General features: G+C 40.6%; 1 protein-coding gene across 7 annotated transcripts; it reads left to right on the forward strand.

Moving 5' to 3' along the window:
- Positions 1-4,187: 4,187 nt before the first annotated feature.
- Positions 4,188-34,927, forward strand: phaf1 (phagosome assembly factor 1). 7 transcript variants are annotated; one of them, XM_061761489.1, is made up of 17 exons: positions 4,189-5,086; positions 5,791-5,873; positions 6,372-6,455; positions 7,632-7,675; positions 11,062-11,141; positions 11,269-11,363; positions 12,528-12,592; positions 12,685-12,797; positions 16,484-16,617; positions 16,746-16,829; positions 17,350-17,432; positions 17,564-17,607; positions 17,685-17,734; positions 19,604-19,662; positions 19,819-19,891; positions 25,205-25,343; positions 29,715-34,927. In XM_061761489.1, the coding sequence occupies exons 1-17, from the start codon at positions 5,023-5,025 to the stop codon at positions 29,726-29,728; spliced, it is 1,308 nt and encodes a 435-aa protein (XP_061617473.1). In that variant the 5' UTR covers positions 4,189-5,022; the 3' UTR covers positions 29,729-34,927. The 7 variants fall into 7 exon arrangements, with proteins under 7 accessions (XP_061617476.1, XP_061617473.1, XP_061617480.1 ...); XM_061761492.1 differs by lacking the exon at positions 6,372-6,455 and having other exon boundaries at positions 4,188-5,086; XM_061761491.1 differs by lacking the exon at positions 25,205-25,343 and having other exon boundaries at positions 4,191-5,086.
- Positions 34,928-72,089: the final 37,162 nt, after the last annotated feature.

The following is a 72,089-nucleotide window of genomic DNA, read 5'->3' on the forward strand; positions in this document are numbered from 1 at the left end:
CGAGCCGAATGAAAACTAACAGTATAGAAAATGGATGGCTGATAATTCAGACACTGCTATTTCTCTGACCTACATAAAAGCTAATGAAAAAGTTCATTATTAAGATAACAATGTAAAACTATAATAATAATTGTAATCCTGCAAAATTTTGAAGTAGAGTTAAAATGTTTAAAAATTCAGTTGCATTGATGAATTCCATATAGGGGAGTTAGTCATGCTTATTAAAGTCAGTTGGCAGACTGTGAACTTGCATTATCATTCTATTTCTTTATGAATCTGATGTAGACTTTTCTTCAAAATTGTATTCAAACAAACTTAACAAAATAAATTCATTGATGAAGCGACCTTAATGTTCTCTGAACAGAATATCTAATTTCCAGGGTCAATGTTGTCTTGTTTTCTATGCAATGAAAATGTAGATGCCTGAAATAGGTAGAAGGGCTAATGGAATGCAGAGAGATGCCTCAGACAGTTTGTTTAATTTACAACTGACACTATTTCTGTTTAATCTTCCCAGTTTACCCCGCCACTCCCAACACACATGCATTGGGCTGACAGTAAATGAGAATCTTTGCAAAAGTCTTTTTTTCAGTTAATGCTGAAAACACTGGCACTTATTCTATAGTTCTGGATTCACAACAACAGCAACAAAAACACCAAAATAGACTAAGTAATAATTTTAGGTTCATTTTCTGATGAAATGTTACATTTTCAGCCAGATTTTGACCCCCAGTGAGGACATGACACAACTAACCAATAGGACAAGATGCCAGAGGACAGAAAAGAGCAGGACAGGATGTGGGAGATGAGCAAGGCAGTGCTACTTATGAGTGGTGTGGTGGAGTGCTTTTATAGTGTTTAAACACCTGTAAGAACCTGTGAGTTGATATCTTAATATAACTTGTGTTATTATTAGTGGATCCAGCACAAGCAATTAAAGCCTATAGCGTGTCTATAGAACTTATTAGTGAATAAACACCCTATCACATGCATGTTAGTCAACTGGTGTATGGAGTTGCTGTGCCGGCACACCGACGAAAGGCGGGCCTGGTCACCTCCACCTGCAAGGGGGTGCCGAGCCAGAGCGCCCATCCCGTGGGGGAATCAGCCAGGTGGACGCCATCAAATCCTGCCCACATTTTGGACACGTGAGCCTATCACAGCCTGACATGTAACGAGCAGGAGGCGATGACATTTTCTTATTAAACTGCTACATATTCTGTAAGGTAATTTTTGCCTATATTGAAAGTCTTGATGTTTTCTTAGACAATAATGAGTGAAAATAGTGATAGTGAAACAAGGTATAGTCTTTTGACAGGCTAATCTTCAGCCCAAATTCTTTGATGAATGACACTACACAGAAGCTTTTTTTAATGCTTTTCCTCTAATAACATTTTTAAATAAAAATCTAGAGTTTAAAGTTGCCCGCAGGGAATTGATTGTATTTATTTGCAATCTGAACAAACTCATGTGAGCAACTAGTGTCATTAAGCTCTATTCAAAATTCTCACTGTCAATCTCATAACTTGTTTCATCTTGTCAGTGTGATGTACATACAGGCTAGAGACATACAGTAGAATGTATCGATAAAATGAATAGCTTTTACTCATGCATATTCTTTCTCATTGTCACAAGGAACTGGGAGTGATTCTAGCATGCATAAGATGAACCATAGACAATATCACCACTAACACATAACAAGCAAAACACAATCTGTATTGAAAAATTAAGGGCAAAAGTGAAGCCATCTTATTTGCAAACTACAGCATGATTTTGACAATTCCAAGCAACAATTTATTTTGAACAACAAATTTTGCCGGTGCTGTGACAGATGTTCGACCATATGCCAGCTGGTGACTATGACAACAACAGTAAAGTCTGGCAGTAATATGATATCACCTGTGAGCTCGGATTTTGAGCTGCATCTCTAGGAGGAAAACGTAATATGAAATTAGAATGCAAATAAGTTTAAAGTGATTTACCAAAACAGACTTTGTTTGATTAGTGCCAGAGTCACATGGGTCACACACACGTACATACGTCTTATTTATGCTCTGTAGACTCCAGCCATCCATTTTCTGAGCTGCTTCTCCTCACTAGGGTCGCGGGCGCGCTGGAGCCTATCCCAGCTACAATCGGGCAGGAGGCGGGGCACAGCCTGAACTGGTTGCCAGCCAATCGCAGAGCACATACAAACAAACAACCATTCGCACACACATTCACACTTACGGGCAATTTAGAGTTGTCGATTAACCTACCATGCATGTTTTGGATGTGGGAGGAAACCGGAGTGCCCGGAGTGCCCGGAGAAAACCCACGCAGGCACGGGGAGAACATGCAAACTCCATACAGGGGGGCCAGGGATTGAACCCTGGTCGTCAGAACTGTGAGGCAGATGCTCTAACCAGTCGTCCACCGTGCCACCTCCCGATATAATGGATATCGGATAAAACAGACTGTCGGGACAGAAGAATGTGTCCAAAAATAATTTCCATTTGTCACTTAAACTGCTGCTGATAAAATATGCTAGTTCCAGAATTGGCCACTGTTGTTTACTGGCGTAGTGGTGCAATGCAGGCAGAGAATGACGTATTTCTGGGTCACAGATACAACTTAACTCCATTCAATCCCAAAAGACCCGTCTCCCGTGCCTATGTGGTGGCCATGTTGAATGTCGGGCATTGACGTGCCGGCCATGTTATGATGGTTATATTTATTGTCTATTGTGCCATAGAGCGCAACGCAGAGAGAAAGAGAGCGGCAAGGCGGCAGTGTTAACTCTGAGGAATACAAAACACAAGTCTCTGGAGTCTGGAACATTATATTTTTGATATGATATGATATAACATAATTTTTTTTGTCATGCCGTCCGCCTTTGGCAATGGATTTGGAACAAGGAAGAATATTAATTCCTCACGGCTCATGAAAGCAACTCACTTATGATGAGTACTGTACGTCACCAATGCTACCATGACCAAGCACACCGGCATGGTAAGTTTGGATAAAATGTGAAACTTTCAAACGTTTTCAAGCTTTTTATTTACAATAACTTTGTACTATACTGGGCGTTTTAGGCCACGAAAAAAAACTACAAAACAATACTTTTGTACTGTACAGTAATATGGGTGCGTATGGCCTCAAAAAGAACACCCTGAACTGGTTGCCAGCCAACCGCAGGGCACATACAAACAAACAACCATTCGCACTCACATTCACACCTACGGGAAATTTAGAGTCTCCAATTCATGCATGTTTTTGGGATGTGGGAGGAAACCAGAGTACCCGGAGAAAACCCACGCAGGCACAGGGAGAACATGCAAACTCCACACAGGTGGGGCCGGGGATTGAACATGGGTCCTCAGAACTGTGAGGCTGACACTCTAACCAGTTGGCCACCGTGCCACCTGTTTGCATTCATGTACAAAGAAACAGTCGTGGGATGAAACGAAACGATATATATATATATATATATATATATATATATATATATATATATATATATAAGATATAAGTGGATTTTTCAGATATTGGTACTTGAGTATTTATTGTTCTGATAATTTTTTAAATTTTACTCAGTGCATTTGAAAACAAATATCTGTACTTTCTACGCCTTACTTTGTCAAAATAGGTTCGTTACTTTTTTCCCAACCTTTACAGATGGTGACGTAAAAAAAAAACATGTTAACAGAGAGGTAAACTGCTGTTTAATATCTTGATTATTTGAGATCTTGGGAACCTACAAGACGGGGGTAAAAAACGGAGAACGGCGACATGGAGGAACGTACACGCTTGAGCATCAATGATGACAGCAACAGATTGAGAGAAGCAAGATATTCCCCATCCATGGCCTTATTTAAGAGAATTGTTTGAAGTGGTCAGCCACAATAATGATTTGTGGCAAATGTGTATTGTCCTCTGCCAGTTATCAAAACGGGGTTTTAGTACTACTACTAATAATAATAATTTTTACTTTTCAGTCTGCTTTTTTTTTAAAACCTTTACTTAGGTACAAGAGTTGAAACATTAGTTCTACTTGGAAGTCTTTTATTTATTATTATTTTTTTTTAAACAAGTTTCTTTACTTAGTTGAGTGTGAGTAGGTACTATAAGGTTCCTTGCTGCTGGGTTTTGTTATGACGTCAATACGTATGTCCCGATCATGCGCCGCCGAGCAACACAGGAAGTTGCACAATCAGCTGATGCTTCCGGAAGTCGCAGCATCTGTTCGGACACCCGCCGACGCCACTTGAAGCCGGAGGAGGGAACAGGGTGGATAAAGGCTGACAAACACTTGAGTAAACGGGGGACGTGAGGAATTTGAATTGGAGTCCACGCGGCAGAAGAGCTAGCTAACTGAACCCTCGGTGGAAGAAAGAAAGACAGAAAGCCAGCCACTACGCGCTTTTGTGTATTCATGCCATGTCCTTGTGACCTGCATTGTTTATCTCCTGTGGACTGAATTCAGGGCATTTCTTGTATATGAGTTAACTATTCCTATTTGTACTTCACTCCCAACGCAATAAGCGCAACAAGCACAGTAGGCTAATGTTAGCAAATAGCGTAGCACAGTGTTGTTGTTGTCCTGGTTGGTGCGTTCGTAACTGGCTGATAGTGACCGATCACCTTAGCTTCTTGTCACAGCAGACTTAGTTGAGCAATAGTTCGACTGACAGCTGACCTTGTTGGTGTTAGGTTGCGTAGTTTGTTTGCAAATGTCGAGAGCAGCTAACTTGGTAGCATGTTAGTAAAATTGTAACTCGTAAGCTTCATTCTGATCTTGTGATACTTATTTTATATATTTGATTTCAACTCCTTTGTACCCTTTTAATGTAAGTTTCACATGTCCTAAATTCAAGGGGTTACTTGACGGTTTCCCGCTGAATTTGGTGGCTTGTGTGCGTTTGGAGTTATGAATTAAAGTAGCCAATTACAGTGGTAGCGTACACAGTGTTCGAGAAGAGTCAAACAAGGAGAGAAGGGTCCCATTGTGTTTTAGAGTGAGCCACCCCCTACTACTTGCCAATGCTGGATCTTGAAGTGGTGCCTGAGCGATCACTTGGAAATGAGCAATGGGAATTTGCCCTAGGTAGGTATTGATGTGATATGCTCTCTTTTTTTATTTTTTTTATTTTAATGCTTTTTGTGGTTGTTTTGTAATTCAATGTACAGTACTTAAAATGTTTCCCATACAATACCACAATGATAATGTCTTCTTGTCAGTAATTCTCTACTGGTGGGTCAGGACCCAAAGGTGGGTCACAGACAGCTTGTAAAAACAATTTGATGTAATCCTATTCTGACTTTTCCAGTACAGTACAGAGGTGTACTAAGTTCCCAAAGAGAACATAATAGGAAAGTGACAAGAAATGTTACTCCCTTGTTATCTAGTCACTACCTGTAGTTTACCCTGTAAACAAATACAATGCAGCTTTGCCTTTGAATGGCGAACATCATGGCAAGCCATATGCCTTTGGCGGTACCCCAAACTGAAACTACATTCAAAATGTAATATACTGTACGTATGTTTTCAGAGGCTATTTTTAAACCAAATCATTGTTTTTATGGTTCTGAACTTTGATAAAAATGTGTGGCAACTTTGCAACAATAGGAAAATGTGGGTGACAACATTTCTGAACCACTGGCCAGTGTTACCATGAAAGGAAATTGCAAATTCCGTTTGTTGCTGTACACTGAATGATGCTTTAAATTAGCTGCACAGGAATTGAGGATCCAACCTGCAACCTTCAAGTTACGAGATGCTTCATCCGATTTTTGTTTTGTTTTGTCTAGGCATGCCTTTGGCCCAGGCCATCTCAATTCTCCAGAAACAATGCCGCATAATCAAAAATGTCCAGGTGCTTTACAGTGAACAGGTGAGATGGCCATAGTGTTTGTGTTTCATTCATTTACAGCAAAAATGTTTGAACAAAGTAATAACAGGGTCCTCTGTTTCCAATGGTACCAAGATATAACATTTTGAAGGTCACTCAGTTACCACGATATTTAGTTTTTTATTTGATTGTTTTATATTTATGGCCCAGATGTGTTGTTTATAGAAATATGTACTGCATTTGCCGTTTTTCCTTGCCGAAATTGAGACAGCGATGATATGTTGACCAGTTGCACGTGTGCATATGCCTCAGCCCGCACTGGCTCAAACAAACACTTTTTCTGTGAAGTACTTACATGAGTTTTTAACTCATCAGCATTTTAGAGTGATTATCTTTTTGTCTGTTGAAAAAGGAATTGTAATTGTAAATGTTCGTGTCTGCCAGGTTCCAGTAGTGGCCTTCTGCATCATGAGCATGAGGACATATCCACGGCCCACCCATCTTAATGTTACTTAATGACCTTGTTTATCTCCATAACAGACACCACTCAGCCATGACCTCATACTGAACTTGACTCAGGATGGTATTAAACTGCTGTTTGATGCCACAAATCAGAGACTCAAGGTGAAATCGTTATGTATTTTTGTACTGCCACCTCCCCAAATAGTTTTTTTCTTAAATAATGCACTCAAATATTTTGGATGGACAAGAGCACTGTGGCAAATTTCTGTGGCTCAGAAAATTGATGGATAATGTATGGAATTATGTGAGGAGATAATTCATTTGCATGGGTTCACGGTCGCAACAGCCCTCTGAAGGAAGTCGTAACTACGTGGCCCGTGACAAAAATAGAATTGACACCCCTGATAAAGCAAGCTAGGGCTGCATAATATTTCGTTTAGAGCCTCACGGTGGCGAAGAACGTGTACGCAATAGTCTCATCGCAGGATCTGCTGTGATGTTGGGGTACTGTAATCTGCTGAGAATCAACTGTAATATTAAAATTGACCAGCTGAGGGACCTGTTTGGACATGCTCAAAAGATTAAAACATGGTACACCTGTTGCATTTCCTATTTTGTGCTTCAGAATGAGACGAAGCAGGTACGCAGCAGCTGTGTCTGTGCGTGAGGTGCGTACAGGGACACTGCGTGAATTGAAGTGAATGTTTTCTTTTGTAACACTATATAATTGTAAAACTGGATGACTAGCAAAATTATTGTTTGTATCAATGCTTTAGTTAAAACACTGTATGAGCACACTGTGATAATATGGAATTTATTTTGTTTTGAAATCTAAGAATAGATAAGATATTTTGTTAGTATAGTCAGCCAGAGCTGCAAGGAATATAAAGTTATCAGTGTCCAGTTTTTGTTTTAATTCCTCATTTTTAGAAAACATCATTCAAGCAACAAGTTTTTCCTCATGTTTTTGATATTGTAGGGTGAAAGTTGCAGCTAGCTACTAGTGTGGACTGAATGGTTGGCAACAATGGGGAAATTAAATGCCAGTTTGAGGGTAATATTAAAAAAAAAAAAAAAAAAGAACTATAAATGAGTTAGGTCTGGTGAACTTCAAAATTTTGAACTATGAGCTGAACTCGTTAATTTTTGGAAGGATGAACTGAACTTGAACTAGTTTGCATAAAGAATTAACTTTCCCAACACCAATCCTGTATTATTTCATATCGCAGGTTTAAAAGAAATTGCAGTGTCATTTTTTTCCTTCAATATCGTGCAGCCCTAAAGCAAGCGTTGTATTCTTGTTACATACCGACTATTGATTTGTCTATTTGTTGACAGGTGATTGAAGTGTATGACCTAAGCAAAGTGAAACTGAAATACTGGTAAGTGGAAATAAAAATGATACCCCATCGATGAAATAAAATTTTACACTCAATTATAGCTTTCTAAATGCTTACACATCCACTAAAATATTCATGTACAATGTGGATCCTATAACTACAAATAATACCTGGGATTTCAGAGGATTGGATGTAAAATAGTGCAATGTGCAGTTTGGATGCTATGCGTTTTTCATGGTAGAATGGAACTTCTGAGGTTGAAAACAATCACTTGCGGGACATCACCCTGGCTGTACTCCAGTTTATATCAAAAGAACCTTTTCCTAAAGATAACAATGGCAATAGAAATAATACGTTCCAGGGTCAAACTGTCGATGTCATAAAACTTTTATTTACTGTGTACTATAATACAAGTATAAAAATAAGCTAACCAGTGGTAATATTAAGGCATTAAACACTACTTAAATGGTGACGACATAATGTGAAGGTGATGCGCCACACACATCACTTTTTAACATTCTGTGTTTGGTAATCAGGTTATTAGCCTATGCTCCTACACCACCTGAGTGGACCTGAAGGTGTTTGTTTAACAGGAAAGGCAGTAAGGACGATGACATGGGTGAGAAGAAAGAAATTGAAGTGAAAGAGAGAGAGAAATTGACACACAGGCAACAGCTGCAGGTCATCTGATAGATAGTTTTTGTTTCCCCGCTTTTTCCATTTTAGGCAGTTGCTGAAAGGTTTTCCCTCAAAAATGTTTATTTTAGTTTGAGTTAATAGTTACCTTTACTGTCACTTGCACATATTAAATATATATACTGTATGTAAAATGTACAGTGGGTACGGAAAGTTTTCAGACCCCCTTAAATTTTTCCCTCTTATATTGCAGCCATTTGTTAAAATTATTTAAGTTCATTTTTTTCCCACAATGTACACACAGCACTCCATATTGACAGGGAAAAAAAAAGGAATTGTTGAAATTTTTGCGGATTTATTAAAAAAGAAAAACTGAGGCGGCACGGTGACGACTGGTTAGAGCGCCAGCCTCACAGTTCTGAGGACCCGGGTTCAATCCCCGGCCCCGCCTGTGTGGAGTTTGCATGTTCTCCCCGTGCCTGCGTGGGTTTTCTCCGGGCACTCCGGTTTCCTCCCACATCCCAAAAACATGCATTAATTGGAGACTCTAAATTACCCGTAGGTGTGACTGTGAGTGCGAATGGTTGTTTGTTTCTATGTGCCCTGCGATTGGCTGGCAACCAATTCAGGGTGTACCCTGCCTCCTGCCCGATGACAGCTGGGATAGGCTCCAGCACGCCCGCGACCCTAGTGAGGAGAAGCGGCTCAGAAAATGGATGGATGGAAGAAAAACTGAAATATCACACAGCCATCAGTATTCAGACCCTTTGCTCAGTATTTAGTAGAAGCACCCTTTTGAGCTAATACAGCTATGAGTCTTTTTTGGGAATGAGGCAACAAGTTTTTCACACCTGGATTTGGGGATCCTCTACCATTCCTCCTTGCAGATCCTCTCACAGAGTTGTTCTGAAGCCACTCCTTTGTTATTTTAGCTGTGTGCTGAGGGTCATTGTCTTGTTGGAAGGTGAACCTTCGGCCCCGTCTGAGGTTCTGAGCACTCTGGAGAAGGTTTTTGTCCAGGATATCCCTGTACCTGGCCGCATTCATCTTTCTTAAAATTGCAACAAGTCGTCCTCTCCCTGCAGCTGAAGAACAACCCCACAGCATGATGCTGCCACCACCATGCTTCACTGTTGGGACTGTATTGGGCAGGTGGTGAGCAGTGTGTGGTTTTCTCCACACATGCCACTTAGAATTAAGGCCAACAATTTCTATCTTGGTCTCATCAGACCAGAGAATCTTATTTCTCACCATCTTGGAGTCCTTCAGGTATTTTTTAGCCAGCTCCATACGGGCTTTCATATGTCTTGCACTGAGGAGAGGCTTCCGTCGAGCTACTCTGCCATAAAGCCCCGACTGGTGGAAGGCTGCAGTGATGGTTGACTTTCTAGAACCTTCTCCCATCTCCCGACTGCATCTCTGGAGCTCAGCCACAGTGATCTTTGGGTTCTTCTTTACCTCTCTCACCAAGCATTTTCTCCCCCAATTGCTCAGTTTGGGCGGACGGCCAGCTCTAGGAAGGGTTGTGGTCGTCCCAAACGTCTTCCATTTAAGGATTATGAAGGCCACTGTGCTCTCCGGAAACCTTAAGTTCAGCAGAAATTTTTTTGTAACCTTGGCCAGATCTGTGCCTTTCCACAATTCTGTCTCTGAGCTCTTCAAGCAGTTCCTTTGACCTCATGATTCTCATTTGCTCTGACATGCACTGTGAGCTTTCAGGTCTTATATAGACAGGTGTGTGGCTTTCCTAATCAAGTCCAATCAATATAATCAAACACAGCTGGACTCCAATGAGGGTGTAGAACCATCTTAAGGATGATCAGAAGAAATGGACAGCACCCGAGTTGAATATATGAGTGTCACAGCAAAGGGTCTGAATACTTATGGCTGTGTGATATTTTGTTTTTTCTTTTTTAATAAATCAGCAAAATTTTCAACAATTCTGTTTTTTTTCTGTCAATATGGGGTGCTGTGTGTACATTCATGGGGGAAAAATGAACTTAAAATGATTTTAACAAATGGCTGCAATATAACAAAATGAAAAATTTAAGGGGGTCTGAAAACTTTCCGTACCCACTGTATACAAGCACATACTGTATACAGTCATGCAGCTCAGGAGCTGTATTTCTTTTGTGTGCCTTAGTATGTTGTATTTTTATTTTACTTAATATGTACAATACTTTTGTCTGGTAGAATGACAGTTTGATTTGATTTTGATTTGAAAATGATCAGTTAGGCAGGTTAGTAGCAGTAGTTAGTTTAAGAAAAAAAAGAAAACTTCAGAAAACTTTTACATTAAAGTAGAAGTAGTAAAGTTTGGGATATTTTTCTTTAACCTGTCTCATAAAAGTCAAAGACCCATTACAAAGGACAGCATGGGCGTTCTTGGGAAGTAAAACTGCATCACACTCATCATCCGACTCATATTGTTGTTTGGCAGTGTTTGTTCCATAGCAGATTTTAAAACAAACACCTTCCAGCCATCACACCAAGTCCTCACAGACTGTAGTCCTACTGTTGTTACTGCCCCAACAACTCTTTTAACATTATTTGTATGGACTATTCATTGTTCATTTTATGTTGCAGTGGAGATGACATTCATTCTTAGCCATAAAACCCAGCAGCTGCAATTGTTCGACCATTAATGGAGTCGGCTCATCTTTAATGTGTTCTTAAAACACTTTGCATATATCCAGTGAAATTAATATGTTGCATTAGCTTCTTAAGTAATATTGTATAGCAGATCGTTGTTAACAAGTCTCACTGTCTCTACACTCTTAATGTCTTTCCAGTGGCGTCCATTTCAATTCTCAAGCCATTGCCCCCACTATAGAACAAATAGACCAGTCGTTTGGAGCGACCCACCCTGGAGGTAGACTTTTATTTAAATCATATGCAAAGGGAAAAAATCAAGGATATAGAAATATAGTAATCCAGTTTTTTGTTTCTGTGTTCTTTTCTGGGATGAATCTGCTTTTCCTTTCCCCATTTGTGTCCAGTTTACAATGCAGCTGAGCAGTTCTTCCATCTCAACTTTCGAGGCCTGTCGTTCTCTTTCCAACTTGACTCTTGGAACGAGGCTCCAAAATATGAGGTTAGAATGCTCAGTCGGTGTGGCAGCCACTTAAAAAGTACCTAATGTCTTTTCAATTTTCAATAAGAAGTGCAACTTTTGAACACTATCATGTGGTGATGATATGCCATATGTCATAATCTCCACAATGGTCAGCAATTGGTATGACAAGTACTTCAAACACACATTGGAACAATAGACTTTGCATGGATTAAGTATAACGCAATTTGAACTAGTAAAAGCAACATTTGCCATAAAATTATACAGTACAATAAAAATGAGACTGTGTAGTAGTATAATTTTAATCCCACATGAAAGGTATTTTTGTGTTCAGCAATTTTGCTAAAGGTTTCTGCGCCAACACATCTGTATGTTAGCAACTGTTTCTAAATCATTTGCGGACATAACATCAGTTTCCAAATAACAATAATACAATAATAATTCCAAGCAGATTTATGAAGAGGGAGTGACATTGTTTAGTTCCTCTCATCTTTGTTCTCCACCCTTTGCCTAAGTTTCTGATTAAACGTGTCCCTCAAAATTTCGAAAGGCATGCCCAGTTTAGCATTTTTTTTTTTTTTTTAATCAGTTTATTTAAAAAGGGACAATGCAATTTCATAAAACACATGAAATACACATGGTTAAAAAAGCCAGAATTAGCCAGAAGGCTAGTTTTCATCTGTAGTCCCCTGGCCATGATGTAAAAAAGCAGTAAAATACATCTACAAGACAATATAATACAGGATACATAATCAAAAACTTACTATACTATTAAGAGAGAATAAAACCACAAATCATTTGATCATAGCAAAAAAAAAAAAAAAAAACATCATAACATACTTGTTAGATCAGCTCTGAGCCTCAGAGGAAGCACTCCGGACTCAGAAAAAAAATGGGCGGATCTTTCTGGATTAAGCATTCCTGCCTGGTAAAGATTCAAGTTGCATTAAAATGCAATGTCGCCAATCACGTCAAACAATGAGGAGTGTCGGTGTTTAGGTCAGTTAAACATCTATCTGGTCATTGTCGCAAACGTATGCGTGATTTTTTTGTAGACATGAATGGGTTGGTACAGTACTATATATTCAAGATAGCTAGCTCTTTATGCATTTCCATACACACTATTTCTGCTAGTTGTTTTTGCCTTGACAGCCTAACTTTGCCATGGTTTTGGCCTCTCTGCAGATTCCGCATGGGGCCATGGTCAAGAGGATGCACATCTATACTGGCAACAACCTGCAAGAAACAAAGTACATCACATACACCCAATTAAGTTATTCAGAAACTTGATTTGAATGTGTTAAAACATTCAAATTGATTACGCACTTTTGCTTGTACTCAGAGCTCCAGCGATGCCATTGGCCTGTTTCTTTGGTAACATCTTTGCAGAGTGCGTGGATGTCCTGAGAGAGGGTACAGGACCAGTGGGGCTTAAGTTCCGCCTACTAACTGCGGGTAACATCTGTCTCTCCCTATTTCAAATTTCTCTGAGAAGTTCATAAAAAGGTCAATAATGGATTCACTGTGTTTAAATTTTTTATTTTTTTCAACCGTTCAGATGTTTAATGTTATGTTAATGTTATTGGTAGCTATTTGGGCAGTACGATATTGGAAAAATATTACATTGCGATTTTATTTATTTATTTTTCTCTCCAACCTGCGATATATATTGTGATGTGAAATTATACAGGATCAATGTTGGGAAAGTTCATTTTCCACTCAAACTAGTTCTTACTTCAGTTCATTACAAAAATGAACTAGTTCAGTTCATAGCTCATAATTCAAATTTTTTAACTAAGTTCACGGGTCCAAAAACAAACTAGTTCATAGTTCTTTTTTTTATTTTATATATATATATATATATATATATATATATATATATATATATATATTGGGAAGGGCTAGTACCCTCAAAATACAGTCATTTACTTCCATTTTTCCATTTTCTGAGCCGCTTATCCCCCCCAAGCGTCGCGGGAGTGCTGGAGCCTATCCCAGCTATCATCGGGCATTTCCTACCAATCTCAAAAACATGAGGAAAAACTTCACTTGAATGGTGTTTTTTTTTTTATTTTTTCTTTAATTTTTTTTTTTTTAAATAAGCAATTTAAACAAAAACAGGGCTTTTGTCCTTAAATGTGCAAATAAAAACGTGCAACACCGTATGTCGGGAAAGATAGTGAAAGGACATTGATAACTTTGCCTTCGTCGCACCTCTGTCTGACTATATTAATAAAATAATTGATCTATTCTTATATTAGGCAACACGGTGGACGACTGGTTAGAGCGTCAGCCTCACAGTTCTGAGGACCTGGGTTCAATCCCCGGCCCCGCCTGTTTTGAGTTTGCATGTTCTCCCCGTGCCTGCGTGGGTTTTCTCCGGGCACTCCGGTTTCCTTCCACATCCCAAAAACATGCATTGATTGGAGACTCTAAATTGCCCATAGGTGTGAATGTGAGTGTGAATGGTTGTTTGCTTGTACGTGCCCTGTGATTGGCTGGCAACCAGTTCAGGGTGTACCCCGCCTCCTGCCTGATGATAGCTGGGATAGGCTCTAGCACACCCGCGACCCTAGTGAGGAGAAGCGGCTCAGAAAATGGATGGATGGATATTCTTATATTACAAAATAAATTCCATATCACAGTGTGATTGTACAGTGTTTTAACTACCATGCTAGTAATCTATTTTAACAATTATGTACTGTATTACAAAAGAACACATTCACTCCCATTTACGCAGTGTCCCTGAATGCACCTCGTGCACTCACGCAGCTGCAGCGTGCCTACCTAGTTTCATTCTGAAGCACGAAATAGGAAAATGCAGCAAGTGTACAATCTTAATCTTTTGAGCAGGTCCAAACAGGTCCCTCTGCTGGTCACTTATAATATTACAGTTGATTCACTGCATATTACAGTACACCAGTGCTTCTCAAATATTGGGGCGTTGCGTTGCGATGCCACGGGAGGCGTGTGAGACCCTGAAGAACATGATTTGCCGTACTAGAAGTGTAAGTGTAATTGCACATTCACTGCAGTAGATGGCAGTCTAAATGGCTTTCTCTTGTACTTTCGTCAATATTTATAAGGATTAGATTAGATTATCCTTTATATACAATTTTATATAGAGGTGTACACACGGGGGCTGCGGGTGGGGACGGGGCGCACATTTTTTTCTTCTTACTAGGGGGGTCGTAACAGAAAACAATTGAGAAGCACTGCAGTATACCAACGTCACAGCACACACTGCGATGAATACTGCGCACCCGTACATTACGATGACTACGCTCAACAAAATATCGTGCAGCTCTAGTAGCTATACAAGAAAGATTATATAGCAAATTATACTATATTTATTTACATTATCTAGCGGTTCCCTTCCATCAATTTTTATTTTTATTTTACTTTTATAATTTTTGATGTCCTTCGCCCTGTGACCCTCGCGGCCAGCGACTGTAGGCTGTGAACGGCCACGGCGACCAGTGGGACGCCCGTCCTCCGTTACTATTATTGTGAAGCACAATTCACCAGATGTTGGATTGTTGGCCCACTAATAGGCAACGTGATCTGAAAGGGGATATGGTTGAAAATGAAAAGAGAGGGGGATGTTTTGAGGATATGCTCGTCATCCGCTCTTATTCGTTTGAAATGAATCCCTTGCGATGACCGTCCCTGGCAACGATGAATGCAATCTTTGCTATTTCATCCACTGTTGCGTCATAAATTATGAATATAGTTAAGTATTGCTGTAAAAGACAACATCTGTATACTTTATAGACTGTATTTGTATGGCTGAGACTAAAAAATGCTGTGTTGCCGTTCAGCTGAGTTGAGTGTGCATGTACCAAACACGAAGTGGGCAGGTACTTGAATATTATTGAGAAAACTACCAAGGGTTTGCGGGGTCGAAACGGTATAATCTGTAGAAGGTATACATTTGGACGAAGGTACAGATTTAGCGGAGCAGCGCGGAAGTAGGGAGGTAAAAAAAAAATAAGTATGTGAGTTTGCACTGGTGTACTCGTTAATCATCGCCTAACAAGCAACACAATATTTATCAAAATATTGTTATTATTAAAGGAGGACAAGAAGTAATTAAAATAAGAAAGACGCACCCTCACCTAGTTTTCGAGCCGACTTATCACAGTATGCAAGTTTGTTGCCAGCTAATGCCAAGCAAAGATAAGCAGCAAAGCTTTTTTGCATACATGTATCCCCCACTCTTGTCCTGCCTGCAGGATCCAGACTGATGTCGTGTAAGGTTTTATTCTAAAATATTTGTACACACATAACAATCAATTCCTCATTAATTAAATCTAAATTCAACTTGGTTTTGTATTATATATAATATGACATAATATATTTACATATGGAGTCTTGTCAAGACTGTTTTTGTCATTGCTATTTGTGCTCAATATGAACAATATTAAAGACTCAGAATTAATTGTTATATACACAGTAAAAACACAATGAAAGTCTTACTTTGCTAGTCTGTCTCCACTTAGACAAATATATTAATATAAAAGAGATAAATAAGAACAATATGATATATAATGTAATGCAAAACAAAATCCGTGATATAGAAAGTGTCGAAAGTAAACACAGTCGTCATCAGTAGGTTCCACTGCGATTCAAAGCTTTTGAAAAACTTCAGGTTTGTTTGGTATGCGGTAAAAGCTCTTCCAATAAATCCTAAAGCTGTTTGAACAGCTACAATTATTAAATTAATGAAAACAACAACCCATTTATAAATGCTTCCATGATAATTTTTACACTGAAGCTTATACTGCGATCTATACCATTACGGTGAAGGGATTCAATTTATACAGTGATATGAATTTTAGGTCATATAGCCCAGCCCTAAGACTACCTCACAATGTCGGTAATTTCAAATCCACCCGTTTTGCAAGCCTTATGCTGTTTATTGCCTTTTACATTAAATCAACAAACTGCATGGATGTCAAACTTAAACCATGTCACAGACTCATTTTGACTGTGTGTTATCCAAAGAACAATTGAAAAAAAATTTATTCTGATGGAAGGAGACCTTTAACACAGACAGATGTGCACACAGCAACTGAAAACTATTCACTTGTACAGTATTTTGTTAGTCACTTGTAATTTTGTTTGAAATGAGTGTGCAGGTTGTGGTCCTGGTGTGATGGGTGATGCGAAAGTGAGGTCCTTAGAAAGATGCATCTACTTTGGTGACTCCTGTCAGGAGGTGCTTGGCGCTCTGGGCTCACCACTTAAAATATTCTACAAGTCTGAGGACAAGGTATCAAAACTCCTCTTCTCTCCTCCTAATTATGTGTTTCTTCAGGTTGAAAGAAAACATTTAATTTCTGGGAGGATGCTCTGCATGTTTGAGTCAAGCTTGTCTACATGTGTTCTGGTTTATTTCAGATGAAGATCCACTCTCCATCACCTCACAAGCAAGTTCCTTCCAAATGTAACGACTACTTCTTCAACTACTTCACCCTTGGAGTGGTACGTAAGGACTTATCTGTGTTTTAAGAAGTATGCACTGCTTTTTTTTTTTTTAATACAGAATTGTATGAATAAGATTGATTGTATATTTTGCTGTTGGCTTTTTTTTTTAAGTTAAGTACAATACACTTGATGTTCTCTTTTTATTGCTCGTTCTGAATTGTTCATTAAGGGATGAGATTGTCTTCCAGCTTATTCATGCTAATCATAACACAAACGCAGAGTAAACCAAGTAAACCTTTTTCTTCTGTTATTGTTACCTCTGTGGACTGATCACCAGTTGATCACAGAACCACAGCACACACCAGCATGAAATTCAGCTATTGTATGTGAAATCTTTTTACTACCAAGACACGCAAAACATTTTGCCATCGTTGTATTTTCAAAACACACAATATAAAGTGAACAAAGTTTTTGTAATGACAGCCTGCATTATGAGTATCTTTGAAAGAGTCATCCGTTGTCTGTCTTCCCACATTTATCCACAATTTGAATTTAGCCGTGTTTCCTTTTTATGCAGGATATCCTTTTTGACTCGACAACTCATCTGGTTAAGAAGTTTGTCCTCCATACCAACTACCCAGGACATTATAACTTCAATATGTAAATATCTTGTCACCTTTTCAAAAATTCTGTTGTGTTTGACCTTTGGAATTTGTTTAGATATGAGGTGCAACAGTATTTTTTTGTGTATAATAATCTCCGTCATTCTGTTCTCTCCTTTTGCGCTGTAGATATCATCGGTGTGACTTTAAGATTTCACTTGTCATAAAAAAAGGTTAGTCACTGGATGCTTCATCATATTTTTTGTTTTACTTACCTTTTTAACAAATATGTATTTCTTTTCTGTCTCAGGAAGAGTTGACTCTCAGACAGATGACTGCATATTGACCACTTACAGCAAGGTCAGTCATTTACTGGACTTGTAAACTATTCTCAGGGATCACTTTAGTTTGACAGGAGGTGCTGTAAATTGTGCTCAACTACAACCCAATTCCAATGAAGTTGGGACGTTGTTTTAAACATAAATAAAAACAGAATACAATGATTTGCAAATCATGTTCAACCTATATTTAATTGAATACACTACAATAACAAGATATTTAATGTTCAAACTGATAAACTTTGTTTTTAGCAAATAATCATTAACTTAGAATTTTATAGCTGCAACATGTTCCAAAAAAGTTGGGACAGGAGCTTCCCTGAATTGCTCAGTCATTCACAAGCAAAGATGGGGCGAGGTTCACCTCTTTGTGTAGAAAATAGTTCAACAGTTTAAGGACAATGTTCCTCAATGTACAATTGCAAGGAATTGAGGGATTTCATCATCTACGGTCCATAATATCATCAAAAGGTTCAGAGAATCTGGAGAAATCAATGCATGTAAGCGGCAAGGCCGAAAACCAACATTGAATGCCCGTCACCTTCGATCCCTCAGGTGGCACTGCATCAAAAACCGACATCAATGTGTAAAACATATCACCACATGGGCTCAGGAACACTTCAGGAAACCAATGCCAGTAAATACAGTTCGGGGCTACATCTGTAAGTGCAACTTGAAACTCTACTATGCAAAGCAAAAGCCATTTACACCCAGAAACGCCGCCGGCTTCTCTGGGCCCGAGCTCATCTAAGATAGACTGATGCAAAGTGGAAAAGTGTTTTGTGGTCTGACGAGTCCACATTTCAAATTGTTTTTGGAAATTGTGGACGTCGTGTCCTCCGGGCCAAAGAGGAAAAGAACCATCCGGACTGTTATGGACGCAAAGTTCAAAAGCCAGCATCTGTGATGGTATGGGGCTGTGTTAGTGCCAATGGCATGGGTAACTTACACATATGTGAAGGCACCATTAATGCTGAAAGGTACATACAGGTTTTGGAGAAACATATGCTGCCATCCAAGCAACGTCTTTTTCATGGACGCCCCTGCTTATTTCAGCAAGACAATGCCAAACCAAATTCTGCACGTGTTACAACAGCGTGGCTTCGTAGTAAAAGAGTGCGGGCACTAGACTGGCCTGCCTGCAGTCCAGACCTGTCTCCCATTGAAAATGTGTGGCACATTATGAAGCGTAAAATACGACGACGGAGACAACGGACTGTCTAACAGATGAAGCTGTACATCAAGCAAGAATGGGAAAGAATTACACCCACAAAGCTTCAACAATTATTGTCCTCAGTTCCCAAACGTTTATTGAATGTTGTTAAACGAAAAGGTGATGTAACACAGTGGTAAACATCACCCTGTCCCAGCTTTTTTGGAATGTGTTGCAGCCATAAAATTCTAAGTTAATGATTATTTGCTAAAAACAATAAAGTTTATCAGTTTGAACATGAAATATCGTGTCTTTGTAGTGTATTAAATTAAATATAGGTTGAAGATGATTTGCAAATCATTGTATTCTGTTTTTATTTATGTTTAACACAACATCCCTACTTCATTGGAATTGGGGTTGTCCCTCAGTTTTATTTGTGGTTTTACTATGTATCCATCCTCTATCAATACAGATTTTTTTTTTTTACTTGTTCTTTGTTCTGTTGATTTCGGATATATAAAATAAGAATTCATTACAAAGGAAGTACGATTATGGTTGAAATTTATATAATATTCCAGACGGTTCCCAAACAGCTATTCAAGATTCTTTCCTGGTTTGATTGATTTAATTTTTTTTTCTCTCTATAACATCATAGCTTTGTTGTTTCCTCTTTCTACTAGTGTTTGGTCTTGTAAATGTAACACTAGGTAATCAGTGTTGTCTGTTTTTCATGGCCAGTGGGATCAGATTCAGGAACTGCTGGGCCACTCAATGGAAAAACCCGTTGTGCTTCATAGGTAATGAAAACCATGCTTTGACTATGTTACTTGACTTTTGTTTGTGCCTCACACACATCTAAAGATGATTTTTCAATACAATAATAAATGCAAATATTTACTTCAGTTGCATCGTTATTGTAGCGTCACCATAACAACCAAAAATATGCTCAACAGGTCCTCATCTGCCAATAACACCAACCCCTTTGGCTCTACTTTTTGCTTTGGACTGCAGAGGATGATCTTTGAGGTCAGAATGCGTTGTATGTACTTTGAGTATGCGTGAATGTATTCTGCTTGGCCAAATAAGACAGTTTGGATTAAAATAGCAAACATGAAATCTGACGAAATCCCAGAGCATTTATTTTGATTACTGAGTTTTACTTTAGTTTATATCGGCCAACCGGAGCTGTGGCCGTAAGGTGGTCGGTCAGTGCCTGTTGCAGCAGCAATCCCCGAACCCATTGGTGCACACCAGCGGTGAGGGATGCCTTCAAGCTGAAGAAGCCTTTTTGGCCTGTGAGACTCCGTAGGCAGCTGATGGGTACTGACAGGCCGATCGAAATACAGCTTTAATCAGAATCAGAATCATCTTTATTTGCCAAGTATGTCCAAAAAAACACACAAGGAATTTGTCTCCGGTAGTTGGAGCCGCTCTAGTACGACAACAGACAGTCAATTGACAGAGAACACTTTTGAGACATAAAGACATTGAGAAAAACAGTCACTGAGCAATAAAGGGTTGCTAGTTATCTGGTAATGCCGGTACAATTTATTTATTTATTTATTTTTTGACAATTGTGCAAAAAGATGCAGAGCCCTCTAGCACTGAGAGCAGTTTGAATCACTAATCTCGCAATAGTCTGGTGCAATGACCATTGTGCAAAGGGTGCCGAGACTTCAAGGAGTGTATGCAGTTTAAAGTGACGAGTAGTGCAATAATCTGGGACAATGTTGATTGTGCAAATGTTGCAGATACTCCTCAATCAGTATGCAAATGGGACAGATGCTACTCTGGCATGAGTGGCCAGTATTGGTCAACAACAGATATGCAAATAGTGCAGCGTGGCGAGACTATTACAGTGAGTGCACGAGTAGTATATAATTGGCCCGACAGAAATGTGACAACAAACTCAGACAAAAGAAATTGGCAGGCAGGAAGTACATCCTCTGCTGGGCCTTTTTGAGGACTGAGTTGATGTTGATCGCCCACTTCAGGTCCTGAGAGACTGTAATTCCCAGTAACTTGAAGGTCTTGACGGTTGACATAAGGCAGCTGGACAATGGTCGCTCAGGAAAAAACTGGGCGTGGAAGAAATCCGGTGAAGCCATGGAGAACGACTTCCGGACGGATTTGAAGAAATGCTGGTCCAACAACCAGCGTCTCAGGGGAAGCAGTGCACCATCATGTATGTGTGTAGTGGGGATGGGGCGCTCCTGCCCTCAACTCTAGACGTTGTGAGTTGGTGGGCCAAATACTTCAAAGCTCTCCTCAATTCCACCGACACGCCTTCCTATGAGGAGCAGAGTCTGGAGACTCTGAGGAGGGCTCTCCTATCTCCGGTTTGAGGTCACCGAAGTGATTAAAAAGCTCCTTGGTGGCGGGGCCCCACGGATGGATGGAATCCGCCTGGAGTGCCTAAAGGCTCTGCAATTTGTGGGGCTCTCCTGGTTGACACGCCTCTACAACATCGCGTGGACATCGGGGACAGTGCCTCTGCAGACTGAGTAGGGGGACCAGAGGGTATGGCATTGGGTCATGAAACCGATTAGCCAATGTGGTTAGTATACAAATCTCCGAGCCACACTTGTGTGTAGTTAGCCACATCATCACGTGTGTTTATGTGGCCTAAATCTTAGCCACACTTAGCCAGTCCTCGTCACTGGGAACTAAGCCGATAAGCTTTAACGATGTGGGCCCAATTACAACTACCTATTCATCAGTCAGGAGTAAGGCTGAATAATTCAGGAAAAAGTCTTAATTGCACGTTTTTATTTGTTACTTTCAAACAAATATGACGATTTTTTTTTTTTCGGGAGGAAGTTTGTTTTCAGGCGGCACGGTGGACGACTGGTTAGAGCGTGAGCCTCACAGTTCTGAGGACCCGGGTTCAATCCCCAGCCCCGCCTGTGTGGAGTTTGGATGTTCTCCCCGTGCCTTCGTGGGTTTTCTCCGGGCACTGCGGTTTCCTCCCACATCCCAAAAACATGCATCAATTGGAGACTCTAAATTGCGAATGGTTGTTTGTTTGTATGTGCCCTGCAATTGGCTGGCAACCAGTTCAGGGTGTACCCCGCCTCCTGCCCGGTGATAGCTGGGATAGGCTTCAGCACGCCCGCGACCCTAGTGAGGAGAAGCGGCTCAGAAAATGGATGGATGGAAGTTTGTTTTCAGCATTTTCCACAAAACACAAGAAATAAATGAACATTGGATATAGCCAACAAATAACTCTTTTGTAGGCCAGGCCTAAATGCTATGATCAGAATAAGAATCATCTTTATTTGCCAACTATGTCCAAAACACACAAGGAATTTGTCTCCGGTAGTTGGAGCCGTTCCAGTACGACAACAGAACACTTTGGAGACATAAAGACATTGACAAAAAAAAAACAGTCACTGAGCAGTAAAGGGTTGCTAGTTATCTGGTAATGCCGGTACATTTTTTTTTTTTTGACAATTGTGCAAAAAAATGCAGTCCTCTAGCACTTAGAGCAGTTCGAATGACTAATATTGCAATAGTCCGGTGCAATGACCATTGTGCAAAGGGCGCTGAGACTTCAAGGAGTGTATGCGGTTTAAAGTGACGAGTAGTGCGATAATCTGGGACAATGTTGGTTGTGCAAATGTTGCAGATACTCCTCAATCAGTGTGCAAATGGAGCAGATGCTACTCTAGCATGAGTGGCCAGTATATGCAAATAGTGCAGCATGGCGAGACAACTACAGTGAGTGCACGAGTAATACATAATTGGCCCCACGAAGTCAAAAAATTGCCAGCATGTTGTAATGGAATTGTAGGTCAGGTGTTTAAGAAGTTGATCGCAAGACGGAAGAAGCTGTTGGAATGTCTACTAGTTCTAGTTTGCATTGATCGGTAGCGCCTACCTGAGGGAGAGCTGGTGACCGGGGTGCGGAGGGTCCGAGAGGATTTTGGACACCCTTGTCTTAGTTCTGGCAGCGTGCAAGTCCTCAATGGTGGGTAGGGGGGTACCGACAATCCTTTCAGCAGTTTTGATTGTCCGTTGCAGTCGGAGTTTGTCCTTTTTTGTAGCAGCACCAAACCAGACTGTGATGGAAGAACACAGGACTGATTCGATGACCGCTGTGTAGAACTGTCTCAGCAGCTCCCGTGGCAGGCCGTGCTTTCTCGGAAGCCGCAGGAAGTACATCCTCTGCTGGGCCTTTTTGAGGACGGAGTTGATGTTGGTCGCCCACTTCAGGTCCTGAGAGATTGTAATTCCCAGGAACTTGAATGTCTCGACGGTTGACACAAGGCAGCTGGACAACGTGAGGGGCAGCTGTGGCGAAGGATGCCTCCTGAAGTCCACGATCATCTCTACAGTCTTGAGCGTGTTCAGCTCCAGGTTGTGTCGGCCGCACCACAGCTCCAGCCGCTCTGCTTCCTGTCGATATGCAGACTCGTCACCGTCCTTGATGAGGCCGATGACAGTGGTGACATCTACAAACTTCAGGAGTTTGACAGTCGGGTTCGCTGAGGTGCAGTCGTTCGTGTAGAGAGAGAAGAGCAGCGGAGAGAGGACACAACCTTGGGGCGCCCCAGTGCTGATGCTGCGTGTGGATGAGGTGGCCTCCCCCAGCCTGACCTGCTGTGTCCTGCCTGTCAGAAAGCTGTAAATCCACTGGCAGATGGCCGGTGAGACGCTAAGCTGGAGAAGCTTGGATGAAAGGAGTTCAGGGATGATGGTGTTGAACGCTGAGCTGAAGTCCACGAACAGGATCCTCGCGTAGGTCCCTGCACTGTCGAGGTGTTTTAGGATGAAGTGCAGTCCCATGTTGACTGCATCATCCGCAGACCTGTTCGCTTGGTAGGCAAACTGCAGGGGGTCCAGCAGGGGACCTGTGACACTCTTGAGGTGGTCCAGCACGAGACGTTCAAAGGACTTCATGACCACAGATGTCAAAGCGACAGGCCTGTAGTCATTCAGACCCGAGATTGCAGGTTTCTTGGGGACTGGAATGATGGTGGAGCGTTTGAAACAGGATGGAACTTCGCACAGTTCCAGAGATCTATTGAAGATCTGAGTGAAGACTGGAGCGAGCTGGTCCGCGCAGACTTTGAAGCAGGATGGGGACACATGGTCGGGGCCTGCCGCTTTGTTAATCTTTTGTTGTTTGAAGATGCGTCTCACATCCTGTTCATGGATGGTTAATGCAGAAGTCAGAGGTGTGATTGTGGTCGGGGGTGCGGCCAAATGGGTGTGTGGTGTGAAAGTGTCCTTTTCAAATCTGCAGTAGAAGGTATTCAAGCCGTTGGCTAGTGTGCTATTGTTCTCAGCTTGGGGGGATCGTCGCTTGTAATTAGTCAGCGATTGGAATGCATGCCAGACTGCTTTAGAGTCGTTTGCGCTAAACTGTTTTTCCAACTTTGCTGCATAGTTCCTCTTTGCAATGTTAATTTCTTTAGTCAGCTGGTTTCTAGCTCGATTATACAGGGCCCTGTCCCCGCTTTGATATGCGTCCTCCTTAGCTTGGCGAAGCTGCTTAAGTTTAGCAGTGAACCACGGCTTGTTGTTGTTGAATGTGCGAAATGATTTTGTTGGTACACACATCTTCACAGAAACTGATATAGGATGTAACAGTGTCCGTATATTCATCTAGGCTGCCAGCTGATTTTTCAAAGACACTCCAATCTGTGCAGTCTAAACAGCTTTGAAGTTCCATCTTGGCTTCATTGGTCCACTTTTTCACTGTTTTCACTGTAGGCTTCGCGCATTTAAGTTCTTTCCTGTACGTCGGTATTAAGTGAATTAAGCAGTGATCAGACGAGCCCAGGGCTGCACGAGGTATAGCACGGTATGCGTTTTTTACCGTAGTGTAGCAGTGGTCTAAAGTATTATTTTTCCTGGTAGGACAGTCGATGTGCTGCTTGTATTTAAGGAGTTCGTGGTTGAGTTTAGCTTTGTTAAAGTCCCAGAGAATAATGAGGGGTGAGTCCGGGTGTTTTTTTTCAATTTCGTTGACTTGTTCGGCGAGTGTTAGCAGTTCGTGTTAGCTTGAGGCGGTATGTAGACTCCAGCCAGTATGAATGATGCGAACTCACGTGGCGAGTAGAATGGTTTTCAGTTTAAAAATAGCGACTCCAAATGCGGGCTGCAGTGAGTGCTGAGCTCTGTGACGTCCGTACACCATATCCCGCCGCCCTTTGTTTTCCCCGATGATTCCATGTCGCGGTCCGCTCGATGAATGTGGAAGCCGGGAAGCATGACGGCGCCATCGGGTACAGCGTCGCAAAGCCAGGTCTCCGTGAAGCACATGGCCGCGGAACGTCCAAAGTCTTTACTGGTCTTTAACAGAAGATGAAGCCCGTCCATTTTGTTGGGTAGGGAGCGTACATTCGCGAGGTGGATCGACGGGAACGCCAATCTGTGTCCTCTCCTGCGGAGTTTCACCTGAATGCCGGCTCGTTTCCCTCTGTGGTGCCGCTTCTGTCTCCATGCGCCGAAAACCACGGACGCCGCTCCGGTGAGTAACTCGGGGAAAAGTTGGTGACAGAAAGTCCGGAGTAGCCTCCTTGATGGTTAGCAGGTCTCCCCTTGTGTAAGTGAGTCGTGTAAGGTCTCCAAAGACGGACGGAAAACACAAAAACAAAAACAATACTAGAGCGTGCGTTACCGAGGCGACCACACTGGTAGGCGCCATCTTGAATTGATATGAAGACCAAATCTGGATTTTGCTATTGAATTGTAAAAATAAAAACCTTCCCTCACGGTAGAATACTTACGTATTGATTTAACTTCATGCCTTGTAAAAATGTAATACTGTGTAATGATGCTCTTGTCAGTAGCAGTAGCACTGCTGTCAGTGTCAGCCGAGTATAGAGATAAAGTGGAGAGCGACACGAGTGACACTTTTCATCATCCAGATGTGAGTATAAAAGCGGTTGAAATGGTAAACTATTTAAAGGTTGATTAATGTTCTTATCAATTACAGTAAACGTGTTAAATTGATTCACTCATTATTTGATACTCCCCAAGATGGATCTTAAGGAATTTATCAAGAATTTTCTCAAAACCTTTTCGTTGAAGATAAACAATATTCTAAATCTTTGATGGTAAATACCATCAAATACTCTTGTCAGGAAGGGCTTTTATGTTTTGATGAAGGCGATTTTGATTCGCCACCATAGCGAATGTGGGCAGTATTCACTTCACCTCATCCTGTTTAAATTATCCATTGGCAAGGTGGCGAACAGGTCACGGGAACCCTGCAACTATAGGAGGATCGCAGTCCTCAGCCTCCCTGGTAAGGTCTATTCAAGGGTCCCGGATTTGAGGGTCCGTCACATGGTCCTTTGTCGGAATAGGATGGAGTGCCCTCTCTGGGTTGGGAATCAGGTCCTGCCCCAAGTGCAGGAGTTTAAGTATCTTGGGGTCTTATTCGCGAGTGGGGCAAGAATGGAACGGGAAATCTACAGGCGGATTTATTGGATCTGTATTCTTCTGTCGTGGTGAAGAAAGAGCTGAACTGAAAGGCAAAGCTCTCAATTTATACGTCTATGTACATACCCTTCATCTATGGTCACAAGCTGTGGCCCGTGACCGAAAGAACAAGATCACGGCTACAAGCGTCCGTAATGAGCTTCCTTTGCAGGCTTATCTCCCTCAGAGATAAGGTGAGGAGCTCGGTCATCAGGGAGGGGCTCAGAGTCAAGCCACTGCTCCTCCACATCGAGAGGAGCCAGATGAGGTGGCTCGGCCATCTGGTTAAAATGCCCCCTGGACGCCTCCCTGGTGAGGTGTTCACGGCACGTCCCACCAGGAGGAGGCCCAGCGAAGGATGCCCAGGGGACAACCCAGGACACGCTGGAGAGACTGTGCCTCCAAGCTGGCCTGGGTACACCTCAGGATTCCCCCTGAAGAGCTGGACAAAGTGGCTGAGGAGAGGGAAGTCTGGGCTTCTCTGCTCAAGCTGCTGCACCCGCGACCCGACTCCGGTTACGCGGGGGCAGAAAATGGATGGATGGACTTTGTTGACCAAAATCATATATTGATGGCCGTGGTCACCTGTGTAAAATGTTGTTACGTCATTCCTGAACAATTTATTAATAAGAACCAGATGAATCTTGGCACATGTCAAAAGACAAAACCTGCTCATTCAGTATATTCAGGTAGTTGGCTAACCTAATTTTAGGGACATCATGCTGTTAAACATAAGAGTTGAAAGCCTGAAAGCAAGCTCAAAATGTGAACAGTTACCCCTCAAATGAGCCATCCATCTATCTATCAATTTTCTGTACTGCTTATCCTCACTAGGTTCGCAGGCGTGCTGGAGCCTATCCCAGCTATCTTCGGGCGAGGGGCGGGGTACACCCCGAACTGGTTGCCAGCCAATCGCAGGGCACATATAGACAAACAACTATTCGCACTCAGATTCACACCTATGGGTGGTTTAGAGTCTTCAATCAACCTACCATACATGTTTTTGGGATGTGGGAGGGAACCGGATTACCTGTTGAAAACCCACGCAGGCAGGGGGAGAACATGCAAACGTCACGCAGGAAGTGGTTGACGTGATTTTAGATGAAAGAGGAGATTTGAAGTCCCTCCACCATGGGGTCATAGATGTCCAGATCACAGTATGCATGACGTCACTCATGTTTGCTACAAGATAAGTTTAAAGTAAACAAGCAACTGTAGCGTCCGTTGGCAAGTAACACAAACAGAGAAAAGGTGGCTCCATTTTCCAGTCCCTTCTAGATCTGCCTCACTCTCAAGCGCCGGGTTCTCGCTCCACTCTGCATTTCACCTTGCCAACGCTCCTCAGTCGGCTCTTCTCCTGCCATCCATCCAGTCCACGAACAGCTGTAATAACATAAAAAAAAAAAAGAACCACTGAATTAATGTACAGTATATTTGTTCAGTACAGTTCAGTTGTATTTAACTTTTAAGTACAATACACTTGCATTTAATATTTTAGAGCTGGCGGCACGGTGGACGACTGGTTAGAGCGTCAGCCTCAGAGTTCTGAGGACCCGGGTTCAATCCCCGGCCCCGCCTGTGTGGAGTTTGCATGTTCTCCCCGTGCCTGCGTGGGTTTTCCCCGGGTACTCCGGTTTCCTCCCACATCCCAAAAACATGCATGAATTGGAGACTCTAAATTGCCCGTAGGCATGACTGGGAGTGTGAATGGTTGTTTGTTCCTATGTGCCCTGCGATTGGCTGGCAACCAGTTCAGGGTGTACCCCGCCTCCTGCCCGATGACAGCTGGGATAGGCTCCAGCACGCCCGCGACCCTAGTGAATTAAATGCTGTGAATTAAAGCGAATAGAAGCAGCTCAGAAAATGGATGGATGGATTTTAGAGCTGTTTTCAAACGTTTATTTGGGTTACATTTTTCTTTGTTTAACACATTTTATTTGAAATTTTTTTTATTATGTTTTTTCCCCACTTATATTTAAGCGCAGTGTTAATGGTCAAACTGCAAAAGTTTACAGTGGCTTACAGTAATATGAAATAATAGTTTTTATGATTAAAGCATCCGCCTCATTTTTTATGAACACTTAAGTCCTACTATGCTACTGTATTTTCAATGTTGGAACATGATGGTGTTACTTGCAGAGCTACAGTATATGTGTTTTTGGGAGGGTGGAACTTGCTGGATGTGTTTTGCGATTTGAAATTTGGTAACAAGTTTTGCTCTGACCAACCAGTCAGAATTTGAAGTCTGATTGATTTAAAAAAAAAAAAAAAAAAAAAAACTAAACAAAAAAAGTCCCAGTGCCAATAAAGGTCGCGTTACATCAGCCAGCATTAAGGATTCTGAAACCCCTGGACAGATTAAATTGAGATGGCAAGACATAAAGACTGAAATCTGATTGGATTGGGGTGGGGTGGGGTGGGGTGGGGGGGGGGGGGGGGGGGGTCTATCATGCACATGTACTGGAAAGCAATCCAGCCAAGAGAAATGCTGTGAATTAACGCGAATAGACTTAAAAATAAATGAATAGAATTTCATTGAAAAAATATTAGGATTGAGGTTATAAATGTAGGTCAGTAATTTTGATAGTGATTAGACCAGCAGATAAGGCCTTCCTTTTACAGGCATTGTGTAAGGGGCAAATGGTACTAGTTTACAAGAACAACTACCGTAATTTCTCGTGTATAATGTGCACACATATATAATACGCACCCCCAAATTGACCTTCTACCTATGTATAGTGCATTTTTACAATGCATGATTTTGCTTCTCCCCATATGATCAAAACATGAGAAGTATTATCTGTATTTTGTTAATTTTTTTCAAATAATTATTCTCAAGTTAAGCACTTTTTTTGAACACGGAATTATTTTTTAAATTGCTCTTATTTTGAAATTCAGAGCCCTACTTTTATTTAGTAAATTAGAAAACACACAGTTGTGCTCATATGATTGATTACCCAGGCAGAATTTGTAAGATGGGTACAATTCTTTAAAGAAAACATGAAGGGCTAGACAGAACACAGTTTTATTTTAATGGGATTCAAATTAAATGGTCAAGCATTTCAGAAAAGCATTGTCATTAAACAAAATATTACCAGCGTATGTAAACTTATGAGCATAACTGTACATATATGCAGTCATACGAACCCCCCCTGTCATATTGGAATGAAAGTGTACAGCTTTTTCATAACCACGAGATGGCGGCATAGCTTTATAAAATGTGAAAGTTTTTTTCCATTTGCCCCTATACCTATGTATAATGCGCACCATTGGCTTTTGACAATTTTTTTGGGGGGGAATGCACATTATACACGAGAAATTACGGTAGGTCCATTAACCAGGAATTATCTAACGAGCAAGTGTGGTCATCATTTTTGTCTTCACATCATATAGATATATTTTCTTTCCTCTCTAGGTGATGCAGAATAATCACATAGCATCAGTGACCCTCTATGGGGCTCCACGAACCACCAGTCGAACCCAACTTGAAGCCAGCAGCAGCTCCCACTGAACAAGTAACCAGACCTCGCATCTCATTCTGGCCTCTTCTCAGTCCGCACAGAGCTGAAATCAAGCAAGCCACAACCACAACACGGCCATTCTTGCATTGAATTCAGAAACAGCAATTGCATTTGTTTTCCTGCTGGCTTGGAAGAATTGCACTCGAGACTTGGTGACATATAGTAGCCCTTGCCTTAGAGGGAATATCACTTAGAGACAAAGTGATAAAATCTGCATTCGGGTAGAACTGGAAGAAAGGAAGTTCAGAAAGTGAAATGCAGCTGACAGCCTGTGGGAAGCTGTCCTGCTGCTTTGGACTTGTGAAATGCACCATTAAAGAAATCTGTTCTAGTCAAACTCAAGACAAACTTTGACTTGATCCTCGGAATCATCATCATCATTATCAACTACAATGCCGACTGGCAGCTACCGCCTGTCTTCCTCCCTCAAAAAAACAAGACGCAAGCCAATCCAGGAAGAGCCATCAGATATGGCAGAGAACAAAAGGAAGCAAAGCTGGTCAATCGAAATGTTATCGAACAGTAAAAGAACCAAACATTCAGTGGCCAAGCCAGATGAGAAGACTCTTAAAGCAGACCTTCTAAAAAATTTGTATTTCCCTTTTGACCCCCCACACCCTAAGAATCCGTGTGCCCATAAATGATCACAAGCTGAATCATCTCCTATCATTTCAACACAATAAGCACACAAAAGGTCAGTTTAGTTGCCTAGTTTGTTCAAAACAAAGGTCACCGTTCCACACATTTCTTCTGTCAGCTAGTAGACATGCATGCAAACACTGCAGTAACTCGACAGGCAGGGTTGGATAAGAGTAGAAACACAAACTGGCAACCTCTTGTTTATTTTTAGTCCTGCATGTTAGAAGTATTGAAAATGCTGCATTTTTCCCTACTCTGTGCCCTGTCTCACTCATAGTCACTATATCCGTGTTGCTCTTTTATAGCAGTAATTTTGCACGCTAGCGCACCTCTGTACTTTATTATATTAGGAGTAAGCAAGTTGACAAAGGAATGTTTTTTTTTGTTTCTTATTAAATGACCAAGCTTAGAGAACAGATTCCCCTATGCATGTATGTATATTGTTTGTCAACACACCTTCTGTTACTTTGTCCCCCCTTCTATTTGCTTTTTGTTTGTGTGTCACTCTACATGCTAGTGATGCGTGACTTTTTGTCCCTCAGCAACGTCTGCGTCCTCTTGTTCGTTGAGCTGCCAAATGCAAACGCCAAAGACATTTCAGGGTCATTTTCTTCTGATCTGCTGACATCAATGTAACCTCTTGTGTCCTTGTGTCTGTCATGTGGGTTATTTTGTTTCCTTCAGTTCATTACTATTGCAAGCTGATATCCAGGTTAAGGTCCATGAACAAGTATGCTTGGTCTTCTCACTAGTAAGACATTCCAGTGCACTAGTATAACGACTGTCTTACTACTGTTTTTTTCAACTACTAGTGCCACTTTTGGCCTATTAGTAGTAGGGCCCAAATGATATGGTTTATTCCGGCTGATGCCGATGCTAATATTTAGAAGCATAAAATTGTGAACAATCTGCAAAAATCTGCCATTTTGTTTGTTTGAATGTTATTATCTTTGTTTTATGTTATGTGGTTTTTTTTTGTTTTTTTTTTGTTTTGTTTTTTAACGAAAAGATTTTTGCCAATTTGAAAAGGGCTGATTTTGGCTGATTAATCGACATTTAAGATCGATAAAAGTGCAAATGGATTTTATCACTTATTCGCTATGGTTGATATCTTACTAGTAAGGGCAGAGCGCGTACTGCTGTAGTGCATGTACCCCAACCTGGATATCCAGGATATTGAATAAATGCACAAATGGTTTTCCATACATTCCTGCACATCAAGGGGACTGTGGTAGAAAAGCCTCCACGAAAGTTTCCTCAACTAGTTTGTTAACTGTTGACCATGATTACAAAGGTATGGCGTAGCAGTACGGCCATAAGCAAAATAGCTGTAATATGAGAATAATTTTGGAACATTACTTGGAAAATGTCACATATGAACAAATTCTGTCACCAGAATAAAGTGGATATTAAAATTTCCACAGGAATTTTGATACAACTCTGAGACGCGCAGCCACTGTCTTTCTAGATACTGAAAGATTTGGGGGGTGGGGGGGCACACACTATATTGCCAAAAGTATTCGCTCACCTGGCTTGACTCACATATGATCTGAAGTAACATCCACTTTTTATCAATAGGGTTTTTTAAGACATCGGTCCACCTTTTCCAGCTACCACAGCGTTAACTCTTCTGAAAATGATTCCACAAGGTTCAGGAGCGTGTGAAGGGAATTTTCGACCATTCTTCCAGAAGCGCATTTGTGAGGTCACACAGTGATGTTGGACGAGAAGGCCTGGCTCTCAGTCTGAAGTCGAATTCATCCCAACAGTTTTCCTATCAGGTTGTTGTCAAGACTCTGTGCAGACCAGTCAAGTTGATTTGTGGACCTTGCTTTTGTGCACTGGTACACAGACATGTTGGAACAGAAAGAGGCTATCCCCAAACTGTTCCCACAAAGTTGGGAGCAATGAATTGCCCGAAAGTTATTGGTCAGCTGAATCCTTCCTTTCACTGGAACTAAGGAACCAATATTTTGGACAATTCCGCGCTCCCAACTTTGTGGGAACAGTTCTTCCATTTCTAATATGGCTGTGCACCAGTGCACAAAGCAAGCTCCATAAAGACATGGATGCTCGAGTTTGGTGTGGATGAACTTGACTGGCCTGCACAGAGTCCTGACCTCGATAGAATACCTTTGGGATAAGTAAGAGCGGCAACTGATAGCCAGGCCTTCTCATCCAACATCAAAGTGTGACCTCACAAATGCACTTCTGGAAGAATAGTCAAAAGTTCCCACAAACACACACCTCAGCCTTGTGGAAAACCTTTCCAGAAGAGTTGAAGCTGTTATGGCTGCTAAGGGTAGACCGGCGTCATATTGAACCCTATGGATTAGGAATGGGATGCCACTTAAATTCATATATCAGTTGAGGCAGATGAGCGAATACTTTTGGCAATACAGTGTATCACCCCACCACTTCAATATTACTTGAACACTGTAAATTGCAAACATTATTTATTAGGGCCCCTGTGAGTCATGGGGTGATGTTACCGTCATCTCTCCCCCGTCGCCCTTACTGTGCCCCTATAGATACCCGCTTTTGTATTTTTCTGGTAATATGATTAAATATTTCTACAAAACACCACTTGTTGATAATGAGTTTAAACTGCTGGTGGTGTTGATGTGCCACAAGAATGCCTTTAAAAAAAAATCATAGCATAAAATTAGTTGTCTTTATTCTTCAAAAGAACTTTTTTTTTACATTTTAACGTCTTTCTGTGAAGAAGTTTGGACACTTTTTCTGTAGTATTTGGACATTATTCTCATAAAATAACACTAGGGACATTATTCAAGTAATATTTTACTTAATTTTTGTAAACTTGCACTTCATTGTTGCAAGAATGGCTAAAATTCTTGTGGTTTCATGACATAATTCTAATAGCATTCTACTTATCGTGTTACCCTTATACTCCTTTTTGTAATTTTCTGTTTGTAAGAAATTGTCAAGTGGTCATCCATCCATCCATTTTCTGTACCGCTTATCCTCACAAGGGTCATGGGTCAAGTGGTTATTATAATTAGAATTCCAAGCAGCTCTTGTGTATTCTCGGCAATTCAACAGGATGGATGACAAGTAGTCAGGCCTATACTAAAAAAAAAGAAAAGAACCCAATGCGGGTGTGTCTTGAGCCTGTTATCTTTTGTAATGGCCAACGGGTAACGCTTACACGTTGCAAAAACAATTGTATTTTTTGTAAGTAAAAAAAAAAAAATTCAAAATTAACACTTTTTCATGACTTAATTACCCAACACACTGACAAGTTCTAAGGATGTATTCATATTTGTCGGGATAACCATCGAAACTACTGCTTCGCTGTTGACAGGTGAAGTGTGATCATGTTTGAGTTATATAATCAAAAATGGTCTGTCATTACTTTTCTGGACAGGAAACTAAATCTTTCACATTTGGAGTGCAAAGGAGAGCTGCAAAATACAGGGTGATTCAAAAAGAATGTGCCAAAATCACCACGCAATATTTCAAAAACGAAAAACAATAGAAAACTCCAGCTTAGAAACATACGTTGTACATTCCTTAAAGTTTTTATTTCATGTTTTACAAGTGCCCACAAGTGTGGCCAGCACGGACAACATCAAGCCGATATGAGAATTCTTCCCTAACGCGCCTCAGGATGTCACGGTCCAGCGTGTTGATTGCAGCAGTTATTCAATCTTTCATGTCATCGATATTTGCCGGAAGTGGTGGAACATAAACTTTGTCTTTAACATACCCCCACAAGAAAAAGTCTAAAAGCACGCTTCACCGTGACAATGGCATTTGTTTTCGTAAAATCAAGCACACAAAACGCTTTCTGCTGAGGAGTTGCCATTTTGAGTGTTAAAAAAAAACATAATTTTTTTGACAATTGAACGGCGTTAGAGGAGTACGTCACCACAGCGGTGACGTTCACACCCAATCAAACTGGGATAACTCCCCTATCAAATGACCACTGATTCAGTCCATTACAATGCTTTTAAACTTAATAAATACGTAATGATTTTGACGTATTTTTTTTTAATCAGCCTGTATAGTTTTTGCAAAGTGGTCAGTATCAGAAGTGGAGTCTTTTGGTTTACTACAAAGTTTTGATTTATAGGAATACGTGAGGCAGAAGAATATTTTCTGCATAATAGTTCTCTGTTCTGATATTTCCACTTCTTGGGTTGGATGTATTATATTGTGTGAGAGTTGTATTCAAACACTTATTGGTAACTTTCTTTGATTTAAAAAGTGTAAAAAGAAAGCAGAAAAGAAAAAAAGCTACTGAACATTGTGCCTCATCTCCCACTGAGCCTGTCTGACATTTGTCGTTGTTGTCCTTTGTAAAATAAGAAGAATCTCCTTGCACTTATTCTAAATGGAGAATGTGAAATGCATCGAGTGTGCGTGTTTGTTCATATTGCCTGTCATAACAGCATCTTACATGCTGGTGTTGACGTGTTCTGTCAATTAAAATTTTACCTGTTCAGATTTGGGGGGTTTTCTACGACACCTTGATGTTTTGTACTTTTTCTTTTTACTTCTTTTGAGTGGTGGCCATATTTACACAAAAAAACAAACACTCAATAAAGCTTGTGCTTATAGAATCTATACAGTGTATAGATTAAACTAAAAGGTGTCCCAATGGAGGAATTATGTTGTAATTAATCTTGTAATAGTACCATTATTGAAAGAGCGCATCAACTCAGGTGGACATATCAGAACCAGAAATGGTTTGAGAGACAAGCTGTCCATTTGTACATTTAAAAAAAAAAAAAAAAAAAATTTATGTGGAGGTCAATGAGTATAATAAAGTTTTTGTTTATAATGGACAGCCACATTTTCGTGGTAATATTACTCTCATATTAACGCTTTGTATTGTCTGTTCCATTCCCATCGCACCCAACCTTTTCTCCTCAGTGATTATTGTTATGCATACTGTCAGGTTCTGTTAAGGACGTAATATAATGTCAATGTTCAATAGATCATGGAACCTTCAATCGTCCTTGCGTGTTCGTTTTCTTTGTCCAAAGAGAGAGGAAAAAACAAGACACCAACGTGCTGAGTCTCAGGGTGCATTCAATCAACTGCCCACCAGAGTGCAGGTTCAGTGAATGACACACCTTGTTTATTTGAGTTAACTCCTTTTATACACGTCAGAAGGTTTCGTTATGACTGTTCAGTAGAAGGTTTTGATATATGTTTAGCAGAAGGTACCTCTGGCCTTGGGTGTTATCAGAAAAGGGAGTCATCCTAAGAACATCATTCTTCAGTCATCTATCTTGGGTGCTATAAAGAAGAAAAGGGAGTCATCCCAAGATGTGGGCACCCCTCTGGCCTTGGATGTTTTGGAAATGGAACTTAATTGTTAAAGAAAGGAACATAGCTTCATGAGTACAAATAGAACAATCCAACAATTCCCCTGTTTACATAGTGGAACTATGTAACATACCCTAAGCAGTACTACTCTATGTGGAAGGCTATCAGAGGATATAATAATAATATATAAACAACGTAGTCATGAGCTAAGCATTCTTCATAGGGCAGTACTACTCTTGAAACAGGCCAAAAACCTCCCCATATATTGATTTGAGGAGGGAAAAAGACAAGTCCCGTAACATGCTAAGAGAAAAAACATTGTATATTCTTAATCAATAATTCATCCATCTGGACACGACGTCGTCTTGTGTGAGCAGAACTTCAGCAGTAGGAGCTCCTTCGGTGGTCATCAACATCTGTGATGCTCATATTCTTTTCCACCACTCCCGTGACCATCTTGACACACAGTGTCCTCGTACATGGAATAATACAGGATCCGAAAAGCAATAACAAAGTAACAGCAGTAACAATAGCAATTATAAATGTAATTACAAGGTGTATCCATTTTCCAAACCATGCCGTAGCTCAATCTTCCAGGGGGTTGGAAACGCCTGTTGAATCTGCCATTTCAGCAGCCAAAGTTTGTAACCCATGTAGGGCTCTCTTTACTTTTCAATCCGGGGCTGTGTTGTTGGGAATAAAAGTACAACATTGTGGACCAAACATTGCACAAACACCATTCTTTTCGGCAAGGATCATGTCAAGGGCCATGCGGTTTTGAATTGCCATTAGGGAAGTGGGGGCCAATTGTTCAGCTAAGCCTTCAATGGCATCACTGGTTAAGTTTACTGCTCTTTGCAAATGGTAATACACAAAGTTGATCCTATCCACATTCTTGTTTGGAGTTACTGGGAACAAGGCAGAGATGATGGGCATATTTTCAAATCCTGCTGCAATTTGATCAATCAGTTTGTATTCATTTGGAACTCCTCTGGGCACTCCAATGCCATCTATGTATGTGGTTCTGTCCTCTGACCAATTATCGCTGATTGATCTCTTTGACCTCACATTAGTTTCTGGTTTTGGTCTCGTTATTTGATCCTTGGCGAAAATTACAGTGGTTGACGCCACATATGAAATCATCGTACATGTCCCTTTCCATTTGTCAGGTAATACAGCTCGTACTACATTAATTGCACACATATATGCCAAATCACCTAAAGACCTTTTGCTCAATATCGTAATATTTCCCCATGTAGTGACATCTATTATATTATGACAAAATGGAAATACCCCCACGTATTTAGTTTTGTTCTGGTTAATTCTGTCATGCTTTAAACAAGTGTAATTTCCTTCTGCATAATGGGCCATGAGTGGTACTGTACTTTTAGGTAATTTTGGCCACATATTCTCATACTTGGCGCATCGAGAGCTAACATTATGGTTTATTTTGTATATTTCAATCATGCAATTTAGTGAATCAATATCCATAATTGGTCCTGGAGCTGAACATACAGTGGGTCGTGCGGCTGCACACATGATACAATCCCCAAAATTGCCAAGTTTCTTGTAAGTAGGCTATCCACAGGTTCTGTTGCGTGTATCCTGTGGCTAAAGCTAAAATGTGACCTGATGTAATTTTGTCTGTGTTGAAAATTTCCACTATGCTAGGTTGTTAAGTATTTGTACGACAGGCGGGATTGCGACAGCCTCGGAACTTGATTGGTTGTTAGCGGTTTGTTCTTCCTCAAATAAGTTGATGTGGATAAGACCACGTGGATCTCTTCCAGAAACATCCGCTCCTATCACTAAATATGAATGTTGTGTTTGTCCAATTACCTGACCATTGATGCTTAGCATAATAGGGTTTTGTGTTGAATCATAATTTCTTTGGAATTTTATTCTATCCTTTATTGCATTATGGTTTTTCTGGCCCTTAATGTCTTTGTCCACCATTTTTTGTGGGGTCCACCTGCCGGTAAAATGGGTGGTTTGTCCCCATGTCTGACACCATGTGTGGCTATATGGCAAATTCTGCGCGCATCGGGTCTGTACCGTCTGGTCGAAACATAAGTAGATGTCTGTTCCTCTATACGAGCTGTTCTAGCCTCCACAGTTAATCACTTCGCATAAGTCGAAAACATAAGCATTGTTTGTTCCTTTCTTGTGATTAATTGTAATTTTGAATGGTATTCCACATTTGCTTGGTACCCTTTCCCCTGCTCTATGAATTGTTGGTCTACTAAATTCCCCCTGTTTGCCAAATACAACTTGAGGCAATAAATGCAACACTAATGAAACAATCAAAGTGGTTTGACAAGATGACATTGTGACCTGTGGAACCAGGTAGTCCCTTTTCCTTCAAGTTGGTAGGCGTGTGAAGTCCTCGCAGTCACGGTGAACGGTCCCGTCCACCTCGGTTCAGACCACTTCTTCTTTATCACTCGAGGCCAAACAGATGCAGGTGGTTTATCGCCGTCCGATTGGATGCCTGTAAAGCTGGACAGAACACCTCTTAATTGATCAAAGTAAGACAGTCGCGACAAGAAAGAAAGTGACTCAAAAGATGAGCCAGAACCTGGACCAGGAAAAGAAAAAGAAAAACCATGGTATATTTTGAAAGGGCTGAGTTTGTGTGTACTATTTACAGATGCTCTGATGGACATGAGCACAATTGGGAGAACTCTCAACCATGACATATTTGACTGTGCACACCATTTAGCCAATTTTTGTTTTAAAGTTGCATTCATACGTTCAACGACTCCTTTCGTTCACTACTAGTTCAATTACAACCCATCCAGCCACTAGTTCTCCATTGTTTTTCCTATAACAACAACCATCCGTAAACAACTTTCTCCCTTCCTTCAACGGTTCTGACAATAAATCTGAACGACATGCTTTGTCTTTTCTAGCCTTCTCCTCACACCAATGCATTCCTTCAGTTACACTGTCGGCCATGTTAGTATTGACAGGTGTAAACTGAATATGCGGTTGTTGTAACAATGATAATATTTTCATTTTTCGCTTGTTTAAAAGGTAAATAGTCGTGAGTTGATGAAAGCGGTTGTGGAGTGTGTGGTGTGTAGCAGAGCGGCTGCATAAGCACCACGTGCGCATTTTTCTATAAGAGCCGCAGCTGCTGCTGCATACCTCTCGCAGTCAGATGCACGTGCTACTATTGTCATATGTGTGTGTGTTCTGGGTTTTGTCTTCACCCCCTGTTTCACACACACCTGCTCATGTGAGCATCTTCATCACCTGTGCCTCGTTCACCCTAATTACCCCTTGTATATAACCTCGTGTCTCATTTCCTCTCGTTGCCAGTTCGTTGTACCTTGTCGTCGCGTTCCAGCATTCCTTGTTTCCACGTCATAGATTCACAGTAAGACTTGACCCTGTTCCGATTATCGACCTTGTCTCTTTGCCTCATGTTTTTGGATACTGTTGCCTCTCTTGGATTGCCTGCCTGTGTACCGACCTATGCCCGTCTATTAAACCTCTCTTTTTGGAAACTGTCAATTTGTTTTGGAGTCGTGCATTTTTGGGTCCTATCCTCTGTTCCGTTCATGACAGAACGAACTGGCCAGAACATGGACCCAGCAGACTCAGACCCGGTGCGCAAAGCCCTTCAAGCGCAGGGTCAACGCCTCGCGAAGCAGGATGAGCAGATTGCCGCCCTCCACCTTCATCTAGAGGGACTGTCAAGGAATCAGGACAATATGATGAGGCAGGTGGCCTCGCAGTTTGAACTTCTTTTGAATTTTTTTCAAGAGAAGGAACCAGTTGGCACCACACCCAGTACTGCCACGGTATTTCCGTGTGAAGTAGTCACCATGCAGCCACCTGCCACCTCCGCTGCTGCTGTCTGCCCACAGCTCTCTCGACCGGAGAGGTTCTCTGGAGAATCTGGGAACATTAAGCCGTTCATCACGCAGTGCGAACTCCACTTTGAACTACAGGCAACCGCCTTCCCCACCGAGCGGGCAAAGATCGCATTCGTCATTTCCCACCTGACTGGTCGTGCGGAGGCGTGGGCTACTGCTGAATGGAGCCGCAATTCCGCCGCGTGTCATTCATGGTATTTTTTCGTCAAGACTATGGAGCAAATTTTTCAATTTTCCACTCCTGATCGTGAGGCAGCTCGCTCCCTTGTCACCTTACAACAAGGCAAGCGCAGGGTGTCAGATTACGCGATTGAGTTTCGCATTCTAGCAGCTGAGACTCATTGGAATAATCGGGCGCTACTCGATGCCTTTTTTCAAGGACTATCCCCCGCCGTCAAGGATCATTTAGTCCCGCTAGACCTGCCAACCGACTTGGACACTCTCATCGCTCTCGCCCTCAAGATCGACAGAAGGCTTTTGGATCGCGAGCTGGATGGAGATCGGCGGAGGGATGCATCACCACGCACTTGGAGGACGAGCCTCGGTGACAAGCCAAACGAAGGCGGATTCCCTGCTGCCAGTCTCAATCCACTGGCTAGCGTCACCACGGATGAGCCCATGCAACTGGGCAGGTTCCGTCTCTCCCCTGAGGAACGTCAACGCCGGCTGGGGAAGGGCGGTGCTTCTACTGCGGTCAGTTGGGTCATTCCGTGAGCAACTGTCACGTCAAAGTTGCCGGTGCCGGTAGCCAGGGCACGGGAGAGGTGAGTCTGAATTTCATTAAGGAAGACCCTACACGGGTTCTTCCTAAAGTGACACTATGCTCTCCTGATCAAGAAATTCATACACCTGTTTTAATTGACTCTGGTTCTGATGCAAACTTACTCAACTCCATCCTTGTTAGACGTATGCACCTTAGAACCTTTGGAATAAAACGCCACCGCAACACCTATGCTGCAGACGGCAGTTTTATGGGCAAGATCACTCACCGCACCCAAACACTCACATTGACATTCCCTGATTCTCACTCGGAACGTATTAGTTTTCATGTTTTTGACGCCATAAATCATGACGTTATCTTAGGAAACCCATGGTTGAAATTACATAACCCCCACATTGACTGGTCCTCTGGGCAGGTTATGTCATGGGGCAGCAATTGCGCCCGAAACTGTTTCAAGCCGCCACGTGATGTTCAGGGTCATGTTTCTAAGGACACTCCACAGACCCCATCTGCGGATCCTGATTTATCGCAAGTGCCCACCTGTTATCAGGATATTAAAGATGTTTTTTCCAAGTCCAAGGCCAAATCCCTTCCACCCCACAGACCTTATGACTGTGCTATTGACTTGCTGCCTGGAACCACACCCCCACGAGGGAGGTTGTTCTCTCTTTCAGGGCCGGAACACAAGGCCATGAAGGAATACGTAGAAGAATCACTGGCAGCCGGGATCATTCGCCCATCTTCATCCCCTGCGGGAGCAGGATTTTTCTTCGTGGACAAGAAAGACAAGACCCTGCGACCCTGTATCGATTACCGGGGTCTCAATGAGATCACGGTAAAAAACAGGTACCCTCTTCCTCTCATCTCCACCGCCTTTGAGTTCCTGGAGGGAGCCAAGATTTTCACAAAACTGGACTTAAGAAATGCATATCATCTAGTCAGGATAAGGGAGGGGGATGAATGGAAAACAGCATTCAACACACCAACGGGACATTATGAATATTTGGTAATGCCTTTTGGGCTTACTAACGCTCCAGCTGTTTTCCAGAACCTTGTCAACGATGTCCTGCGCGACATGTTGAATGTTTATGTTTTTGTTTATTTAGATGATATTCTGATATTCTCCCCGGATGAGGAGACTCACATTATTCATGTCCGCTCTGTTTTGCAGCAGTTACTGCAGAATCAACTCTATGTCAAGGCTGAGAAATGTGAGTTCCACCAGGCGTCCGTTTCTTTTCTGGGTTTCGTCCTGGCTCAAGGTGAAGTCAAGATGGACCCTTGCAAAGTCAGTGCCGTTATTAATTGGCCTACTCCCACGTCACGCAAAGATGTACAAAGGTTCTTAGGGTTCGCAAACTTCTACAGGAAATTCATCAGGAATTTCAGTTCTATAGCCTCTCCTTTGCATGATCTTACCTCGCCACACAAACCTTTTGTATGGAACCCGCTTTGTCATGCAGCTTTTCAAAAACTTAAGTCGAGCTTTACCTCCGCTCCCATCCTTACTTTGCCAGATCTCAAACAGCAGTTTGTGGTAGAAGTCGATGCGTCTGATGCCGGAATAGGAGCAGTGCTCTCCCAGAAGTCTCTCAAGGATGAGAAGTTACATCCTTGTGCGTTTCTCTCCAAAAAATTGACCCCAGCTGAAAAAAATTATGACATTGGCGACCGTGAACTGTTGGCAGTCAAGGTGGCTTTGATGGAGTGGAGGCACTGGCTAGAGGGGGCACATACTCCGTTTTTAGTATGGACAGATCACAAGAACCTTGAATATATTAAAACTGCCAAAAGATTAAATGCGAGGCAGGCTAGATGGGCTCTTTTCTTCTCTAGATTTAATTTTACGTTATCATACCGACCGGGTTCTAAAAATGGTAAGCCAGATGCTTTGTCACGCATTTTCTCCGAGGAGAGTTCTTTGTCCGACCCTAAGACTATTTTGCCTAAGTCATGCTTCATTTCCGCTTTTGTTTGGGACATTGAGACTGCGGTTGAAGGGGCTCTGAAAGACACTCCTAGCCCTGAAGATTGCCCCGAGAACAGGCTTTATGTGGTTCCGACCTTAAGGGGAAAAGTCATCCACTGGGCTCACACGAACCGAACGGTATGTCACCCAGGCATTGCCAAGACGCTATCGGTGGTCGAACAGCGCTTTTGGTGGCCTAATGTTAGGAGGGATGTTAGCGATTACGTCAATGCTTGCCAGGTATGTGCTGCTAACAAGGCCTCTCATCAACGTCCTTCTGGGGAGTTGCGACCCCTGCCAATACCACAACGTCCTTGGTCAGACATTTCCGTAGACTTTGTTACAGGATTACCGGCCTCTAAAGGCAATACCACCATTCTTACAGTTGTTGACAGGTTCTCTAAGATGGCGCACTTCATTGCACTTCCAAAACTCCCCTCAGCTAAAGACACTGCCGAGCTAATGATTAATCAGGTTTTTAAGTTCCATGGTTTCCCCAAGAGTGTGGTGTCTGATAGGGGTCCCCAATTCATTTCGCAATTTTGGAAGGAGTTTTGTAAACTCATAGGTGCTACCGTCAGTCTGTCATCCGGGTTTCATCCTGAAACCAACGGCCAAACCGAGAGGCTGAACCAGGACCTGGAGACGGGGCTCCGATGTCTCGCTTCACAGGAGCCGCGATCCTGGTCTCAGAAACTGGTTTGGGTCGAATTCTCCCACAATTCCCTCCCCTCTGCATCCACTGGTCTATCGCCTTTTCACGTTGTGCATGGTTACCAACCATCTCTGTTTCCTGCCATAGCCCCAGAATCCACAGTTCCAGCGGCATTAACCTTGGTGAGACGCTGCAGGAGGACCTGGGAGCGAGCCCGCCAGATGCTGCTGCGCCAGGGACGGTCCTACAAAGCCGCTGCTGACCGTCGGAGGACACCGGCCCCGAACTACAAAGTGGGTCAGCGAGTTTGGCTTTCGACCAAACATATTCCACTCCGGGTGGAGTCCAAGAAGCTCGCTCCCAGGTTCGTTGGGCCCTTCCCCATCACAAAAATAATCAACCCTGTCACCGTGAAGCTGAGGCTCCCAAGGTCTATGCGGGTCCACCCTACTTTTCACGTCAGCCTACTCAAGCCAGCCCGGGAGTCCCCTCTGGTCCCGCCTTCCAGGCCCCCTCCTCCCCCCCGGTTTGTGGATGGGGGCCCTGTCTTCTCTGTGAAGCGGCTGTTGTCATCTCGTCGGAGGGGCAGGGGGTTTCAATATCTGGTGGACTGGGAGGGCTATGGGCCTGAGGAGCGTTCCTGGGTACCGTCTGCGTTTATCGTGGATGATTCGCTCATTCGGGACTTCCACGTTGCGCATCCAGGGGCCCCAGGGCCGTCTGGGGCCGGCCGTTAAGGGGGGGGTACTGTCATATGTGTGTGTGTTCTGGGTTTTGTCTTCACCCCCTGTTTCACACACACCTGCTCATGTGAGCATCTTCATCACCTGTGCCTCGTTCACCCTAATTACCCCTTGTATATAACCTCGTGTCTCATTTCCTCTCGTTGCCAGTTCGTTGTACCTTGTCGTCGCGTTCCAGCATTCCTTGTTTCCACGTCATAGATTCACAGTAAGACTTGACCCTGTTCCGATTATCGACCTTGTCTCTTTGCCTCATGTTTTTGGATACTGTTGCCTCTCTTGGATTGCCTGCCTGTGTACCGACCTATGCCCGTCTATTAAACCTCTCTTTTTGGAAACTGTCAATTTGTTTTGGAGTCGTGCATTTTTGGGTCCTATCCTCTGTTCCGTTCATGACAACTATTGGTTCTAACAAAACACTCGTGTGTAGTAGTACCTTTCTTTCGCCCCATACTAGTTGGTACACTAGTTGGTTTTGTTAGAGATGTCCAAATGAAACGGTAGTTTATAGTTAGGAAGTACCAAAGTAATGTCTTGACTTAATTCTTGTTTAATTTGTATGAAGAGTTCTTTATCATCATGTGTCCAATTGAGTTTAGCCGGCAGATTTCTTAATCCTTCCCGTTTAAGTGCCAATGAAATGTGAGGCGCAGAAAATGGCATTTTGAACCAAGGCAATAAATCCGATGTCAGGTCAACCACTGCCGCAACACCCTCTCCTCCCACCACTATTCTATCAGTTGGTAAAATACCATGAGTGTCTGATAGTTTTTCAAAAATTCTTGTTGATAAATCAAATCGTGTTCTCTATCATAGAACAAGGTACAATGTGGAGGGTCAGGGGGTGGCAGGAATGGCCCCAAGGACACACAACCCACGGCTTCCACTCCGCAAATGCCTGCAGCACGCTGTTATTTATTTGACACGTGTCGAGCAGTCCCAAATAGATGTCAGCAACAGGAGTCACAGTTTTTTGTTGGACACATGCCAGCACATGTGTACGCAGGTCTCCTTTGGTTCCATCTGGAACCACAATGTCAAGTTCGTGTACTGGACAGACAATAGCAGCATTACATTTCTGTAAAATGTCTCTTTGGCACATTTCCCCTGCCTCGTCCTGTTGTTTCACCACGTTCTCTGGGCAGCAGGTTGGGACAACAGTTGGCAGTGTGTCCCTCTTGTCCACAGGCGTAACAACTGTAGTTACTCTGTGCTTCAGCAGTGCCTTGACAGACACGTGCAACGTGTCCAGTTTTTCCACATGCGAAGCATCTTATGGAGTTCGCGCCGCGGGAGTGACCCCTGAAACCTCCTCTGACTCCCCCTCTAGTCTGCTGCTGTCGTAGGAAAGTGGCCCACGTCGGGTCCTGCGACAGTAGCTGAGGTGCCATGACAGATTGTGCCTGGTTTTTCTTTTCTTTTTTCTGTTCTGACACATTTTCTATGGCAGCACCTAGTTGCAGTTTTAGCAAGGTTTTTTTGCATTTGTTCTATTTCACTGTTTTCAGAAGTCTTTTTGTCTATCCATCTTTTCATAAAGTGAAGTACTGTTAGTTCTAGCTATAGTGAGGAAGTTTGTGGTGCCTGTGCATATGGTGTTTTTTTCAAATGTATTTTTTATTTTTTTATAATTTTTTTTCAATTTCATCCTCCTTTCTTTCTCTTTTTCCCTTTTTTCATGCCATAATCATGGCATCATCTTTTGGTTCAATCATCCCCACCAATGCAAGTATGTACTCATCACTGTACACAGAGCTTGTTCTTTTTCAGCGATTTTAAAGTTCACTGCGGATTTCTTAAAGATGGACGTTTTTTTGTTTTTTTAGAAGTTTTATTTCTACAACTAGTCTGTCTTTTAGGAACTCAGGAAGCAAAGGCTCAGTCTTTCTGATTTGTCCTTCTTCTTCTTTTTTTATCTAATCACTTACTTATTTTCTCTCTTTCCTTTTTCTGTTTCTTCTCCCCTACATAACTTAGTCCCGTATAGTGTAACAGTAACTTTGTGAATTGCCACCTTTTCCCCCTTCGTGACCTGAATCTCCCAATACCAATTCGGGTTTTTCTACCAATTGACAATGTTTGTCAAAATGTCCTTGAGTCCATCCATCCATTTTCTGAGCAGCTTCACCTCACTAGGGTTGCGGGCGCTCTGGACCCTATCCCAGCTATCATCGGGCAGGAGGTACACCCTGAACAGGGTACAACCTGAACAGGGCACATACAAACAAACACCCATTCACACTCACATTCACAACTAGGGGCAATTTAGAGTTGTCAATTAAGCTACCAAGCATATTTTTGGGATGTGGGAGGAAACCGGAGTGCCCGGAGAAAACCCACGCAGGCACGGGGAGAACATGCAAACTCCACACAGGCGGGGCCGGGGATTGAACCCTGGTCCTCAGAACTGTGAGACAGACGCCCTTCCCTGGTCTCTAACCAGAGGGATCCTTCACTTCTAATATTTACCTTTTAATATTGGTAAATCTTCCCTGACCGTCGTCAGAGGATAACCTTCCCCATCGTCACTGGAGGATAACCTTCTCCAATCTGTCGTGATTGGAGGCTAACCTTCCACAACCTTTGTTGTAGGATTTCTCTATCTCGCGGGTCACACAAAACTTAGGATTTAGAAAAAATTACTTGTCTCGGACTCACAAATAATTTGGTAACTGTCAATGTGCAGAATTTTGTTAAAAAGGTCTCTGCTTACCTTAGTTTGTGAGCGCTCTGTTTGTGAGTCCAGGCCAAGTAGTTGATGACCAAAATTAACCTCTCCTATCGGATAAATCACGACACAGGGTCACCATCTGTTAAGGACGTAATATAATGTCAATGTTCAATAGATCATGGAACCTTCAATCGTCCTTGCGTGTTCGTTTTCTTTGTCCAAAGAGAGAGGAAAAAACAAGACACCAATGTGCTGAGTCTCAGGGTGCATTCAATCAACTGCCCACCAGAGTTCAGGTTCAGTGAATGACACACCTTGTTTATTTGAACTAACTCCTTTTATACACGTCAGAAGGTTTCGTTATGACTGTTCAGTAGAAGGTTTTGATATATGTTTAGCAGAAGGTACCTCTGGCCTTGGGTGTTATCAGAAAAGAGAGTCATCCTAAGAACATCATTCTTCAGTAATCTACCTTGGGTGCTATAAAGAAGAAAAGGGAGTCATCCCAAGATGTGGGCACCCCTCTGGGCCTTGGATGTTTTGGAAATGGAACTTAATTGTTAAAGAAAGGAACATAGCTTCATGAGTACAAATAGAACAATCCAACAGTTCAAACAACCTAGAACATTTAATAAACATTAAACAAGGAAGGAAGACAAGAGACTGGTTCTTTTACTCGCAAGGAGAACGGACAGAGTTGTACACAGTTACAACCTCCTACCGCTCTGAGCACACTCTGCCGATCCCTCTCTTTTTATTTCCTTAGGGTGGTTCCTAACTAGCTGTTGCTGCTGCTTTCTTGAGATAAGGCCACAGACAGTAGCAACGTGAAACAATCACAGATATGACTCATTGTGCAGATGATAATGCAGATGTGTTCTTCATCAGCGCTGATTGTTTCACCCTTCGACCGCAAAATCTTCCAGCCGCTATCTTTTGATGAGGGCAAAGTCCTCTTCACAGACAACTTCAACTTTCATGATACAATCAACTTTATACTGCTGAATTAATGCTTTGCAATAGGATTAGAGTCAACATGAGATAACTTATGTACATTTATTCTAACATTTCTCTCCTGTTTATCACATATTTACTCAAATTCTCACATCACCTTACATCAGTCACTTCAGTTAGATTTTCGACTGTAGGATCATTTTTATGAAAACAAATACATTTACACTCAGAGGCAATGTTAATCTTTATTCATAGTCACCTGGATCTAGAAATACATCAGGCAGGTCATAATGCACGTCATTATCATCATCACTGTCATTATCTTCAGGGTCAGGACCAAGTAAAGGATACATTTGAGCCATTCGGTTCTCCATGCGTAAGATTGCTGTTGTTATCAATCTATTAATGAGAGAGAACGCAGACAAGGAATACAACAACATCCACACAAGGTCGAAATTGCTGCAAAAACAGGGATTGATACCAAAATTGAGGACACCACGGCTTTGTATTTTCCAAAGGCATTCATCCAGGAGTCCCACATGGAGGTGTCAACACCGGAGTGTTCCTTCATTTTACCATTCAGGGTTCGGAGTCCCTCTATGCATAGAGGCAGACTGGCATCTGCAGCTGTGTTGTTTGGAATGAATGTGCAGCATTGTTCTCCTGAAAATAGCACATACTCCTCCTCTCAGCCAACAACATGTCAACAGCTACCCTGTTTTGGAATGCTATAAGTGATGTGGCTGTTCATGTACAGCTTCAAACCCACTCTGTGTCCAATTGCCCAATTTTTGCACGTTGTAATGGATGTAGTTGATTCTGTCTACGTTTTTGTTGGTTGTACACCACCAACAGATCGAGGACTCAAATCCTGCAGCTATTTGATCTACAAATTTATACTCACTTGAAACACCATGGGGAACACCAATGGTGTCAATGTATGTTGGATCATTTTGGCCCTGCCAGTCTGCTGCTCTTTTCTGACGTCGCCAATGTTCTGGCATGAAAGTGGATAACCTAACAGTTAATTCTTATACAGACATGGGATGTGCTGATACCGGTAACGACAAGGTCACTAGAGCACAGAGACCTGTTACATTCTTTTGCAATTTATCAAATAGTCTAGCATCTCCACACCACCACCAGATGTCCCCTCTTGGCTGCGGACTGAAGTCAATTTCTTCCACTATTGATACCTGTAGGAACCTGAATTTTATAATCATCTATTACTGTCGAGGTTCCATGCGTGTTCGTTTTCGTGAAAGAGCTACAATTATAACGTGTTAAAAGTCAACCAATTTATACCTGACAGAGGAATCTATACATTTTACAGAGTTCTGGGTCAGTAGCTATGCTTCTCCAAGCTCAGCAGAGACAGCGCAGACTGAACAAAGCTATCTGTTCTTGCCCCCGACTTATACAATATTTCAAAAAGGAAGTATGGAATCGCTGTCACCTGATTGGTCCAACGTCCACTGACTTCCTCATTGTCCTGCAAAATGATGGCCATTTACCGCTGGCTTCAGGTGCCGTCTCCAGAGTCTGTTTTTTATTGTTCCCATTCATCCTTTCCACCAATCTAGCGCTTTGAGGATGGCAAGCACCATGATTCTTTAGATCAATGTGAAACATCACTCCTATCTTTTTCACAATTTGGTTAACAAAATGGGCACCGTTATCACTGTATATTTTTTCAGGAATACCATATCAAGGAATGATATCCTTGCAAAGTGCCTTTCACATATCAAACATGCCCTTGAAATTTTTTTTTAATAACAATTAAAGCCATAAATTGTATAATGTTGATGCATCTGTTCCACCAACCCTCCTGTTGAGACGTGTTACACCATGACTCAATATAGCAGCCCATTTGTATAGATTTTTTGGTAGGATAGGTTTATTGTTTGGTTATACATAGATGTCATCTTGTAATGTTGTGCCATTTTTCTTCCAAAGTTCTTGTTCAGTTTGGGACTTTGTTGTTGCAGATCTTTTAATGTGTCTTTGTCTAAATTTGTGTTATCTTCTATTGCTAGCACGTGTTTCTGTAAACTTCTGTTTCTTTTTATCTTTTATTATTTTTTCAGCATGGAGGGTGTGATTTACATACTCCTCCAAGGTGCCTGTAGGCAGGCCAATGTAGTGTTTGTTAACCCAGCTGCGAATTGCGTCTTTTAAACCTGCATGGAGAGCATTCTTCAACTGCTGTTGAAATGGCCCATTTACATCTCCATCCTCCTGCAGGCCATTGTGAGTCTTGAATACAGTTGTCATTCTTACACTGTATTCCTCAAAAGGCTCATCATCCTTTTGTTTTACTCTTCCTATTTCAGTGTAATTTGTGTTAGAATAAAAGTACATTTGTTATCCCATATTTACTCTTATAGTATTTTCAAAGCATGCATTTAGCAGTATGTTGATTGTATCATGTGTATTGAAGTTGTCTGAGTCTGTTCACATGTTGCTGCTATGTGCTCCCCCAACTTTATAGCAGCAACAGCTGTGTAACTAGGAACCGCCCTAAGAAAATAAAAAGAGAGGAAGCGACAGAGTTTGTTCAGAGCGGTAGGAGTTTGTAAACTGCGAACAACTCTTAATCGCTCTCCTCGAGAGTATAAAAAAACATCTCTTGTCTTCCTTCCTTGTTTATTGTTTATTAAATGTTCTAGGTTGTTTGAACCTGACATTAACTTGGTCCTTCGAGCCGGATGCCAAAATACCTAAGGATTCCAGCGGGTGTGGTGGACTCCAGAAAGACCGTGGCCATGGCAGGCTCCCTAAAGAGAGTCTGAGATCCTTTTCCAGGACTGGAGCTCGACCCACCAGCTGGGATCTGACGGTTGACGGCATTCCGATGGAGGGAAGACAACAGTGGTGAGTTAAACTTCCTTAAAGGGGGGAAGTGAATGACTGGATGTCATTGTGCGTTAATGACTGGACGTCATTGCGTGTTGGAAAACCCTGTGAATACTAGTAAATGGCAGGTAAATGAGGGACGGCGGAGTCTGATAAATTCCGTAGAAAAAGGACGGAGTCCTTAAATTCCGTGAAAATCGCAGTAATAAAGCACTTGTGTGACTGAGAAGTGAATGAATGGAGATAAAATACCACTAGGTATTTATCTCATATAAAACAGTGGGATTGTAAACAGCAGACTGGTGTGGATGTAAAGGCAAGAATTCTCCACCTGAAAAGGTTGAAGTGAGAATTACCACAACAGAAAATTTGAGTTGCTGTCCTACTGATAAGAAACCAGTTTTTAGAATATCCTAGGTGTTGACAAACTGGACCAAATTCTTTAAAATGGGGAAAGGAAGTAGTAAAATAAAACTCAGGGATACACTGCAGTGTAAAGATTGGAAGTTCATTAAATTAAAAACAAAAAACAAAAAAACCAGGATCCTGATAAAATTTAATATTTAGACATATGGATAACTGAACACGGCTTTAATGGTTGGTTAAATACACAAAAAATAGTCGCGTTGCAGGAATCAATTATCTAAAAAAAAAAAAAAAGACAAAACCTTCAAAAAAATGAAGGAAAATGATTTTGAGGAAACAGAATACTGAAAGAGAATTTAAGAGGGAGACAGAGAACGTAAAGAGAATGTAGACAAAATAAGAAAGGAAAAGGAATGTGAAAAGAAAGACAGAAAACGTGTAGAGAAGGAAAAAGAACAATTAATGTTCCATAGGAAGGAGGATGATCAAACAGGGTCAGTGTCGAGGAGAAGAGAGAGTTGGAGGAGTAAGTGAAAATGCGGGAGGTGTAACTGCCCCCCCCTTTATCCTTTGTCCAACAAGTGTGGATCCATGGGTCCAGATTGGCATAATATTAGAGGACCATGGAATCCAAGAGATGAAAATGGGATTTTGGCCCATGATAGTGGCCCAATTTGCGAAAATTGGGACACCGGGTGGAAGGATTAATTAACAGAGAAACCCAGCAATTCAGACAGAGCGCAAATTACACTGAAATAGCAAGAGTAAAACAAAAGGATGATGAGCCTTTTTGAGGAATACAGAGTAAGAATGACAACTGTATTCAAGACTCACAGTGGCCTGCAGGAGGATGGAGATGTAAATGAGCCATTTCAACAGCAGTTGAAGAATGCTCTCCATGCAGGTTTAAAAGACGCAATTCGCAGCTGGGTTAACAAACATTATATTGGCCTGCCTACAGGCATCTTGGAGGAGTATGAAAATCACGCCCTCCATGCTGGAAAATAAATAAATAAATAAATACATAAATGAATAAATAAATAAATAAATAAAATGATAAAAGAAACAGTAACAGCATTAATGACTGAAGGGAGAAAGGTGATCTCCAAATTACAAGACCAAATGTCAGAGAATGATTTGCATATTACACTCTGGTACAAAGGGACACCTGGTCCAGATGTTGAATATGAGAGAAAATTGGCAAAAATAACACCAGCCAGAGTCACTGTGACTTATTATACACTGATACAGAAAGTACAGCAGTTGCAGGAGTAACATTAAATGAAAAGATGGAAGCACTGTTTAGAAGGTGGACTCCACCCCACATTTTTTTGTACAAAAAAAAATTTTACATAAAAAATGGAAATACTTATGGAGAATAGTTGAACAAGGTGAGAAAGCAACTGATTGGGTTACCTTTTCAACCAATACAGAAATAAGTGCCTCAACAGGAATAGAAAGAAAGGTACTATTTTGGACAATTCAGGCACAAGAAGGGATACACCTACATTCTCAGCAAAAATGAGACTTAATGTTCACTGACGATGAGGAAGATTTGTTGAAGGAAGTTTCAGAGAAGTTATGGTCTAAAGAATCTACGGATGTTGGGTTAACAAAAGGAACCTTACCAGTACAAATTAGGCAAAAAACTGAATACAGATCATGTGTGAGACAATATCCATTGAAACAGGATGCATACGAAGGCATCAAACCAGTAATTGAATATTTGATTGCTGCTGGAGTTATAGTAAAATGTGATGACTCTCCATGCAACACTCCAATATTCCCACTAAAGAAAGCGCCACAATCTGCAGGAAGCCGCATGGTGCGAGACTTACAAGCGGTAAACAATGCAATAATTCAAAGAGCTCCATGTGTGCCTGACCCTTACACTTTGTTGAATACACTTTGTTGAATACACTCAGGACAGATGCTACAGTCTTTACTGTAGTAGATATCAGCAATGCATTGTTTTCTGTACCCATAGATGAGGATGGTCAGTTTTGGTTTACATTTGCGTTTGGAGGATGGGGATACACTCTTACTAGATTGCCACAAGGCAATAAAGCCCCCACACCTCTAGGCATTGACCACATCCTTAAAAGGTCGTGGAATGTGATACCACCTACTCAAGCCTTAATAAAAGAAGCAGCTGCAGGACAGATGTGTGAGCAATAGAAGATAACAAATTATTGTTGAATCTGAGTTTCCAAATTATGCAGAAATCATTGCGCACCTGATGTATGAGGAAGACCTCAAAATGACATCACCCTTAAAGTGGATTGATGAAGCAGAAAAAGCTTTTTGTGAAATAAAACATGATTGTCAAGAGTTAGCAGAAACAACAGCCGGAAGCAGAAGTGACTTAAAAGATCAGCCTTTAGGAAAAGGAGAAGTCCTATTTGTAGATGGCTCATCTGAGAAAAATGAACTAGGGAAAACACAAACAGGTTATGTAGTAGTGACTAAAAACACAATAATAAAAGATGAGCGGTTACCATCAAATTACTCAGCTGAGGCAGCAGAATTAGCAGCTTTAACAGAAGTGTGTAAAATAATGAAAAGAAAGGATGTTACTATTTACACAGATAGTCAATATGCATTTGCCACAGTACACACCTTTGCACACTATTGGAAGAATAGAGGAATGATATCATCGACAGGCAAATTGGTTACACATGCAGAATTCTTATCAACATTACAAAAGACATCTATGTATGACAAAAAATAATAAAACTATCCTACCAATCTATACAAATGGGCTGCTATATTGAGTCATGGTGTAATACATGAAGAAACAGGAAGGCCGTGGACATAGTGTTTGGAATTAGTAAAGCTGTAGATAAACATAACAAGTATTTCAGGGAATTACATGTATGTAGGAATTACATGTATGAGTTGGGACAGCGTGTTTCCTGTGACTAAGAGTTGAAAAGCACGAACCTGTTTTCCACAAAGGTCTGGGAGTAAACAAGGGTGTTTATTGCAGTATAGTATAAAGTGGAAATCAGATAAGGGTGTGGGAGTTCATTGCAGGAAAGCCTCCACCAGGGTGTATGTGGAGACCACGGAGGACAGATGTCAGAGAGGAGGTGGCTGCGGGGAGCCACTGTGGACATAAGAAGCAAGACCGCGCCTGGAGCCAGCGGCAAATGGTCATCATTCTACAGGACAATGAGGACGTCAGATGGGACCATGGACCAATCAGATGAAAGTGATTCCATACAAGAACAGATAGCTTTGTTCAGTCTGTGCTGTCTTTGCTGAGGCTAGGATAAGCGTAGCTGCTGACCCAGAGCTATGTAAAATGTATAGACTCCTCTGTTAGGTATAAATTGGTTGAATTTTGACACGTCGTTAAAATTGTAGCTGTTTCACGAAAACGAATACTCATGGAACCTCAAGAGTAAAAGGTGATTATAAAATTCGAGTATAAAGGGGAGAGTTCTACTCTAAATAGCAAGAGATTTTACTGGGATAGCATCCTTTGTGAAGTTATGAGTCAAAATAGAAAACGTGTACAGCAGGCGCTGGGAAGCGTTTTTAAGCAATAAAAAACTGCAAATGTGTGAAAAACTCCAACCAAAGCTTTGGGATTCAAACCACTGCCTGTAACTAGTATAAAAGGAAGAGTTCTACTCTAAGTTACAAGAGATTTTACTGGGAAAGCATCCTTTGTGAAGTTATGAGTCAAAATAGAAAACGTGTACAGCAGGCGCTGGGAAGCGTTTTTAAGCAATAAAAAACTGCAAAGGTGTGAAAAACTCCAAACAAAGCTTTAGGATTCAAACCACTGCCTGTAACTAGTATAAAGGGGAGAGTTCTACTCTAAATAGCAAGAGATTTTACTGGGAAAGCATCCTTTGTGAAGTTATGAGTCAAAATAGAAAACGTGTACAGCAGGCACTGGGAAGCGTTTTTAAGCAATAAAAAACTGCATATGTGTGTAAAATTCCAACTAAAGCTTTGGGATTCAAACCACTGCCTGTAACTAGTATAAAGGGGAGAGTTCTACTCTAAATAGCAAGAGATTTTACTGGGAAAGCATCCTTTGTGAAGTTATGAGTCAAAATAGAAAACGTGTACAGCAGGCGCTGGTAAGCGTTTTTAAGCAATAAAAAACTGCAAATGTGTGTAAAACTCCAACCAAAGCTTTGGGATTCAAACCACTGCCTGTAATTAGTATAGAGGGGAAATTTCTTCTCTAATAAGCAAGAGATTTTACTGGGAAAGCATCCTTTGTGAAGTTATGAGTCAAAATAGAAAACGTGTACAGCAGGCGGTGGGAAGCGTTTTTAAGCAATAAAAAACTGCAAATGTGTGCAAAACTCCAACCAAAGCTTTGGGATTCAAACCACTGCCTGTAATTAGTATAGAGGGGAGATTTATTCTCTAATAAGCAAGAGATTTTACTGGGAAAGCATCTTTTGTGAAGTTATGAGTCAAAAAAAAAAAAAGTGTACAGCAGGCACTGGGAAGCGTTTTTAAGCAATAAAAAACTGCAAATGTGTGTAAAACTCTAACCAAAGCTTTGGGATTCAAACCACTGCCTGTAACTAGTATAAAGGGGAGAGTTCTACTCTAAATAGTAAGAGATTTTACTGGGAAAGCATCTTTTATGAAGTTATGAGTCAAAATTAAAAAAAAGTGTACAGCAGCCGCTCAGAAGCGTTTTTAAGCAATAAAAAACTGCAAATGTGTGTAAAACTCCAACCAAAGCTTTGGGATTCAAACCACTGCCAGTAACGAGTAAAAACGGGAAAGTTCTACTCGAAATAGCAAGAGATTTTACTGGGAAAGCATTCTTTGTGAAGTTATGAGTCAAAATAGAAAAGGTGTACAGCAGGCGCTGGGAAGCGTTTTTAAGCAATAAAAAACTGCAAATGTGTGTAAAACTCCAACCAAAGCTTTGGGATTCAAACCACTGCCTGTAACTAGTATAAAGGGGAGAGTTCTACAATAAATAGCAAGAGATTTTACGGGGAAAGCATCCTTTGTGAAGTTATGAGTCAAAATAGAAAACGTGTACAGCAGGCGCTGGGAAGCGTTTTTAAGCAATAAAAAACTGCATATGTGTGTAAAACTCCAACCAAAGATTTGGGATTCAAACCACTGACTTTAACTAGTATAAAGGGGAGAGTTCTACTCTAAATAGCAAGAGATTTTACTGGGAAAGCATCCTTTGTGAAGTTATGAGTCAAAATAGAAAACGTGTACAGCAGGCGCTGGGAAAAGTTTTTAAGCAATAAAAAATAGCAAATGTGTGTAAAACTCCAACCAAACCTTTGGGATTCAAACCACTGCCTTTAACTAGTATAAAGGGGAGAGTTCTACAATAAATAGCAAGATATTTTACTGGGAAAGCATCCTTTGTGAAGTTATGAGTCAAAATAGAAAACGTGTACAGCAGGCGCTGGGAAGCGTTTTTAAGCAATAAAAAACTGCAAATGTGTGTAAAACTCCAACCAAAGCTTTGGGATTAAAACCACTGTCTGTAATTAGTATAGAGGGGAGATTTCTTCTCTAATAAGCAAGAGATTTTACTGGGAAAGCATCTTTTGTGAAGTTATGAGTCAAAAAAAAAAAAAGTGTACAGCAGCCGCTCGGAAGCGTTTTTAAGCAATAAAAAACTGCAAATGTGAGTAAAACTCCAACCAAAGATTTGGGATTCAAACCACTGCCTGTAACTAGTATAAAGGGGAGAGTTCTACAATAAATAGCAAGAGATTTTACGGGGAAAGCATCCTTTGTGAAGTTATGAGTCAAAATAGAAAACGTGTACAGCAGGCGCTGGGAAACGTTTTTAAGCAATACAAAACTGCAAATGTGTGTAAAACTCCAACCAAAGCTTTGGGATTCAAACCACTGCCTTTAACTAGTATAAAGGGGAGAGTTCTACTCTAAATAGTAAGAGATTTTACTGGGAAAGCATTCTTTGTGAAGTTATGAGTCAAAATAGAAAACGTGTACAGCAGGCGCTGGGAAGCGTTTTTAAGCAATAAAAAACTGCAAATGTGTGTAAAACTCCAACCAAAGCTTTGGGATTCAAACCACTGACTGTAATTAGTATAGAGGGGAGATTTCTTCTCTAATAAGCAATAGATTTTACTGGGAAAGCATCTTTTGTGAAGTTATGAGTCAAAATAAAAAAAAAGTGTACAGCAGGCGCAGGGAAGCGTATTTAAGCAATAAAAAACTGCAAATGTGTGTAAAACTCCAACCAAAGCTTTGGGATTCAAACCACTGCCTGTAACTAGTATAAAGGGGAGAGTTCTACTCTAAATAGCAAGAGATTTTACTGGGAAAGCATCTTTTGTGAAGTTATGAGTCAAAATAGAAAACGTGTACAGCAGGCGCTGGGAAAAGTTTTTAAGCAATAAAAAATAGCAAATGTGTGTAAAACTCCAACCAAAGCTTTGGGATTCAAACCACTGCCTTTAACTAGTATAAAGGGGAGAGTTCTACAATAAATAGCAAGATATTTTACTGGGAAAGCATCCTTTGTGAAGTTATGAGTAAAAATAGAAAACGTGTACAGCAGGCGCTGGGAAGCGTTTTTAAGCAATAAAAAACTGCAAATGTGTGTAAAACTCCAACCAAAGCTTTGGGATTCAAACCACTGCCTTTAACTAGTATAAAGGGGAGAGTTCTACTCTAAATAGCAAGAGATTTTACTGGGAAAGCATTCTTTGTGAAGTTATGAGTCAAAATCGAAAACGTGTACAGCAGGCGCTGGGAAGCGTTTTTAAGCAATAAAAAACTGCAAATGTATGTAAAACTCCAACCAAAGCTTTGGGATTAAAACCACTGTCTGTAATTAGTATAGAGGGGAGATTTCTTCTCTAATAAGCAAGAGATTTTACTGGGAAAGCATCCTTTGTGAAGTAATGAGTCAAAATAGAAAACGTGTACAGCAGACGCTGGGAAGCGTTTTTAAGCAATAAAAAACTGCAAATGTGTGTAAAACTCCAACCAAAGCTTTGGGATTCAAACCACTGCCTGTAACTAGTATAAAGGGGAGAGTTCTACTCTAAATAGCAAGAGATTTTACTGGGAAAGCATCTTTTGTGAAGTTATGAGTCAAAATAAAAAAAAAGTGTACAGCAGGCGCTAGGAAGCGTTTTTAAGCAATAAAAAACTGCAAATGTGTGTAAAACTCCAACCAAAGCTTTGGGATACAAACCACTGCCTGTAACTAGTCTAAAGGGGAGAGTTCTCCTCTAAATAGCAAAAGATTTTACTGGGAAAGCATCCTTTGTGAAGTTATGAGTCAAAATAGAAAACGTGTACAGCAGGCGCTGGGAAGCGTTTTTAAGCAATAAAAAACTGCAAATCTGTGTAAAACTCCAACCAAAGCTTTGGGATTCAAACCACTGACTGTAATTAGTATAGAGGGGAGATTTCTTCTTTAATAAGCAAGAGATTTTACTGGGAAAGCATCTTTTGTGAAGTTATGAGTCAAAATAAAAAAAAAGTGTACAGCAGGCGATAGGAAGCGTTTTTAAGCAATAAAAAATAGCAAATGTGTGTAAAACTCCAACCAAAGCTTTGGGATTCAAACCACTGCCTGTAACTAGTATAAAGGGGAGAGTTCTACTCTAAATAGCAAGAGATTTTACTGGGAAAGCATCCTTTGTGAAGTTATGAGTCAAAATAGAAAACGTGTACAGCAGGCGCTGGGAAGCGTTTTTAAGCAATAAAAACAGCAAATGTGTGTAAAACTCCAACCAAAGCTTTGGGATTCAAACCACTGCCTGTATTTAGTATAGAGGGTAGATTTCTTCTCTAATAAGCAAGAGATTTTACTGTGAAAGCATCTTTTGTGAAGTTATGAGTCAAAATTAAAAAAAACTGTACAGCAGGCGCTGGGAAGCGTTTTTAAGCAATAAAAAACTGCAAATGTGTGTAAAACTCCAACCAAAGCTTTGGGATTCAAACCACTGCCTGTAACTAGTATAAAGGGGAGAGTTCTACTCTAAATAGCAAGAGATTTTACTGGGAAAGCATCCTTTGTGAAGTTATGAGTCAAAATAGAAAACGTGTACAGCAGGCGGTGGGAAGCGTTTTTAAGCAATAAAAAACTGCAAATGTGTGTAAAGCTCCAACCAAAGCTTTGGGATTCAAACCATTGCCTGTAACTAGTATAAAGGGGAGAGTTCTACTCTAAATAGCAAGAGATTTTACTGGGAAAGCATCCTTTGTGAAGTTATGAGTCAAAATAGAAAACGTGTACAGCAGGCGCTGGGAAGCGTTTTTAAGCAATAAAAAACTGCAAATGTGTGTAAAACTCCAACCAAAGCTTTGGGATTCAAACCACTGCCTGTAATTAGTATAGAGGGGAAATTTCTTCTCTAATAAGCAAGAGATTTTACTGGGAAAGCATCCTTTGTGAAGTTATGAGTCAAAATAGAAAATGTGTACAGCAGGCGGTGGGAAGCGTTTTTAAGCAATAAAAAACAGCAAATGTGTGTAAAACTCCAACCAAAGCTTTGGGATTCAAACCACTGCCAGTAACGAGTAAAAGCGGGAAAGTTCTACTCGAAATAGCAAGAGATTTTACTGGGAAAGCATTCTTTGTGAAGTTATGAGTCAAAATAGAAAACGTGTACAGCAGGCGCTGGGAAGCGTTTTTAAGCAATAAAAAACTGCAAATGTGTGTAAAACTCCAACCAAAGCTTTGGGATTCAAACCACTGCCTGTAACCAGTATAAAGGGGAGAGTTCTACAATAAATAGCAAGAGATTTTACGGGGAAAGCATCCTTTGTGAAGTTATGAGTCAATATAGAAAACGTGTACAGCAGGCGCTGGGAAACGTTTTTAAGCAATACAAAACTGCAAATGTGTGTAAAACTCCAACCAAAGCTTTGGGATTCAAACCACCGCCTTTAACTAGTATAAAGGGGAGAGTTCTACTCTAAATAGCAAGAGATTTTACTGGGAAAGCATTCTTTGTGAAGTTATGAGTCAAAATAGAAAACGTGTACAGCAGGCGCTGGGAAGCGTTTTTAAGCAATAAAAAACTGCAAATGTATGTAAAACTCCAACCAAAGCTTTGGGATTAAAACCACTGTCTGTAATTAGTATAGAGGGGAGATTTCTTCTCTAATAAGCAAGAGATTTTACTGGGAAAGCATCCTTTGTGAAGTTATGAGTCAAAATAGAAAACGTGTACAGCAGGCGCTGGGAAGCGTTTTTAAGCAATAAAAAACTGCAAATGTGTGTAAAACTCCAACCAAAGCTTTGGGATTCAAACCACTGCCTGTAACTAGTATAAAGGGGAGAGTTCTACTCTAAATAGCAAGAGATTTTACTGGGAAAGCATCTTTTGTGAAGTTATGAGTCAAAATAGAAAAAAGTGTACAGCAGCCGCTCGGAAGCGTTTTTAAGCAATAAAAAACTGCAAATGTGTGTAAAACTCCAACCAAAGCTTTGGGATTCAAACCACTGCCTGTAACTAGTCTAAAGGGGAGAGTTCTCCTCTAAATAGCAAAAGATTTTACTGGGAAAGCATCCTTTGTGAAGTTATGAGTCAAAATAGAAAACGTGTACAGCAGGCGCTGGGAAGCGTTTTTAAGCAATAAAAAACTGCAAATGTGTGTAAAACTCCAACCAAAGCTTTGGGATTCAAACCACTGACTGTAATTAGTATAGAGGGGAGATTTCTTCTTTAATAAGCAAGAGATTTTACTGGGAAAGCATCTTTTGTGAAGTTATGAGTCAAAATAAAAAAAAAGTGTACAGCAGCCGCTCGGAAGAGTTTTTAAGAAATAAAAAACTGCAAATGTGTGTAAAACTCCAACCGAAGCTTTGGGATTCAAACCACTGCCTGTAACTAGTATAAAGGGGAGAGTTCTACTCTAAATAGCAAGAGATTTTACTGGGAAAGCATCCTTTGTGAAGTTATGAGTCAAAATAGAAAACGTGTACCGCAGGCGCTGGGAAGCGTTTTTAAGCAATAAAAGACTGCAAATGTGTGTAAAACTCCAACCAAAGCTTTGGGATTCAAACCACTGACTGTAATTAGTATAGAGGGGAGATTTCTTCTTTAATAAGCAAGAGATTTTACTGGGAAAGCATCTTTTGTGAAGTTATGAGTCAAAATAAAAAAAAAGTGTACAGCAGGCGATAGGAAGCGTTTTTAAGCAATAAAAAATAGCAAATGTGTGTAAAACTCCAACCGAAGCTTTGGGATTCAAACCACTGCCTGTAACTAGTATAAAGGGGAGAGTTCTACTCTAAATAGCAAGAGATTTTACTGGGAAAGCATCCTTTGTGAAGTTATGAGTCAAAATAGAAAACGTGTACCGCAGTCGCTGGGAAGCGTTTTTAAGCAATAAAAGACAGCAAATGTGTGTAAAACTCCAACCAAAGCTTTGGGATTCAAACCCCTGCCTGTATTTAGTATAGAGGGTAGATTTCTTCTCTAATAAGCAAGAGATTTTACTGTGAAAGCATCTTTTGTGAAGTTATGAGTCAAAATTAAAAAAAACTGTACAGCAGGCGCTGGGAAGCGTTTTTAAGCAATAAAAAACTGCAAATGTGTGTAAAACTCGAACAAAAGCTTTGGGATTCAAACCACTGCCTGTAACTAGTATAAAGGGGAGAGTTCTACAATAAATAGCAAGAGATTTTACTCGGAAAGCATCCTTTGTGAAGTTATGAGTCAAAATAGAAAACGTGTACTGCAGGCGGTGGGAAGCGTTTTTAAGCAATCAAAAACTGCAAATGTGTGTAAAGCTCCAACCAAAGCTTTGGGATTCAAAAAACTGCCTGTAACTAGTATAAAGGTGAGAGTTCTACTCTAAATAGCCAGAGATTTTACTGGGAAAGCATCCTTTGTGAAGTTATTGGTCAAAATAGAAAACGTGTACAGCAGGCGCTGGGAAGCGTTTTTAAGCAATAAAAAACTGCAAATGTGTGTAAAACTCCAACCAAAGCTTTGGGATTCAAAAAACTGCCTGTAACTAGTATAAAGGTGAGAGTTCTACTCTAAATAGCCAGAGATTTTACTGGGAAAGCATCCTTTGTGAAGTTATTGGTCAAAATAGAAAACGTGTACAGCAGGCGCTGAAAGCGTTTTTAAGCAATAAAAAACTGCAAATGTGTGTAAAACTCCAACCAAAGCTTTGGGACTCAAAAAACTGCCTGTAACTAGTATAAAGGTGAGAGTTCTACTCTAAATAGCCAGAGATTTTACTGGGAAAGCATCCTTTGTGAAGTTATTGGTCAAAATAGAAAACGTGTACAGCAGGCGCTGAAAAGCGTTTTTAAGCAATAAAAAACTGCAAATGTGTGTAAAACTCCAACCAAAGCTTTGGGATTCAAAAAACTGCCTGTAACTAGTATAAAGGTGAGAGTTCTACTCTAAATAGCAAGAGATTTTACTGGGAAAGCATCCTTTCTGAAGTTATTGGTCAAAATAGAAAACGTGTACAGCAGGCGCTGAAAAGCGTTTTTAAGCAATAAAAAACTGCAAATGTGTGTAAAACTCCAACCAAAGCTTTGGGATTCAAACCACTGCCTGTAACTAGTATAAAGGGGAGAGTTCTACTCTAAATAGCAAGAGATTTTACTGGGAAAGCATCCTTTGTGAAGTTATGAGTCAAAATAGAAAACGTGTACAGCAGGCGCTGGGAAGCGTTTTTAAGCAATAAAAAACTGCAAATGTGTGTAAAACTCCAACCAAAGCTTTGGGATTCAAACCACTGCCTGTAACTAGTATAAAGGTGAGAGTTCTACTCTAAATAGCAAGAGATTTTACTGGGAAAGCATCCTTTGTGAAGTTATGAGTCAAAATAGAAAAAAGTGTACAGCAGGCGCTGGGAAGCGTTTTTAAGCAATAAAAAACTGCAAATGTGTGTAAAACTCCAACCAAAGCTTTGGGACTCAAAAAACTGCCTGTAACTAGTATAAAGGTGAGAGTTCTACTCTAAATAGCCAGAGATTTTACTGGGAAAGCATCCTTTGTGAAGTTATTGGTCAAAATAGAAAACGTGTACAGCAGGCGCTGAAAAGCGTTTTTAAGCAATAAAAAACTGCAAATGTGTGTAAAACTCCAACCAAAGCTTTGGGATTCAAAAAACTGCCTGTAACTAGTATAAAGGTGAGAGTTCTACTCTAAATAGCCAGAGATTTTACTGGGAAAGCATCCTTTGTGAAGTTATTGGTCAAAATAGAAAACGTGTACAGCAGGCGCTGAAAGCGTTTTTAAGCAATAAAAAACTGCAAATGTGTGTAAAACTCCAACCAAAGCTTTGGGATTCAAAAAACTGCCTGTAACTAGTATAAAGGTGAGAGTTCTACTCTAAATAGCCAGAGATTTTACTGGGAAAGCATCCTTTGTGAAGTTATTGGTCAAAATAGAAAACGTGTACAGCAGGCGCTGAAAAGCGTTTTTAAGCAATAAAAAACTGCAAATGTGTGTAAAACTCCAACCAAAGCTTTGGGACTCAAAAAACTGCCTGTAACTAGTATAAAGGTGAGAGTTCTACTCTAAATAGCCAGAGATTTTACTGGGAAAGCATCCTTTGTGAAGTTATTGGTCAAAATAGAAAACGTGTACAGCAGGCGCTGAAAAGCGTTTTTAAGCAATAAAAAACTGCAAATGTGTGTAAAACTCCAACCAAAGCTTTGGGATTCAAAAAACTGCCTGTAACTAGTATAAAGGTGAGAGTTCTACTCTAAATAGCAAGAGATTGTACTGGGAAAGCATCCTTTCTGAAGTTATTGGTCAAAATAGAAAACGTGTACAGCAGGCGCTGAAAAGCGTTTTTAAGCAATAAAAAACTGCAAATGTGTGTAAAACTCCAACCAAAGCTTTGGGATTCAAAACACTGCCTGTAACTAGTATAAAGGTGAGAGTTCTACTCTAAATAGCAAGAGATTTGACTGGGAAAGCATCCTTTGTGAAGTTATGAGTCAAAATAGAAAACGTGTACAGCAGGCGCTGGGAAGCGTTTTTAAGCAATAAAAAACTGCAAATGTGTGTAAAACTCCAACCAAAGCTTTAGGATTCAAAAAACTGCCTGTAACTAGTATAAAGGGTAGAGTTCTACTCTAAATAGCAAGAGATTTGACTGGGAAAGCATCATTTGTGAAGTTATGAGTCAAAATAGAAAACGTGTACAGCAGGCGCTGGGAAGCGTTTTTAAGCAATAAAAACTTGCAAATGTGTGTAAAACTCTAACCAAATCTTTGGGATTCAAAAAACTGCCTGTAACTAGTATAAAGGGTAGAGTTCTACTCTAAATAGCCAGAGATTTTACTGGGAAAGCATCCTTTATGAAGTTATTGGTCAAAATAGAAAACGTGTACAGCAGGCGCTGGGAAGCATTTTTAAGCAATAAAAAATTGCAAATGTGTGTAAAACTCCAACCAAAGCTTTGGGATTCAAACCACTGCCTGTAACTAGTATAAAGGGTAGAGTTCTACTCTAAATAGCAAGAGATTTTACTGGGAAAGCATCCTTTGTGAAGTTATGAGTCAAAATAGAAAAAAAGTGTACAGCAGGCGCTGGGAAGCGTTTTTAAGCAATAAAAAACTGCAAATGTGTGTAAAACTCCAACCAAAGCTTTGGGATTCAAAAAACTGCCTGTAACTAGTATAAAGGTGAGAGTTCTACTCTAAATAGCCAGAGATTTTACTGGGAAAGCATCCTTTGTGAAGTTATTGGTCAAAATAGAAAACGTGTACAGCAGGCGCTGAAAAGCGTTTTTAAGCAATCAAAAACTGCAAATGTGTGTAAAACTCCAACCAAAGCTTTGGGATTCAAAAAACTGCCTGTAACTAATATAAAGGTGAGAGTTCTACTCTAAATAGCCAGAGATTTTACTGGGAAAGCATCCTTTGTGAAGTTATTGGTCAAAATAGAAAGCGTGTACAGCAGGCGCTGAAAAGCGTTTTTAAGCAATAAAAAACTGCAAATGTGTGTAAAACTCCAACCAAAGCTTTGGGATTCAAACCACTGCCTGTAACTAGTATAAAGGGTAGAGTTCTACTCTAAATAGCAAGAGATTTGACTTGGAAAGCATCCTTTGTGAAGTTATGAGTCAAAATAGAAAACGTGTACAGCAGGCGCTGGGAAGCGTTTTTAAGCAGTAAAAAATTGCAAATGTGTGTAAAACTCCAACCAAAGCTTTGGGATTCAAACCACTGCCTGTAACTAGTATAAAGGGTAGAGTTCTACTCTAAATACCAAGAGATTTGACTGGGAAAGCATCATTTGTGAAGTTATGAGTCAAAATAGAAAACGTGTACAGCAGGCGCTGGGAAGCGTTTTTAAGCAATAAAAACTTGCAAATGTGTGTAAAACTCTAACCAAATCTTTGGGATTCAAAAAACTGCCTGTAACTAGTATAAAGGGTAGAGTTCTACTCTAAATAGCCAGAGATTTTACTGGGAAAGCATCCTTTATGAAGTTATTGGTCAAAATAGAAAACGTGTACAGCAGGCGCCGAAAAGCGTTTTTAAGCAATAAAAAACTGCAAATGTGTGTAAAACTCCAACCAAAGCTTTGGGATTCAAAAAACTGCCTGTAACTAGTATAAAGGTGAGAGTTCTACTCTAAATAGCCAGAGATTTTACTGGGAAAGCATCCTTTGTGAAGTTATTGGTCAAAATAGAAAACGTGTACAGCAGGTGCTGAAAAGCGTTTTTAAGCAATAAAAAATTGCAAATGTGTGTAAAACTCCAACCAAAGCTTTGGGATTCAAACCACTGCCTGTAACTTGTATAAAGGGTAGAGTTCTACTCTAAATACCAAGAGATTTGACTGGGAAAGCATCATTTGTGAAGTTATGAGTCAAAATAGAAAACGTGTACAGCAGGCGCTGGGAAGCGTTTTTAAGCAATAAAAACTTGCAAATGTGTGTAAAACTCTAACCAAATCTTTGGGATTCAAAAAACTGCCTGTAACTAGTATAAAGGGTAGAGTTCTACTCTAAATAGCCAGAGATTTTACTGGGAAAGCATCCTTTATGAAGTTATTGGTCAAAATAGAAAACGTGTACAGCAGGCGCCGAAAAGCGTTTTTAAGCAATAAAAAACTGCAAATGTGTGTAAAACTCCAACCAAAGCTTTGGGATTCAAAAAACTGCCTGTAACTAGTATAAAGGTGAGAGTTCTACTCTAAATAGCCAGAGATTTTACTGGGAAAGCATCCTTTGTGAAGTTATTGGTCAAAATAGAAAACGTGTACAGCAGGTGCTGAAAAGCGTTTTTAAGCAATAAAAACCTGCAAATGTGTGTAAAACCCCAACCAAAGCTTTGGGATTCAAAAACCTTCCTGTAACTAGTATAAAGGCGAGAGTTCTACTCTAAATAGCCAGAGATTTTACTGGGAAAGCATCCTTTGTGAAGTTATTGGTCAAAATAGAAAACGTGTACAGCAGGTGCTGAAAAGCGTTTTTAAGCAATAAAAAACTGCAAATGTGTGTAAAACTCCAACCTAAGCTTTGGGATTCAAACCACTCCCTATAACTAGTATAAAGGGTAGAGTTCTACTCTAAATAGCCAGAGATTTGACTGGGAAAGCATCCTTTGTGAAGTTATGAGTCAAAATAGAAAACGTGTACAGCAGGCGCTGGGAAGCGTTTTTAAGCAATAAAAACTTGCAAATGTGTGTAAAACTCCAACCAAATCTTTGGGATTCAAAAAACTGCATGTAACTAGTATAAAGGGTAGAGTTCTACTCTAAATAGCCAGAGATTTTACTGGGAAAGCATCCTTTGTGAAGTTATTGGTCAAAATAGAAAACGTGTACAGCAGGCGCTGAAAAGCGTTTTTAAGCAATAAAAAACGGCAAATGTGTGTAAAACTCCAACCAAAGCTTTGGGATTCAAAAAACTGCCTGTAACTAGTATAAAGGTGAGAGTTCTACTCTAAATAGCCAGAGATTTTACTGGGAAAGCAACCTTTGTGAAGTTATTGGTCAAAATAGAAAACGTGTACAGCAGGCGCCGAAAAGCGTTTTTAAGCAATAAAAAACTGCAAATGTGTGTAAAACTCCAACCAAAGCTTTGGGATTCAAAAAACTGCCTGTAACTAGTATAAAGGTGAGAGTTCTACTCTAAATAGCCAGAGATTTTACTGGGAAAGCATCCTTTGTGAAGTTATTGGTCAAAATAGAAAACGTGTACAGCAGGTGCTGAAAAGCGTTTTTAAGCAATAAAAACCTGCAAATGTGTGTAAAACTCCAACCAAAGCTTTGGGACTCAAAAAACTGCCTGTAACTAGTATAAAGGTGAGAGTTCTACTCGAAATAGTCAGAGATTTTACTGGGAAAGCATCATTTGTGAAGTTATTGGTCAAAATAGAAAACGTGTACAGCAGGCGCTGAAAAGCGTTTTTAAGCAATAAAAAACTGCAAATGTGTGTAAAACTCCAACCAAAGCTTTGGGATTCAAAAAATTGCCTGTAACTAGTATAAAGGTGAGAGTTCTACTCTAAATAGCAAGAGATTGTACTGGGAAAGCATCCTTTCTGAAGTTATTGGTCAAAATAGAAAACGTGTACAGCAGGCGCTGAAAAGCGTTTTTAAGCAATAAAAAACTGCAAATGTGTGTAAAACTCCAACCAAAGCTTTGGGATTCAAACCACTGCCTGTAACTAGTATAAAGGTGAGAGTTCTACTCTAAATAGCAAGAGATTTGACTGGGAAAGCATCCTTTGTGAAGTTATGAGTCAAAATAGAAAACGTGTACAGCAGGCGCTGGGAAGCATTTTTAAGCAATAAAAAATTGCAAATGTGTGTAAAACTCCAACCAAAGCTTTGGGATTCAAACCACTGCCTGTAACTTGTATAAAGGGTAGAGTTCTACTCTAAATAGCAAGAGATTTTATTGGGAGAGCATCCTTTGTGAAGTTATGAGTCAAAATAGAAAAAAGTGTACAGCAGGCGCTGGGAAGCGTTTTTAAGCAATAAAAAACTGCAAATGTGTGTAAAACTCCAACCAAACCTTTGGGACTCAAAAAACTGCCTGTAACTAGTATAAAGTTGAGAGTTCTACTCTAAATAGCCAGAGATTTTACTGGGAAAGCATCCTTTGTGAAGTTATTGGTCAAAATAGAAAACGTGTACAGCAGGCGCTGAAAAGCGTTTTTAAGCAATAAAAAACTGTAAATGTGTGTAAAACTCCAACCAAAGCTTTGGGATTCAAAAAACTGCCTGTAACTAGTATAAAGGTGAGAGTTCTACTCTAAATAGCCAGAGATTTTACTGGGAAAGCATCCTTTGTGAAGTTATTGGTCAAAATAGAAAGCGTGTACAGCAGGCGCTGAAAAGCGTTTTCAAGCAATAAAAAACTGCAAATGTGTGTAAAACTCCAACCAAAGCTTTGGGATTCAAACCACTGCCTGTAACTAGTATAAAGGGTAGAGTTCTACTCTAAATAGCAAGAGATTTGACTTGGAAAGCATCCTTTGTGAAGTTATGAGTCAAAATAGAAAACGTGTACAGCAGGCGCTGGGAAGCGTTTTTAAGCAGTAAAAAATTGCAAATGTGTGTAAAACTCCAACCAAAGCTTTGGGATTCAAACCACTGCCTGTAACTAGTATAAAGGGTAGAGTTCTACTCTAAATACCAAGAGATTTGACTGGAAAAGCATCCTTTGTGAAGTTATGAGTCAAAATAGAAAACGTGTACAGCAGGCGCTGGGAAGAGTTTTTAAGCAATAAAAAATTGCAAATGTGTGTAAAACTCCAACCAAAGCTTTAGGATTTAAACCACTGCCTGTAACTAGTATAAAGGGTAGATTTCTACTCTAAATAGCAAGAGATTTGACTGGGAAAGCATCATTTGTGAAGTTATGAGTCAAAATAGAAAACGTGTACAGCAGGCGCTGGGAAGCGTTTTTAAGCAATAAAAACTTGCAAATGTGTGTAAAACTCTAACCAAATCTTTGGGATTCAAAAAACTGCCTGTAACTAGTATAAAGGGTAGAGTTCTACTCTAAATAGCAAGAGATTTGACTGGGAAAGCATCCTTTGTGAAGTTATGAGTCAAAATAGAAAACGTGTACAGCAGGCGCTGGGAAGCGTTTTGAAGCAATAAAAAATTGCAAATGTGTGTAAAACTCCAACCAAAGCTTTGGGATTCAAACCACTCCCTGTAACTAGTATAAAGGGTAGAGTTCTACTCTAAATAGCAAGAGATTTGACTGGGAAAGCATCCTTTGTGAAGTTATGAGTCAAAATAGAAAACGTGTACAGCAGGCGCTGGGAAGCGTTTTTAAGCAATAAAAAATTGCAAATGTGTGTAAAACTCCAACCAAAGCTTTGGGATTCAAACCACTGCCTGTAACTAGTATAAAGGTGAGAGTTCTACTCTAAATAGCCAGAGATTTTACTGTGAAAGCATCCTTTGTGAAGTTATTGGTCAAAATAGAAAACGTGTACAGCAGGCGCTGAAAAGCGTTTTTAAGCAATCAAAAACTGCAAATGTGTGTAAAACTCCAACCAAAGCTTTGGGATTCAAAAAACTGCCTGTAACTAGTATAAAGGTGAGAGTTCTACTCTAAATAGCCAGAGATTTTACTGGGAAAGCATCCTTTGTGAAGTTATTGGTCATAATAGAAAACGTGTACAGCAGGCGCTGGGAAGCGTTTTTAAGCAATAAAAAATTGCAAATGTGTGTAAAACTCCAACCAAAGCTTTGGGATTCAAACCACTACCTGTAACTAGTATAAAGGGTAGAGTTCTACTCTAAATTGCAAGAGATTTTACTGGGAAAGCATCCTTTGTGAAGTTATGAGTCAAAATAGAAAAAAAGTGTACAGCAGGCGCTGGGAAGCGTTTTTAAGCAATAAAAACTGCAAATGTGTGTAAAACTCCAACCAAAGCTTTGGGATTCAAACCACTGCCTGTAACTAGTATAAAGGGTAGAGTTCTACTCTAAATACCAAGAGATTTGACTGGAAAAGCATCCTTTGTGAAGTTATGAGTCAAAATAGAAAACGTGTACAGCAGGCGCTGGGAAGAGTTTTTAAGCAATAAAAAATTGCAAATGTGTGTAAAACTCCAACCAAAGCTTTAGGATTTAAACCACTGCCTGTAACTAGTATAAAGGGTAGATTTCTACTCTAAATAGCAAGAGATTTGACTGGGAAAGCATCATTTGTGAAGTTATGAGTCAAAATAGAAAACGTGTACAGCAGGCGCTGGGAAGCGTTTTTAAGCAATAAAAACTTGCAAATGTGTGTAAAACTCTAACCAAATCTTTGGGATTCAAAAAACTGCCTGTAACTAGTATAAAGGGTAGAGTTCTACTCTAAATAGCAAGAGATTTGACTGGGAAAGCATCCTTTGTGAAGTTATGAGTCAAAATAGAAAAAAAGTGTACAGCAGGCGCTGGGAAGCGTTTTTAAGCAATAAAAAACAGCAAATGTGTGTAAAACTCCAATCAAAGCTTTGGGATTCAAACCACTGCCTGTAACTAGTATAAAGGGTAGAGTTCTACTCTAAATAGCAAGAGATTTGACTGGGAAAGCATCCTTTGTGAAGTTATGAGTCAAAATAGAAAACGTGTACAGCAGGCGCTGGGAAGCGTTTTTAAGCAATAAAAAATTGCAAATGTGTGTAAAACTCCAACCAAAGCTTTGGGATTCAAACCACTGCCTGTAACTAGTATAAAGGGTAGAGTTCTACTCTAAATAGCCAGAGATTTGACTGGGAAAGCATCCTTTGTGAAGTTATGAGTCAAAATAGAAAACGTGTACAGCAGGCGCTGGGAAGCGTTTTTAAGCAATAAAAACTTGCAAATGTGTGTAAAACTCCAACCAAATCTTTGGGATTCAAAAAACTGCATGTAACTAGTATAAAGGGTAGAGTTCTACTCTAAATAGCAAGAGATTTGACTGGGAAAGCATCGTTTGTGAAGTTATGAGTCAAAATAGAAAACGTGTACAGCAGGCACTGGGAAGCGTTTTTAAGCAATAAAAAATTGCAAATGTGTGTAAAACTCCAACCAAAGCTTTGGGATTCAAACCACTGCCTGTAACTAGTATAAAGGGTATAGTTCTACTCTAAATAGCAAGAGATTTGACAGGGAAAGCATCCTTTGTGAAGTTATGAGTCAAAATAGAAAACGTGTACAGCAGGCGCTGGGAAGAGTTTTTAAGCAATAAAAAATTGCAAATGTGTGTAAAACTCCAACCAAAGCTTTGGGATTCAAACCACTGCCTGTAACTAGTATAAAGGGTAGAGCTCTACTCTAAATAGCAAGAGATTTGACTGGGAAAGTATCCTTTGTGAAGTTATGAGTCAACATAGAAAACGTGTACAGCAGGCGCTGGGAAGCGTTTTTAAGCAATAAAAAACTGCAAATGTGTGTAAAACTCCAACCAAAGCTTTGGGATTCAAACCACTGCCTGTAACTAGTATAAAGGGTATAGTTCTACTCTAAATAGCAAGAGATTTGACAGGGAAAGCATCCTTTGTGAAGTTATGAGTCAAAATAGAAAACGTGTACAGCAGGCGCTGGGAAGCGTTTTTAAGCAATAAAAAATTGCAAATGTGTGTAAAACTCCAACCAAAGCTTTGGGATTCAAACCACTGCCTGTAACTAGTATAAAGGGTAGAGTTCTACTCTAAATAGCAAGAGATTTGACTGGAAAAGCATCCTTTGTGAAGTTATGAGTGAAAATAGAAAACGTGTACAGAAGGCGCTGGGAAGCGTTTTTAAGCAATAAAAAATTGCAAATGTGTGTAAAACTCCAACCAAAGCTTTGGGATTCAAACCACTGCCTGTAACTTGTATAAAGGGTAGAGTTCTACTCTAAATAGCAAGAGATTTGACTGGGAAAGCATCCTTTGTGAAGTTATGAGTCAAAATAGAAAACGTGTACAGCAGGCGCTGGGAAGAATTTTTAAGCAATAAAAACTGCAAATGTGTGTAAAACTCCAACCAAAGCTTTGGGATTGAAACCACTGCCTGTAACTAGTATAAAGTGCAGAGTTCTAGCCGAGAATGCAAGAGAATTTATTTGGAAAGCATCCTGAGTGATGTTATGAGTGAAAGTTTACAGCAGGTGCATTTTAAAAACTGCAAATGTGTCTAACATGTTCACATGTATTTGACGTGAACAAATGAGTGGGATTACTTTGACAAAAGTTTTTATTAATGTGTAAATAAAAACAATGCAAAAGAGATTATTTAAATGAAGAGAAAATTTGGGAAATTAAGAAAATACATGGTGAAGAAAAGATTGTGCTACTGGGAAAAAAAACAACTCCACAAACTTTAAAAAAAAAAAAAATCATGGAAAGAATTTCCACATAAATGTTTTTCTTTAAGCCTTAAAGGGACATTGTCCTTAAAGGTATGGCTTCATAGGAAGTAATTAATTTGTTCAGCTGGCCAAAGCCCATAAGAGCTGACAAATAGACCACCATATTGATTTATTTTACTTTTACAGCAACATTTTCGACATACAGTTCGCATCCATTTTGCATCATCCACCGGAAGGGACATGATTTGTGTTGACTCCTGCCTGGTAGACAAGAAGTTTGTTCAACAT

This window comes from Phyllopteryx taeniolatus, chromosome 22 (genome assembly GCF_024500385.1).
Source record: "Phyllopteryx taeniolatus isolate TA_2022b chromosome 22, UOR_Ptae_1.2, whole genome shotgun sequence".
In the NCBI taxonomy this organism is placed as follows: Eukaryota; Metazoa; Chordata; class Actinopteri; order Syngnathiformes; family Syngnathidae; genus Phyllopteryx; species Phyllopteryx taeniolatus.

Excerpts from the sequence above, each read along its gene's own strand:
- phaf1 (XM_061761489.1), top strand. The coding sequence starts at position 5,023 with ATGCTGGATCTTGAAGTGGTGCCTGAGCGATCACTTGGAAATGAGCAA. Across the intron at positions 11,142-11,268 it reads TGGAGCGACCCACCCTGGAG|TTTACAATGCAGCTGAGCAG; the intron begins GTAGACTTTTAT and ends ATTTGTGTCCAG. Across the intron at positions 19,663-19,818 it reads AAACCCGTTGTGCTTCATAG|GTCCTCATCTGCCAATAACA; the intron begins GTAATGAAAACC and ends TATGCTCAACAG.